General features: G+C 49.4%; 3 protein-coding genes across 3 annotated transcripts; 2 read left to right on the plus strand and 1 right to left on the minus strand.

The window, feature by feature from the left end:
* Positions 1 to 2,966: 2,966 nt before the first annotated feature.
* On the minus strand, positions 2,967 to 4,768 carry LOC120047355 (serine protease inhibitor Kazal-type 1-like). Its single transcript, XM_038992878.1, has 4 exons — positions 4,656 to 4,768; positions 4,339 to 4,379; positions 3,620 to 3,729; positions 2,967 to 3,354 (listed from the first exon to the last, which is right to left on the minus strand). Exons 1-4 carry the CDS (start codon positions 4,699 to 4,701, stop codon positions 3,309 to 3,311), a joined length of 243 nt encoding a protein of 80 aa, XP_038848806.1. The 5' UTR covers positions 4,702 to 4,768; the 3' UTR covers positions 2,967 to 3,308.
* Positions 4,769 to 38,297: 33,529 nt separating this feature from the next.
* Positions 38,298 to 41,306, plus strand: LOC120047356 (vacuolar ATPase assembly integral membrane protein vma21-like). Its single transcript, XM_038992879.1, has 3 exons — positions 38,298 to 38,454; positions 40,313 to 40,422; positions 40,913 to 41,306. The coding sequence occupies exons 1-3, from the start codon at positions 38,393 to 38,395 to the stop codon at positions 41,050 to 41,052; spliced, it is 312 nt and encodes a 103-aa protein (XP_038848807.1). The 5' UTR covers positions 38,298 to 38,392; the 3' UTR covers positions 41,053 to 41,306.
* Positions 41,307 to 51,854: 10,548 nt separating this feature from the next.
* On the plus strand, positions 51,855 to 53,411 carry LOC120047357 (gap junction beta-1 protein-like). Its single transcript, XM_038992880.1, has 2 exons — positions 51,855 to 51,873; positions 52,570 to 53,411. The coding sequence occupies exon 2, from the start codon at positions 52,584 to 52,586 to the stop codon at positions 53,409 to 53,411; it is 828 nt and encodes a 275-aa protein (XP_038848808.1). The 5' UTR covers positions 51,855 to 51,873; positions 52,570 to 52,583.
* Positions 53,412 to 72,089: the final 18,678 nt, after the last annotated feature.

A 72,089-nucleotide genomic window follows, 5' to 3' on the forward strand; every position in this document is an offset into this window, starting at 1 on the left:
TCTGAGTCGTCCTGGGTATGTCAGTATCAGCTCTGAGTCGTCCTGGGTATGTCTGTATCAGCTTTGCATATCTGGATTTGGAGTTTCCTCCAATTGTTCCATGCAGATTTTGTCAAGCTCTGTTAAATTAGATGGGGAGCGGCTGTGAACAGCAATCTTCAAGTATTTCCACAGGTTTTCAATGTGATTCAAGTCTGTGCTTTGGCTGGGCCACTCAAGGACTTTCACATTCTTGTTCTGAAGCCATTCCAGCATAGCTTTGGCTGTATGCTTGGAGTCATTGTCCTGTTGGAACGTAAATCTTTGCCCCAGTCTAAGGTCGTATGCACTCTGAAGCAGGTTCTCATCAAGGATTTGCCTGTATTTGGCTCCATTCATTGTTCCCTCTATCCTTACCAGTCTCCCAATCCCCTGCCACTGAAAAGCATCCCCATAGCATGATGCTGCCACCACCATGCTTCACGGTAGGGATGGTGTTAGGTGGGTGATGAGCTGTGCCTGGTATTCCAGACATAGCGCTTTGCATTCAGGCTAAAGAGTTAAAATCTTAGTCTCATCAGACCACAGAATATTTTGCCTTATGTCTTTCACATGCTGTCATGTACCTTTTTCTCAGAAGCGGTGTCCGTCTGGCCGCTCTTCCATAAAGCCCAGATTGGTGAAGTGCTATGGAGACTGTTGTCCTTCTGGCAGGTTCTCCCATCTCAGCCGTGGAACTCTGTAATTCTGTCAGAGTGGTCATTGGGTTCTTGGTCACCTCCTTGACCAAGGTCCTTCTTGCCCGGTAGCTCAGTTTGGTCGGACGGCCAGCTCTAGGCAAAGTCTGAGTAGTTCCATATTTTTTCCAATTTCTCAATGATGGAAACCACTATGTTCTCTGAAACTTCAACACTCTAGAACCCTTCCCCAGATATATGTTTCATCACAATTCTGTCTCAGAGATCTAAGGACAGTTCCATGGACTTCCTGGTATAGTTCCTGCTCTGGCAACTGTGGGACCTTATATCGACAGGTGTGTATTTCTTTCTAAATCGTGTCCAATAAATTGAATTGGCCACAGGTGGACTCACATCAAGTTGTTGTGACACCTCAAGGATGATCAAAGGAAATTGGATGCACCTGAACATAATTTGGTGTCATAGCAAATGGGTGTGAATACTTAGGTAAATTATATATTTCTGTATCTAATTTTTAATACAATCATTTAAAATATCTAAAAACATGGTTTTCACTTGGTCATTATGGGGTATTGTTTGTCAATGGGTTGAGAAAAAATATTTTATCCATTTTGAATTCAGGCTGGAAGAAAATATGAAATAAGTCAAGGGTTATGAACACTTTCTGAAGAAACTGTATATATATACTTTGAACCATTAAGGCAATCAATTACAAATGATTAATTCTGCACATAATAATTCTGCCATTAAAGAGGTGTCTATACGGAGTGAGAAATGTAGACAAGCCTCAACAAAACAGACATTTCAAGCAAAATTTCCAACAGGTCAAATCCTTGAGGTCACAGTAATGCTAATGGTGATGACGTTTACTTAGGGCTCTATTCAATCCACATCACAGAGGTTCAGCTTTTACAGCGTGATTGACATTTAGAGGCATAGCTCCTGCTGTAGCGGAGACGTTATGGTAAAACGCAGCGTATGTCGGATCAATTACCTTTATATTTCTAATCATGGAATCTGTAACACTGAAGGTAACCTGCCTAAACGACAACCGACCCGTGGCACTCACGTCTGTAGCCATGAAGAGCTTTGAAAAGCTGTTCATGACTCACATCAACACCATTTTCCCGGAAACCCTAGACCCACTCTAATTTGCATATCACCCCAACAGATGTTGCAATCACACTCCACACTGCCCTTTCCCACCTGGACAAAAGGAACACCTATGTGAGAATGCTGTTCATTGACTACAGCTGAGCGTTCAGCACCATAGTGCCCTCAAAGCTCATCACTAAGCTAAGGACTCTGGGACTAAACTCTTCCCTCTGCAACTGGATCCTGGACTTCCTGATGGGCCGCCCCCAGGAGCGGTAGAGATACTCTTAATGATCGGCTATGAAAAGCCAACTGACATTTACTCCTGAGGTGCTGACCTGCTGCACCCTCGATAACTACTATTATTCGACCATGCTGGTCATTGTTGGAGCAAACCATTAAGGAGAGCTCAGCATTAAATAAAGATAGGTCTAGTTGCTAGGCTGAAGTAGCAAGGACATGGACCATATAGAACCTCTAGTCATTTTACTGCTGCTCTTTAGTTATTGTCTTAGGTACTTTCAAGAAACTGCATTGTTGGTTAAGGGCTTGTAAGTAAGCATTTCACTGTAAGGTCTACTACACCTGTTGTATTCATCATTACACTGTAAGGTCTACTACACCTGTTGTATTCAGCATTTCACTGTAAGGTCTACTACACCTGTTGTATTCAGCATTTCACTGTAAGGTCTACTACACTGTTTGTATTCAGCATTTCACTGTGAGGTCTACTACACCTGTTGTATTCAGCATTTCACTGTGAGGTCTACTACACCTGTTGTATTCAGCATTTCACTGTGAGGTCTACTACACCTGTTGTATTCAGCACATGTAACAAATAACATTTGATTTCAGCTTTACAGATTAAATTGAGCTCTTATTCTATGGTGCACAGGAATCAATATTTAATTTCAAGGGCACTTTCAATAACAAAGTTAAACATTCAACTAAATGCAGGTGAATACACACAGTACCTTCAAAAAGTATTCAGACCCCTTGACTTGTTTTGCTACAACCTTACTATAAGACGTATTACATTTAATCCATCTGTATTTTAAAAGGGGACATTGTTTTCCAGTCCCACTGTACCTTTGTAGGAATCAGAATGACTAAACAAAAAACAACCAGACGTCATGGATCCTGCAGAACCAGTTCCTCCACGTGTCAGCCATACCATTCCAGTTGACAAGGAGCTTTGCTAAAAATGCTTTTAATTACAGATAAAAAGGTGGACAAGTAAACACACAAGATAATTCCCTTTAAAAATACAATTTTACCACCAAGAAGTACACTACACAAGTCTTAAAGACTAAGGTTAAGTGCTCTTCAGAAGACTGACAAACAGGAAGTCCATAAGGTTTGGAGAAGGAAACAGAATATATATTGAGGCACTTGAAACAGGTCGCTTACTGACTCCTCAGCATTTAGAAAGCAATAAAATAGATGTCAGTGTTTTGACAAGGCAACAGGAAATGGTTTAAAGTAATGTTGAGGGGCCGGGTGGGGTCGCTGAGACAATGGACGGTCATGTCTGGGTCAGCACTCTCCTTTACTCCGGATGAGAATGTTACTCTTCCGCTCCCTGGGAACACACACGGAGCAGAATAAAAACCGAGCGAAACAAGGCAGGCACAGAGCAAAACAAGGCAGGCACAGAGCAAAACAAGACAGGCACAGAGCAAAACAGGCACAGAGCAAAACAAGACAGGCACAGAGCAAAACAAGACAGGCACAGAGCAAAACAAGACAGGCACAGAGCAAAACAAGACAGGCACAGAGCAAAACAAGACAGGCACAGAGCAAGAGAGAAAGCAAAGTCAAGTTGAACGTTTAAGTTGGATACTTACATGTTCTGAAAGCACAGCATGCATTCGTTAGAGTAGCTGCTGCCGTCGCTTCCGCACACGGGCTCGAAGTTGCGGGGGCACATGGGCAAGTTGTACTGGGAACAGTCAGCCTGTTGGACAAAGACCAGGTTATGTAACAAATAAGAGGTGTTGGTAATATAGTGGGAACAGTCACCCTGTTTTCTGGTCCAACAGACTATGTAATAAAGGACTTTGGTCTCAATAAATAAAGTGAGGTTTTGGTAATAGTGTACTGGTATGACACCATGTGAAGAGAACATGGATAACAGGGAACAATCCATATGTTTCTTGCTCCTTCCACTGGCGCAGTGCACCTGGGGTGTATTCATTAGTCAGATTATGTTGCAAAATGTATTGCAAAGGAAGCCAATTACAGTTTACTCTTGGAATCAAACAGAAGAGGGCATTTATCCAATAGAAATGCTCGTTTATTGAAAAACGTTTTACATGGAGCAAATTGTTAGTTTCAAAACGTTTAGCAACAGAATGCAACTAATGAATACAGCCCTGACTAATGTCAACAACGGTAATGACTGTAAACATACGGGTGTACTTGGTGAACAATTGAATTTTGTCCTGAGGAAGACTCATACTGTTCACACTGTTCTGCATGAACTAATCCAGCACAGAGCACCGTGTTTTATAACTGCTCATAGCCTTTCACTACACGAAGTAAACAAAGCGTTTAGCCTGCTTACCTCTGTGGTGCCGTCTGGGAGACTCGCTCCTCGTGCCAAAACTAAGACAGAGAAAGATGTTAAACCGGAGGTTCATTCATTATTTAACGTCACATTTGATTTCCAGGAGTTCCAATCTAAACGACAAAAAGGATCATGTTTTCTCTAGTCAAAAATCTGCGCGTCGGTCATCAAGGCAGTTCGCTGGAAGTATCGACTGTGTGTTTGTCTAAACTGCTCTTAGAAGTTAATGTACCGTTTTTGTTGTTATTTAATAAAAAACTATTTATCTGCCACTTGGTACTAATTATGTAAAAGTCAAGATGAACAACACTCACCGGCAACACTGAGAAGGCAAAGCGTCAGCCGTGTAAAGGTCCACATTCTATCCGTTGTGAAGGTGCGTAGGCAGGTGACGCAACCAGCCACCGGAACCGTATTTATACCTTGTAGGTCTCCACCCCAAACGCTTAAGAATCGGCACCTTTTTTTTCAATGTTCGCCTAAAATGACATACCCAAATCTAACTGCCTGTAGCTCAGGGCCTTCATGAAGCAAGGATATGGATATTATTGGTACCATTTGAAGGAAACACTTTGAAGTTTGTGGAAAAGTGAAAAGAATGTAGGAGAATAAAACACATTAGATCTGGTAAAAGATAACACAAAGGGAAAAAACTACTTTTTTTTGTATTTTTTTTGTACCATCATCTTTGAAATGCAAGAGAAAGGCCATCATGTTTTAATCCAGTCCAGCTGCAATTTAGATTTTGTCCACTAGATGGCAGTAGTATATGTGCAATGTTTCACACGATCCAATGAACCATTGCATTTCTGTTAAAAATGTTGTATCAACACTGCCCAAATGTGCCTAATTTGTTTATTAATAACTTTTCATGTTCAAAATGGTGCACTCTCCTCAAACAATAGCATGGTATTATTTCACTGTAATAGCTACTGTAAATTGTACAGTACAGTTATATTAACAAGAATTTAAGCTTTTTGCCAATATCAGATATGTCTATGTCCTGGGAAATGTTCTTGTTACTTACAACCTCATGCTAATCACATTAGCCTACGTTAGCTCAACCGTCCCGCCGGGGATCCACCAATCCTGAAGAAGTTGGTTCGTCACTAGTTACCACAGTCACAAATCATTATCCCCGACTATTTGTACAATGTATCTTCTTAAAATGTGCCTAACCCTCTTAACCTTACATTTTAATGAAATTTGGCAATGGAAACTAGTGGGAACACCACTCAGAGAGACATGTCGCAATATGTCCTGTACCTTTGTGAGAGTATTGTGATTAAACATACCAAAGTGACTCAATTTATTCCCCCCAAAAACATCTGGACAACATAATATGTAAGATAGTATGGGAACATAGGCTACTCAAGCTGTTCCTTTCTAGATAACAATGATTCTATAACAACAACATCAGCCTATCAGTAGTCAGCTGTTATGGACATGTGGTATCTGCAGGGCGTCATGGTTACTACAGCGAAAACAACTTCTAGCCCAACCAGGGCCCCGGGTTTTCCCGATAGAACTAAAAGGCTTTCCATGGTCAATCAGACGCCTGCAGTGACCATAGAGCATCAAGCCTCATGTCCATCAGATGCGTCCCCAAAAATTATTGCTTTTTTTAAAAATGTAATTTGTATACAATCTTTATTTAACTAGGCGTTGCGGTGGAAGTCATTCATTGTCAATGAACCAGTCACTGCGTCGGGAATGCTGTGATCCACATGTGTTCAATATTTTCAACTCGTGTTTTGCTTTTCCATGCAGTGGTACAAACAGAAGTTCATAAACAGTCAGATATCTAATTACAAACCACATTGCTAGATACACTATATATACAAAAGTATGTGAACACCTCTTCAAATTATTTCAGCCACACCATTGCTGACAGGTGTATAAAATCGAGTACACAGCCATGCAATCTCCATAGACAAACATTGGCAGTAGAATGGCCTTACTGAAGAGCTCAGTGACTTTCAACGTGGCACCGTCATAGAATACCACCTTTCCAACAAGTCAGTTTGTCAGATTTCTGCTCTGCTAGAGCTGCCCTGGTTAACTGTAAGTGCTGTTATTGTGAAGTGGAAACATCTAGGAGCAACAACGGCTCAGCCGCAAAGTGGTAGGCCACACAAGCTCACAAAACGGGACCGCTGATTGCTCAAGCGTGTAAAAATCGTCTGTCCTCAGTTGCAACACTCACTACCGAGTTCCAAACTGCCTCTGGAAGCAACGTCATCACAGGAACTGTTCGTCAGGAGCTTCATGAAATGGGTTTCCGTGGCTAAGCAGCCGCACACAAGCCTAAGATCACCATGCGCAATGCCAAGCATCGCCTGGAGTGATGTGAAGCTCGCCGCCATTGGACTCTGGAGCAGTGGAAATGCGTTCTCTGGAGTGATGAATCACGCTTCACCATCTGGCAGTCCGACGGACGAATCTGTGTTTGGCGCATGCCAAGAGAACGTTACCTGCCCCAATGCATAGTGCCAACTGTAAAGTTTGGTGGAGGAGGAATAATGGTCTGTGGCTGTTTTTCATGGTTCAGGCCCCTTAGTTCCAGTGAAGGGAAATCTTAACTCTACAGAATACACTGCCTGCCCTCCAGGACATCTACAGCACCCGGTGTCACAGGAAGGCCAAAAAGATCATCAAGGACAACAACCACCCGAGCCACGGCCTGTTCACCCCGCTACCATCTAGAAGGTGGACCCAGTACAGGTGCATCAAAGCTGGGACCTAGAGCTGAAAAAACAGCTTCTTTCTCCAGGCCATCAGACTGTTAAAAGCCATCACTAACCGACCTTCGCCCAGTGCCTTGCCTTGAACCTTAGTCACTGTTACAGCTACCACCGGTACTCTACCTCTGCACCTTAGTCACTGTTACGGCTACCCCCGGTACGCTACCATGCCACCTTAGTCACTTACGGCTACCACCAGGTACTCTACCTGCACCTTAGTCACTGTTACGGCTACCACCCGGTACTCTACCCTGCACCTTAGTCACTGTTCCGGCTACCACCCGGTACCTCACCCTGCCCGTTAGTCACTGTTACGGCTACCACCCGTACTCTACCCTGCACCTTAGTCACTGTTACGGCTACCACCCGGTACTCTACTCTGCACCTTAGTCACTGTTACGGCTACCACCCGTACCTACCTAAACCTTTAGTCACTGTTACGGCTACCACCCGGTACTCTACCCTGCACCTTAGTGACTGTTACGGCTACCACCACCCGGTACCTACCCTGCACCTTAGTCACTGTTACGGCTACCACCCGGTACTCTACCCTGCACCTTAGCCACTGTTTACGGCTACCACCCGGTACACTACCCTGCACCTTGTCACTGTTACGGCTACCACCCGGTACCTACCCTGACCTTAGTCACTGTTAGGGCTACCACCCGGTACTCTAACCTGCCCCTAGTGACTGTTACGGCTACCCCCGGTACTCTACCCTACACCTATAGTCACTGTTACGGCTACCACCTACTCTACCTGCACCTTAGTCACTGTTAGGGCTACCACCCGGTACTCTACCCTGCCACCTTAGTCACTGTTACGGCTACCACCCGGTACTCTAACCCTGCACCTTAGTCCACTGTTACGGCTACCGCCACCCGGTAACTCTACCCTGCACCTTAGTGACTGTTACGGCTACCACCAGGTACTCTACACTAACCTTATCCTGTTAAGCTACCACCCGTACTCTACCCTGCACGTTAGTCACTGTTACGGCTACCACCCGGTACTCTAAACCCTGCACCTTAGTCACTGTTACGGCTACCACCCGGTACTCTACTCTACCCTGCACCTTAGTCACTGTTACGTTACCACCCGTACTCTACCCTGCTCCTTAGTCACTGTTACGGCTACCACCCGGTACTCTACCCTGCACCTTAGTCACTGTCACGGCTACCACCCGGTACTCTACCCTGCACCTTAGTCACTGTTACAGCTACCACCCGTAACTCTACACTGCACCTTAGTCATGTTTCGGCTACCACCCGGTACTCTACCCTGCACGTTAGAGACTGTTCGGCTACCACCCGGTACTCTACCCGCACCTTAGTCACTGTTACGGCTACCACCCGGTACTCTAACCTGCACCACCCTATCACTGTTACGCTACCACCCGCTCTACTCTAACCCTGCACCTATCACTGTTACTTTCTACCACCCGGTACTCTACCATGCACCTTAGTCACTGTTACGGTTACCACCCGGTACTCTACCCTGCACCTTAGTCACTGTTACGCTACCACCCGTACTCTACCCTGCACCTAGTCCTGTTACAGCTACCACCCCGTTACTCTACCCTGCACCTTAGTCACTGTTACGGCTACCACCCGGTACTCTACACTGCACCTTAGTCACTGTTACGGCTACCACCACGGGTACTCTACCCTGCACCTTAGTCATGTAACTGTTACGGTACCACCCGGTACTCTACCCCTGCACCTTAGTCACTGTTACGGCTACCGACCCGGTACTCTACCCTTGCACCTTAGTCACTGTTACGGCTACCACCCGGTACTCTACCCTGCACCTTAGTCACTGTTACGCGCTACCACCCGGTACTCTACCCTGCACCTTAGTCACTGTTAGGCTACCACCCGGTACTCTACCCCTGCACCTTATCACTGTTACGGCTACCACCCGTACTCTACTTGCACCTTAGTGACTGTTACGGCTACCACCCGGTACTCTACCCTGCACCTTAGTCACTGTTACGGCTACCACCCCGGTACTCTACCCTCCCTTAGTCCACTGTTACGGCTACGCACCCGGTACTCTACATGCACCTTAGTCACTGTTACAGCTACCACCCGGTACTCTACCCTGCACCTTAGTCACTGTTAGGTTACCACCCGGTACTCTACCCTGCACCTTAGTCACTGTTACGGCTTACCACCCCTGGTACTACTACCCTGCACCTTAGTCACTGTTACGGCTACCACCCGTACCTATACCTGCACCTTGGTCCTGTTACGGCTACCACCCGTACTCTACCTGCCCTTAGTCACTGTTACGGCTACCACCCGGTACTCTACCCTGCACCTTAGTCACTGTTACGGTTACCACCCGATTACTCTACCCTGCACCTTAGTCACTGTTACGGCTACCACCCGGGTACTCTAACCCTGCACCTTAGTCCACTGTTACTGCTACCACCCGGTACTCTAACCCTGCACCTAGTCACTGTTACGGCTACCACCCGTGACTCCTAAACCTGCACCTTAGTCACTGTTACGGCTACCACCCGGTACTCTACCTGCACCTTAGTCACTGTTACGCTACCACCCGGTACTCTACCTCCCTAGTGACTGTTACGGTTACCACCCGGTTACTCTAACCCTGCACCTTAGTCACTGTTACGGCTACCCCGGTACCTACCCTGCACTTAGTCACTGTACGGTTACCCCGGTACTCTACCCTGCACCTTAGTCACTGTTACGGTTACCACCCGGTACTCTACCCTGCACCTTAGTGACTGTTCGCGGCTAACCACCCGGTACTCTACCCTACACCTTAGTCACTGTAACGGCTACCACCCGGTACTCTCACCTGCCTAGTCACTGTTACGGCACCACCCGGTACTCTACCATGCACCTTAGTCACTGTTTACGGTTACCACCCGGTACTCTACTCCTGCACCTTAGTCACTGTTACGGCTACCACCCGGTACTCTACACCCTGCACCTTAGTCACTGTTACGGCTACCACCCGGTACTCTACCCTGCACCTTAGTCACTGTTACGGCTACCACCCGGTACTCTAACCTGCACCTTAGTCACTGTTACGTTAACCACCCGTACTCTACCTGCACCTTAGCACTGTTTACTGCTACCACCCGGTACTCTACCCTGCACCTTAGTCACTGTTACAGCTACCACCCGGTACTCTACCCTGCACCTTAGTCACTGTGTACGGCTACCACCCGGTACTCTACCACTGCACCTTAGTCACTGTTAGGGCTACCACCCGGTACTCTACCCTGACCTTATTCACTGTTACGGCTACCACCCCGTACTCTACCCTGCACCTTAGTCACTGTTACGGCTACCCCCGGTACTCTACCTGCACCTTAGTCACTGTTACGGCTACCACCCGGTACTCTACCCTGCACCTTAGTCCTGTTACGGTTACCACCCGGTACTCTACCCTGCACCTTAGTCACTGTTACGGTTACCACCCGACCTACCCTGCACCTGTCACTGTTACAGCTACCACCCGTACTCTACCTGCACCTTAGTCACTGTTACGCTACCACCCGGTACTCTACCTCTTGCACCTTATCACTGTTACGGCTACCACCCGGTACTCTAACCCTGCACCTTAGTCACGTTTCAGCTACCACCGGTACTCTACCCTGCACCTTAGTCACTGTTACAGCTACACCCGGTACTCTACCCTGCACCTTAGTCACTGTTACGGGCTACCACCCGTACTCTACCTGCACCTTAGTCATTGTTACGTTACCACCCGTACTCTACCTGCACCTTAGTGCTGTTAGCTACACCCGTCTCTACCTGCACCTTAGTGAGCTGTTACGGCTACCACCCGTACGTATCTACCCTTCACTTTAGTCACTGTTACGGCTACCACCCGTATCTACCTGCACCTTAGTGACTGTTTACAGCTACCACCGCGGTACTCTACCCTGCACCTTAGTCACTGTTCAGGCTACACCCCCGTACTCTACCCTGCACCTTAGCACTGTACGGCTACCACCCGGTACTCTATACCCTGCACCTTAGTCACTGTTACGTTACCACCCGTACTCATCACCTGCACCTTAGTCATTGTTACGGCTACCACCCGGTACTCTAACCCTGACCTTAGTCACTGTTACGGCTACCCACCCGGTACTCTACCTGCACCTTAGTCACTGTTACGGCTACCACCCGTACTCTACCCTGACCTTAGTCACTGTTACGGCTACCACCCGGTACTCTACCTTGCACCTTAGTCACTGTTACGGCTACCACCGGTACTTCCTACCCTGCACCTTAGTCACTGTTACGGCTACCACCCGGTACTCTACCCTGCACCTTAGTCACTGTTACGGCTACCACCCGGTACTCTACCCTGCACCTTAGTCACTGTTACGGCTACCACCCGGTACTCTACCTTGCACCTTAGTCACTGTTACGGCTACCACCCGGTACTCTACCCTGCACTTAGTCACTGTTACGGCTACCACCCGGTACTCTCCACTGCACCTTAGTCACTGTTACGGCTACCACCCGGTACTCTACCCTGCACTTAGTCACTGTTACGCTACCACCCTACTCTACCTGCACCTTAGTCACTGTTACGGCTACCACCCGGTACTCTACCTTGCACCTTAGTCACTGTTACGGCTACCACCCGTACTCTACCCTGCACCTTAGTCACTGTTACGGCTACCACCCGGTACTCTACCCTGCACCTTAGTCACTGTTACGGCTACCCACCCGGTACTCTACCCTGCACCTTAGTCACTGTTACGGCTACCACCCGTACTCTACCCTGCACCCTTAGTCACTGTTACGTTACCACCCGGTACTCTACCTGCACCTTAGTCACTGTTAGTTACGGCTACCACCCGGTACTCTACCCTGCACCTTAGTCGTTACGGCTACCACCGGTACTCTACCCTGCACTTAGTCACTGTTACGGCTCCACCCGGTACTCTACCCTGCACCTTAGTCACTGTTACGGCTACCACCCGGTACTCTACCTGCAACTTAGTCACTGTTACGTTACCACCCGGTACTCTACCTGCACCTTAGTCACTGTTACGGCTACCACCCGGTACTCTACCCTGCACCTTAGTCCACTGTTAGGCTACCACCCGGTACTCTACCCTGCACCTTAGTCACTGTTACGGTTACCACCCGGTACTCTACCCTGTCACCTTAGTCACTGTTACGGCTACCACCCGTACTCTACCCTGCACCTTAGTCACTGTTACGGCTACCACCCGGTACTCTACCCTGCCCCTTAGTCACTGTACGGCTACCACCCGGTACTCTACCCTGCACCTTAGTCACTGTTACGGCTACCACCCGGTACTCTACCCTGCAACTTAGTCACTGTTACGGCTACCACCCGGTACTCTACCCTGCACCTAGTCACTGTTCGTTCCACCCGGTACTCTACCCTGCACCTTAGTCACTGTTAACGGCTACCACCCGGTACTCTACCCTGCACCTTAGTCACTGTTGGCTACCACCCGGTACTCTACTCTGCACCCTATCACTGTTACGTTACCACCCGGTACTCTACCTTGCACTTGTCACTGTTACAGCTACCACCCGGTACTCTACCCTGCACCTTAGTCACTGTTACGGCACCACCCGGTACTCTACCTTGCACCTTAGTCACTGTTACGGCTACCACCCGGTACTCTAACCGCACCTTAGTCACTGTTTACAGCTACCCCCGTACTCTACCTTGGCACCTTAGTCACTGTTACGGCTACCACCCGGTACTCTACCCTGCACCTAGTCACTGTTACAGCTACCACCTGTACTCTACCTGCACCTTAGTCACTGTTACGCTACCACCCGGTACTCTACCTTGCACCTTATCCACTGTTACGGCTACCACCCGTACTCTACCCTGCACCTTAGTCACTGTTACAGCTACACCCGGTACTCTACCCTGCACCTTAGTCCTGTTACGGCTACCCCCCGGTACTCTACCTTGCACCTAGTCACTGTTACGGCTACCACCGTACTCTACCCTGCACTTAGTCACTGTTAAGGTACCAACCCGGTACTCTACCCTGCACCTTAGTCACTGTTACAGCTACACACCCGGTCTCTACACCTGCACCTTAGTCACTGTTACGGCTACACCCGTACTCTAACCCTGCACCTTAGTCCTGTTACGGCTACCACCCGGTACTCTACCCTGCACCTTAGTCACTGTTATCGGCTACCACCCGTACTCTACCCTGCACCTTAGTCACTGTTACGGCTACCACCCGGTACTCTACCCTGCACCTTAGTCACTGTTCGGCTACCACCCGTACTCTACCCCTGCACCTTAGTCACTGTTACGCTACCACCCGTACTCTACTCCCTGCACCTTAGTCACTGTTACGGCTACCACCCGGTACTCTACCTGCACCTAGTCTGTACGCTACCACCCGTACTACTACCCTGCACTTAGTCACTGTTAGGCTACCACCCGGTACTCTACCCTGCACCTTAGTCACTGTTACGGCTACCACCCGTACTCTACCTGCACCTTATTCACTGTTACGGCTACCACCCGGTACTCTACCCTGCACCTTAGTCACTGTTACAGCTACCACCCGGTACTCTACCCTGCACCTTAGTCACGTGTTAGGCACACCCGGTACTCTACCCTGCACCTTATCACTGTTACGGCTACACCCGGTACTCTACCCTGCACCTTAGTCACTGTTACGCTACACCCGTACTCTACCCTCACCTTAGTCACTGTTAAGGCTACCACCCGTACTCTACCCGCACTTAGTCACTGTTACGGCTACCACCCGGTACTCTACCCTCACCTTAGTCACTGTTACGTTACAACCCGGTACTCTACCCTGCCTTACCTTAGTCCTGTTACGTTACACCCGTTACTCTACCCGCACCTTAGTCACTGTTACGGCTACCACCCGGTACTCTACCCTGCACCTAGTCACTGTTACGCTACCACCCGGTACTCTACACCCTGCACCTTTCACTGTTCGCTACCACCCGGTACTCTACCCTGCACCTTAGTCACTGTTACGGCTACCACCCGGTACTCTACCCTGCACTTAGTCACTGTTTACGCTACCACCCGGTACTCTACCCTACCTCCCTTAGTCACTGTTACGGCTACCCCGGTACTCTACCTGCACCTTAGTCACTGTTAGGGCTACAACCCGGTACTCTACCCTGACCTTAGTCACTGTTAGGGCTATACCACCCGGTACTCTACCCTGCACCTTAGTCACTGTTACAGCTCCCACCCGTACTCTACCCTGCACCTTAGTCACTGTTTAGGGCTACCACCCGGTACTCTACTGACTTAGTCACTGTTACGGCTACCACCCGGTACTCTACCCTGCACCTTAGTCACTGTTACGGCTACCACCCGGTACTCTACCTGCCCTTAGTTCACTGTTAGGGCTACCACCCGTACTCTACCCTGCACCTAGTCACTGTTACGGCTACCACCCGGTACCACTACCTGCACCTTAGTCACTGTTACAGCTACCACCCGCATGTACTCTACCCGCACCTTAGTCACTGTTACGGTCTACCACCCGCGTACTCTACCCTGCACCTTAGTCCATGTTACGCTACCACCCGGTACTCCCTGCACCTTAGTCACTGCTAGGCTACCACCCGCTACTACCTACCTGCACTTAGTCACTGTTACGGCTACCACCCTACTCTACCTGCACCTTAGTCACTGTTACGGCTACCACCCGTACTTCTACCCTGCACCCTTAGTCACTGTTACGGCTACCACCCGGTACTCTACCCTGCACCTTAGTCACTGTTACGGCTACCAACCGTACTCTACCCTGCCTGACCTTGTCACTGTTACGGCTACCAACCCGGTACTCTACCCTGCACCTTAGTCACTGTTACGGTTACCACCCCGTATACTCTACCCTGCACGTTAGGACTGTTACGGCACCACCCGTACTCTACCTGCACCTATCACTGTCTGCTACCACCCGTACTCTACTCCTTCAACCTTAGTCACTGTTACGCTACACCCGGTACTCTACCTGCACCTTAGTCACTGTTACGCTACCACCCGGTACTCTACCTGCACCTAGTCACTGTTACGGCTACCACCCGTAACTCTACCTAGACCCTGCACCTTAGTCACTGTTACGCTACCACCCGGTACTCTACCCTGCACCCTTAGTCACTGTTACGGCTACCACCCGGTACTCTACCCTGCACCTTAGTCACTGTACGGCTACACCCGGTACTCTACCCTGCACCTTAGTCACTGTTAGGCTACCACCCGGTACTCTACCCTGCACCTAGTCACTGTTACGGCTACCCACCCGGTACTCTACCTGCACCTTAGTCACTGTTACAGCTACCACCCGTACTCTACCCTGCACCTTAGTCACTGTTACGGCTACCACCCGGTACTCCACCCTGCACCTTAGTCACTGTTACGGCTACCACCCGTACTCTACCCTGCACCTTAGTCACTGTTACGGCTACCACCCGGTACTGCTACCCTGACCTGAACCTTAGTCACTGTTACGGTTACCACCGGTACTCTACCCTATGCACCTTAGTCACTGTTACGGCTACCACCCGGTACTCTAACCCTGCCCTTAGTCACTGTTACAGCTACCACCCGTTACTCTACCCTGCAACCTTAGTCACTGTTACGGCTACCACCCGTACTGCTACCCTGCACCTTAGTCACTTGTTACGGCTACCACCCGTACTCTACCCTGACCTTAGTCACTGTTACGGCTACCACCCCGGTACTCTACCTGACCTTAGTCACTGTTACGGCTACCACACCGGTACTCTACCCTGCACCTTAGTCACTGTTGGGCTACACCCGGTACTCTACCCTGCACCTAGTCACTGTTAGGCTACCACCGCTGTACTCTACCCTGCACCTTAGTCACTGTTACGTACCACCCGGTACTCTACCCTGCACCTAGTCACTGTTACGGCTACCACCCGGTACTCTACCTGCACGTTGTCACTGTTACGGCTACCACCCGGTAACTCTACCCTGCACCTTAGTCACTGTTACGCTACCACCCGGTACTCTACCTGCACCTTAGTCACTGCTAGGGCTACCACCCGTACTCTACCCTGCACCTTAGTCACTGTTTACGGCTACCACCCGGTACGTCTAACCTGCACCTTAGTCACTGTTACGGCTACCACCCCTGTACTCTACCCTGCACCTTAGTCACTGTTACGGTTACCACCCGTTACTCTACCCTGCACCTTAGTCACTGTTACGGCTACCACCCGTACTCTACCCTGCCTTAGTCACTGTAGGGCTACCACCCGTACTCTCCCTGCACCTTAGAGTACTGTTACAGGTACCACCCGTACTCTACCCTGCACCTTAGTCACTGTTACGGCTACCACCCGGTACCTACCCTGCACCTTAGTCACTGTTACGGCTACCACCCGTTACTCTACCCTGCACCTTTAGTCACTGTTACGGCTACCACCCTACTCTACCCTCTTGACCTTATCATTGTACGGCTACCACCCGGTACTCTACCTGCACCTTAGTCACTGTTACGTCTACCACCCGGTACTCTACCCTGCACGTTAGACACTGTTACGGCTACCACCCGTACTTACTACCTGCACCTAGTCCTGTTACGGCTACCACCCGGGTACTCTACCCTGCACCTTAGTCACTGTTACGGCTACCACCCGGTACTCTACCCTGCACCTTAGTCACTGTTACGCTACCACCCGGGTACTCTACCTGCACCCTTAGTCACTGTTACGCTACCACCCTGTACTCTACCTGCACCTTAGTTCACTGTTACGGCTACCACCCGGTCCTCTACCCTGCACCTAGTCACTGTTACGGTACCACCCGTACTCTACCCTGCACCTTTCACTGTTACGGCTACCACCCGGTACTCTACCCTGCACTTAGTCACTGTTACGGCTACCACCCGGTACTCTAACCCTGCACCTTAGTCACTGTTAAGCGCTACCACCCGTACTCCTACCTGCACCTTAGTCACTGTTAGGCACCACCCGTACTCTAACCCTGTACCTTAGTCACTGTTACGGCTACCACCGGACTCTACCCTGCACCTTAGTCACTGGTTACGGCTACCACCCTGTATCTACACCCTGCACCTTAGTCACTGTTAGGCTACCACCCGGTACTCTACCTGTACCTTAGTCACTGTTACGGTCCACCCGGTACTCTAACCCTGCACCTTAGTCACGTTACGGCTACCACCCGTACCTACCCTGCACGTTAGTCACTGTTACGCTACCACCCGTTATCTACCTCTGCACCTTTCACTGTTACGGCTACCACCCGGTACTCTACCCTGCACCTATTCACTGTACTGCTACCACCCGGTACTCTACCCTGCACCTTAGTCACTGTTACGCTACCACCCGGTACTCTACCCTGCACCTTAGTCACTGTTTCCGGCTACCACCCGGTACTCTACCCTGCCCCTAGTCACTGTTATAGCTGACTACCCGGTACTCTAACCCTGCACCTTAGTCACGGTTACGGCTACCACCCGGTACTCTACCTGCACCTTAGTCACTGTAAGGCTACCACCCGGTACTCTACCCTGCACCTTAGTCACTGTTAGGGCTACCACCCGGTACTCTACCCTGTACCTTAGTCACTGTTACGGCTACCACCCGGTACTCTACCCTGCACTCTAGTCACTGTTACGGCTACCACCCGGTACTCCTACCCTGCACCTTAGTCACTGTTAGGCTACCACCTGGTACTCTACCCTGTACCTTAGTCACTGTTACGGTTTCCCACCCGTTACTCTACCCTGCACCTTATCACGTGGTTACGGCTACCACCCGGTACTCTACCCTGCCCTTAGTCCTGTTACGGCTCACCACAGCGTACTCTAACTACCCTGCACCTTAGTCACACTGTTACGGCTACCACCCGGTACTCTACCCTGCACCTTGTACTGTTACGGCTACCACCCGTACTCTACCCTGCACCTTAGTCACTGTTACGCTACCACCCGTGTACTCTACCCTGCACCTTAGTCACTGTTACGGCTACCACCGTACTCTACCCTGCACCCTAGTCACTTTTACAGCTACTACCCGGTACTCTACCCTGCACCTTAGTCACTGTTACGGCTACCACCCGGTACTCTACCTTGCACCTTAGTGACTGTTACGGCTACCACCCGGTACTCTACCCTGCACGTTAGAGACTGTTACGGCTACCACCCGGTACTCTACCATGCACCTTAGTGACTGTTACGGCTACCACCCGGTACTCTACCCTGCACCTTAGTGACTGTTACGGCTACCACCCGGTACTCTACCCTGCACCTTAGTCACTGTTACAGCTACCACCCGGTACTCTACCCTGCACCTTAGTCACTGTTACGCTACCACCCGGTAACTCTACCCTGCACCTTAGTCCTGTTACGGCTTACCACCCGTACTCTACCCTCACCTTAGTCACTGTTACTGCTACCACCGGTACTCTAACCCTGCACCTTAGTCACTGTTACGGCTACCCCGGTACTCTACCCTTCACCTTAGTCCTGTTACGGCTACCACCCGTACTCTAACCCTGCACCTTAGAGACTGTTACGCTACCACCCGGTACTCTAACCTGCACCTTAGTCCACTGTTACGGCTACCACCGGTACTCTACCCTGCACCTTAGTCCTGTTACGGCTACCACCGTACTCTACCCTGCACCTAGTCCCTGTTACGGCTACCACCCGTACTCTACCCTGCACCTTAGTCACTGTTAGGCTACCACCCGGTACTCTACCTTGCACCTTAGTCACTGTTACGGCTACCACCCGTACTCATACCTGCACCTTAGTCACTGTTACAGCTACCACCCGGTACTCTACCCTGCACCTTAGTCCTGTTACGGCTACCACCCGTTACTCTACCCTGCACCTTAGTCACTGTTACGGCTACCACCCGGTACTCTACCCTGACCTTAGTCACTGTTACGGCTACCACCGGTACTCTACCTGCACCTTAGTCACTGACGGCTACCACCCGGTACTCTACCCCACCTTAGTCTGTTGCTACCACCCGGTCTCTACCCTGACCTTAGTCACTGTTAGGTTACCACCCGTACTCTACCCTGCACCTTAGTCACTGTTACGGCTACCACCCGGTACTCTACCCTCGCACCTTATTCACTGTTACGCTACCACCCGGTACTCTACCCTGCACCTTAGTCACTGTTACGGCTACCACCGGTACTCTACCCTGCACCTTAGCCACTGTTACGGCTACCACCCGGTACTCTACCCTGCACCTTAGTCACTGTTACGGCTACCACCCGGTACTCTACCCTGCACCTTAGTCACTGTTACGGCTACCACCCGGTACTCTACCCTGCACCCTAGTCACTGTTACAGCTACTACCCGGTACTCTACCCTGCACCTTAGTCACTGTTACGGCTACCACCCGGTACTCTACTTGCACCTTAGTGACCTGTAACGGCTACCACCCTTACTCTACCCTGCACGTTAGAGACTGTTACGGCTACCACCCGTTACTCTACCATGCACCTTAGTGACGGTTACGGCTACCACCGGTACTCTAACCCTGCACCTTATGACCTGTTACGGCTACCACCCCGGTACTCTACCCTGCACCTTAGTCACTGTTACAGCTACCACCCGTAACTCTACCCTGCACCTTAGTCACTGTTACAGCTACCACCCGGTACTCTACCATGCACCTTAGTCACTGTTACGGCTACCACCCGTACTCACCCTGCACTTAGTCCTGTTACGGCTACCACCCGGTACTCTACCCTGCACCTTAGTCACTGTTACGGCTACCACCCGTACTCTACCCTTCACCTAGTCACTGTTACGGCTACCACCCGGTACTCTACCCTGCACCTAGTAGACTGTTACGGCTACCACCCGGTACTCTACCCTGCACCTTAGTCACTGTTACGGCTACCACCCGTACTCTACCCTGCACTTAGTCACTGTTACGGCTACCACCGCGTACTCTACCCTTGCACCCTAGTCACTGTTACGGCTACCACCCGTACTCTACCCGCACCTTAGTCACTGTTGGGCTACCACCGTACTCTACCTTGCACCTTAGTCACTGTTACGGTACCACCCGGTACTCTACCCTGCACCTTAGTCACTGTTACAGCTACCACCCGTTACTCTACCTGCACCTTAGTCACTGTTACGGCTACCACCCGTACTCTACCCTGCCATTAGTCACTGTTACGGCTACCACCCGGTACTCTACCCTGCACCTTAGTCACTGTTACGGCTACCACCCGGTACTCTACCTTGCAACCTTAGTCACTGTTACAGCTACTACCCGGTACTCTACTCTGCACCTTAGTTCACTGTTAACCTACCACCCGGTACTCTACCCTGACCTTAGTCACTGTTACAGCTACCACCCGGTACTCTACCCTGCACCTTAGTCACTGTTAGGGCTACCACCCGGTACTCTACCCTGCACCTTAGTCACTGTTAGGGCTACCACCGGTACTCTACCCGCACCTGTCACTGTTACGGCTACCACCCGGTACTCTACCCTGCACCTTAGTCACTGTTACGGCTACCACCCGGTACTCTACTCCCTGCACCTTAGTCACTGCTAGCTACCACCCGTACTCTACCCTGCACTTAGAACTGTTACGGCTACCACCCGGTACTCTACCCTGCACCTTAGTCACTGTACGGCTACCACACCGGTACTCTACCCTGCACCTTAGTCACTGTTACGGCTACCACCCGTACTCTACCTGCACCTTAGTCACTGTTACGGCTACCACCCTACTCTACCTGCTGAACTTAGTCATGTTACGGCTACCACCGGTACTCTCCACCTTAGTCACTGTTACGTTACCACCGGTACTCTACCTGCACTTAGAGACTGTTACGGCTACCACCGACTCTACCCTGCACCTTAGTCACTGTTACGGCTACCACCCGGTACTCTACCCTGCCTTAGTCACTGTTACGGCTACCACCCGGTACTCTAACCCTGCACCTTAGTCACTGTTACGGCTACACCCGGTACTCTACCTGCACCCTAGTCACTGTTACGGCTACCACCCGGTACTCTACCCTGCACCTTAGTCACTGTTACGGCTACCACCCGGTACTCTACCCTCACCTAGTCACTGTTACGTTACCACCGTACTCTACCCTGCACCTTATCACTGTTACGGCTACCACCCGGTACTCTACCCTGCACCTTAGTCACTGTTACAGCTACCACCCGGTACTCTACCCTGCACCTTAGTCACTGTAAGGCTACCACCCGGTACTCTACCCTGCACCTTAGTCACTGTTAGGGCTACCACCCGGTACTCTACCCTGTACTTAGTCACTGTTCGGCTACCACCCGGTACTCTACCCTGCACCTTAGTCACTGTTACGGCTACCACCCGGTACTCTACCTGCACCTTAGTCACTGTTAGGGCTACCACCGTACTCTACCTGACCTTAGTCACTGTTACGGTTACCCCGGTACTCTACCCTGCACCTTAGTCACTGTTACGGCTACCACCCGGTACTCTACCTGCACCTTAGTCACTGTTAGCTACCACCCGGTACTCTACCTGCACCTTAGTCACTGTTACGGCTACCACCCGGTACTCTACCCTGCACCTTAGTCACTGTTACGGCTACCACCCGGTACTCTACACTGCACCTTAGTCACTGTTACGGCTACCACCCGGTACTCTACCCTGCACTTAGTCACTGTTACGGCTACCACCGGTACTCTACCTGCACCAGTCACTGTTACAGCTACTACCCGGTACCTACCCTGCACCTTAGTCACTGTTACGGCTACCACCCGGTACTCTACCTTGCACCTTAGTGACTGTTACGGCTACCACCCGGTACTCTACCCTGCACTTAGGCTGTTACGGCTACCACCCGGTACTCTACCTGCACCTAGTGACTGTACGGCTACCACCCGGTACTCTACCCTGCACCTAGTACTGTTACGGCTACCACCCGTACTCCCTGCACCTTAGTCACTGTTACAGCTACCACCGTACTCTACCTGCACCTTAGTCACTGTTACAGCTACCACCCGTACTCTACCATGCACCTTAGTCACTGTACGGCTACCACCCGGTACTCTACCCTGCACCTTGGTCACTGTTACGGCTACCACCCGGTACTCTACCCTGCACCTTAGTCACTGTTACGGCTACCACCCGGTACTCTACCTCACCTTAGTCACTGTTACGGCTCACCCGTACTCTACCTGCACCTAGACTGTTACGGCTACCACCGGTACTCTACCCTGCACCTTAGTCACTGTTACGGCTACCACCCGGTACTCTACCCTGCACCTTAGTCACTGTACGGCTACCACCGTACTCTACCTGCACCTAGTCACTGTTACGGCTACCACCCGGTACTCTACCCTGCACCTTAGTCACTGTTAGGGCTACAACCCGGTACTCTACCCCTGCACCTTAGTCACTGTTACGGCTACCACCCGGTACTCTACCCTGCACCTTAGTCACTGTTACGGCTACCACCCGTACTCTACCTGCACCTTAGTCACTGTTACGGCTACCACCCGGTACTCTACCCTGCACCTTAGTCACTGTTACGGCTACCACCCGGTACTCTACCCTGAACCTTAGTCACTGTTACGGCTACCACCCGGTACTCTACCCTGCACCTTAGTCACTGTTACGCTACCACCCGGTACTCTACCCTGCACCTTAGTCACTGTTACGGCTACCACCCGGTACTCTACCCTGTACCTTAGTCACTGTTACGGTTACCACCCGGTACTCTACCCTGCACCTTAGTCACTGTTACGGCTACCACCCGGTACTCTACCCTGCACCTTAGTCACTGTTACACTACCACCCGGTACTCTACCCTGCACCTTAGTCACTGTTACGGCTACCACCCGTACTCTACCCTGCACCTTAGTCACTGTTACGGCTACCACCCGGTACTCTACCCTGCACCTTAGTCACTGTTACGGCTACCACCCGGTACTCTACCCTGCACCTAGTCACTGTTACGGCTACCACCCGGTACTCTACCCTGCCCCTAGTCACTTTTACAGCTATACCCGGTACTCTACCCTGCACCTTAGTCACTGTTACGGCTACCACCGGTACTCTACCTTGCACCTTAGTACTGTTACGGCTACCACCCGTACTCTACCCTGCACGTTAGAGACTGTTACGACTACCACCCGGTACTCTACCATGCACCTTAGTGACTGTTACGGCTACCACCCGGTACTCTACCCTGCACCTTAGTGACTGTTACGGCTACCACCCGGTACTCTACCCTGCACCTTAGTCACTGTTACAGCTACCACCCGGTACTCTACCCTGCACCTTAGTCACTGTTACAGCTACCACCCGGTACTCTACCTGCACCTTAGTCACTGTTACGCTACCACCCGGTACTCTACCCTGCACCTTAGTCACTGTTACGGCTACCACCCGTACTCTACCCTGCACCTTAGTCACTGTACGGCTACCACCCGGTACTCTACCTGCACCTTAGTCACTGTTACGCTACCACCCGGTACTCTACCTGCACCTTAGAGACTGTTACGGCTACCACCCGTACTCTACCCTGCACCTTAGTCACTGTTACGGCTACCACCCGGTACTCTACCCTGCACCTTAGTCCTGTTACGGCTACACCCTACTCTACCCTGCACCTAGTCACTGTTACGGCTACCACCCGGTACTCTACCCTGCACCTTAGTCACTGTTAGGGCTACCACCCGGTACTCTACCTGCACCTTAGTCACTGTTACGTTACCACCCGTACTCTACCCTGCACCTTAGTCACTGTTACGCTACCACCCGTACTCACCTGCACCTTAGTCACTGTTACGGCTACCACCCGGTACTCTACCCTGCACCTTAGTCACTGTTACGGCTACCACCCGGTACTTACCCTGCACCTGAGTCACTGTTACGGCTACCACCCGTACTCTACCTTGCACCTTAGTCACTGTTACAGCTACACCCGGTACTCTACCCTGCACCTTAGTCACTGTTACGGCTACCACCCGGTACTCTACCTGCACCTTAGTCACTGTTACAGCTACCACCCGGTACTCTACCCTGCACCTTAGTCACTGTTAGGGCTACCACCCGGTATTCTACCCTGCCTGACCTTAGTCATTGTTACGGCTACCACCCGTACTCTACCCTGCACCTTAGTCACTGTTACGGTACCACCCGGTACTCTACCCTGCACTTAGAACTGTTACGGCTACCACCGCTACTCTACCTGCACTTGTCACTGTTACGCTACCACCCGGTACTCTACCCTGCACCTTAGTCACTGTTACGGCTACCACCCGGTACTCTACCCTGCACCTTAGTCACTGTTACTACCACCCGGTACTCTACCCTGCACCTAGTCACTGTTACGGCTACCACCCGGTACTCTACCCTGCACCTTAGTCACTGTTACGGCTACCACCCGGTACTCTACCCTGCACCTAGTCACTGTTACGGTTACCACCGGTACTCTACCCTGCACCTTAGTCACTGTTACGGCTACCACCCGGTACTCTAACCCTGCACCTTAGTCACTGTTACGGCTACCACCCGTACTCTACCCTGCACCTTACACTGTTAGGCTACCACCCGGTACTCTACCCTGTACCTTAGTCACTGTTACGGCTACCACCCGGTACTCTACCCTGCACCTTAGTCACTGTTACGGCTACCCCGTACTCTACCCTGCACCTTAGTCACTGTTACAGCTCACCCGGTACTCTACCACTGCACCTTAGTCACTGTTACGGCTACCACCCGGTACTCTACCCTGCACCTTAGTCACTGTTACGGCTACCACCGCGTACTCTCCCCTGCACCTTAGTCACTGTTACGGCTACCACCCGGTACTCTACCCTGCACCTTAGTCACTGTTACGGCTACCACCCGGTACTCTACCCTGCACCCTAGTCACTGTTACAGCTACTACCCGGTACTCTACCCTGCACCTTAGTCACTGTTACGGCTACCACCCGGTACTCTACCTTGCACCTTAGTGACTGTTACGGCTACCACCCGGTACTCTACCCTGCACTTAGAACTGTTACGCTACCACCCGTACTCTACCTGCACCTTAGTGACTGTTACGGCTACCACCCGTACTCTACCCTCACCTTAGTACTGTTACGGCTACCACCCGGTACTCTACCTGCACCTAGTCACGTTACGCTCCACCCGGTACTCTACCCTGCACCTTAGTCACTGTTACAGCTACCACCCGGTACTCTACCATGCACCTTAGTCACTGTTACGGCTACCACCCGGTACTCTACCCTGCACCTTAGTCACTGTTACGGCTACCACCCGGTACTCTACCCTGCACCTTAGTCACTGTTACGGCTACCACCCGGTACTCTACCCTTCACCTTAGTCACTGTTACGGCTACCACCCGGTACTCTACCCTGCACCTTAGAGACTGTTACGGCTACCACCCGGTACTCTACCCTGCACCTTAGTCACTGTTCAGGCTACCACCCGGTACTCTACCCTGCACCTTAGTCACTGTTACGGCTACCACCCGGTACTCTACCCTGCACCCTAGTCACTGTTACGGCTACCACCCGGTACTCTACCCTGCACCTTAGTCACTGTTAGGCTACCACCCGGTACTCTACCTGCACCTTAGTCACTGTTACGGCTACCACCCGTACTCTACCCTGCACCTTAGTCACTACGTAGCTACCACCCGGTACTTACCCTGCACTTAGTCACTGTTACGGCTACCACCCGGTACTCTACCTGCACCTAGTCACTGTTACGGCTACCACCCGGTACTCTACCTTACCTTAGTCACTGTTACGGCTACCACCCGGTACTCTACCCTGCACCTTAGTCACTGTTACGGCTACCACCCGGTACTCTACCCTGCACCTTAGTCACTGTTAGGGCTACCACCCGGTACTCTACCCTGTACCTTAGTCACTGTTACGGTTACCACCCGGTACTCTACCCTGCACCTTAGTCACTGTTACGGCTACCACCCGGTACTCTACCCTGCACCTTAGTCACTGTTACAGCTACCACCCGGTACTCTACCCTGCACCTTAGTCACTGTTACGGCTACCACCCGGTACTCTACCCTGCACCTTAGTCACTGTTACGGCTACCACCCGGTACTCTACCCTGCACCTTAGTCACTGTTACGGCTACCACCCGGTACTCTACCCTGCCTTGAACCTTAGTCACTGTTACGGCTACCACCCGTACTACCCTGCACCTAGTCACTTTTACAGCTACTCCCGGTACTCTACCCTGCACCTTAGTCACTGTTACGGCTACCCCGGTACTCTACCTGCACCTTAGTGACTGTTACGGCTACCACCCGGTACTCTACCCTGCACTTAGACTGTTACGGCTACCACCGGTACTCTACCTGCACCTTAGTGACTGTTACGGCTACCACCCGTCTCTCTACCTGCACCTTAGTACTGTTACGGCTACCACCCGGTACTCTACCCTGCACCTTAGTCACTGTTACACTACCCCCGTACTCACCTACCCTGCTTACCTAGCTCTGTCGTCCCCACCCTGCACCTTAGTCCACTGTTACGCTACACCCGTACTCTACCTACGTTGTCAGCACGCCACCCACTGCACGCACCTTAGTCACTGTTACAGCTACCACCCGGTACTCTACCCTGCACCTTAGTCACTGTTACGGCTACCACCCGGTACTCTACTACCTGCACCTTAGTCACTGTTACGGCTACCACCCGGTACTCTACCCTCACCTTAGTCACTGTTACGGCTACCACCGGTACTCTACCCTGCACCTTAGAACTGTTACGGCTACCACCACGGTACTCTACCCTGCACCTTAGTCACTGTTACGGCTACACCCGGTACTCTACCCTGCACCTTAGTCACTGTTACGGCTACCACCGTACTCTACCTGCACCTAGTCACTGTTACGGCTACCACCCGTACTCTACCCTGCACCTACTAGTCACTGTTACGGGCTACCACCCGGTACTCTACCCTTGCACCTAGTCACTGTACGGTACCACCCGGTACTCTACCCTGCACCTTAGTCACTGTTAGCGCTACCACCGGTACTCTAGTCTACCCTGCACCTTAGTCACTGTTACGGCTACCACCCGTACTCTACCCGCACCTTAGTCACTGTTACAGCTACTACCCGGTACTCTACCCTGCACCTTAGTCACTGTTACGGCTACCACCCGGTACTCTACCTTGCACCTTAGTGACTGTTACGGCTACCACCCGGTACTCTACCCTGCACGTTAGAGACTGTTACGGCTACCACCCGGTACTCTACCATGCACCTTAGTGACTGTTACGGCTACCACCCGGTACTCTACCTGCACCTTAGTGACTGTTACGGCTACCACCCGGTACTCTACCCTGCACCTTGTCACTGTTACGCTACCACCCGTACTCTACCCTGCACCTTAGTCACTGTTACAGCTACCACCCGGTACTCTACCATGCACCTTAGTCACTGTTACGGCTACCACCCGGTACTCTACCCTGCACCTTAGTCACTGTTACGGCTACCACCCGGTACTCTACCTGCACTTAGTACTGTTACGGCTACCACCCGGTACTCTACCCTTCACCTTAGTCACTGTTACGGCTACCACCCGGTACTCTACCCTGCACCTAGAACTGTTACGGTACCACCACCCTGTACTCTACCCTGCCCTTAGTCACTGTTCAGGCTACCACCCGGTACTCTACCCTGCACCTTAGTCACTGTTACGGCTACCACCCGGTACTCTACCTGCACCAGTCACTGTTACGGCTACCACCCGGTACTCTACCCTGCACCTTAGTCACTGTTAGGGCTACCACCCGGTACTCTACCTGCACCTTAGTCACTGTTACGGCTACCACCAGGTACTCTACCCTGCACCTTAGTCACTGTTACAGCTACCACCCGTACTCTACCCTGCACCTTAGTCACTGTTACGGCTACCACCGGTACTCTACCCTGCACCTTAGTCACTGTTACGGCTACCACCCGGTACTCTACCCTGCACCTTAGTCACTGTTAGGGCTACCACCGTACTCTACCTGTACCTTAGTCACTGTTACGGTACCACCCGGTACTCTACCCTGCACCTTAGTCACTGTTACGGCTACCACCGGATCTACCTGCACCTTAGTCACTGTTACGCTACCACCCGTACTCTACCTGCACCTTAGTCACTGTTACGGCTACCACCCGGTACTCTACCCTGCACCTTAGTCACTGTTACGGCTACCACCCGGTACTCTACCCTGCACCTTTGTCACTGTTACGGCTACCACCCGGTACTCTACCCTGCACCTTAGTCACTGTTACGGCTACCACCCGGTACTCTACCCTGCACCCTAGTCACTTTTACAGCTACTACCCGGTACTCTACCTGCACCTTAGTCACTGTTACGGCTACCACCCGTACTCTACCTTGCACCTTAGTACTGTTACGGCTACCACCCGGTACTCTACCCTGCACGTTAGAGACTGTTACGGCTACCACCCGGTACCTCTACCATGCACCTTGGACTGTTACGGCTACCACCCGGTACTCTACCCTGCACCTTAGTGACTGTTACGGCTACCACCGGTACTCTACCTGCACCTTAGTCACTGTTACAGCTACCGCCCGGTACTCTACCCTGCACCTTAGTCACTGTTACAGCTACCACCCGGTACTCTACCATGCACCTTAGTCACTGTTACGGTACACCCGTACTCTACCCTGCACCTTAGTCACTGTTACGCTACCACCCGGTACTCTACCCTGCACCTTAGTCACGTTCGGCTACCACCGGTACTCTACCCTCACCTTAGTCACTGTTACGGCTACCACCCGGTACTCTACCCTGCACCTTAGACTGTTACGGCTACCACCGCGGTACTCTACCCTGCACCTTAGTCACTGTACGGCTACCACCCGGTACTCTACCCTGCACCTAGTCACTGTTACGGCTACCACCCGGTACTCTACCCTGCACCTAGTCACTGTTACGGCTACCACCCGGTACTCTACCCTGCACCTTAGTCACTGTTAGGCTACCACCCGGTACTCTACCTTGCACTTAGTCACTGTTACGGTACCACCCGGTACTCTACCCTGCACCTTAGTCACTGTTACGCTACCACCCGGTACTCTACCCTGCACTTAGTCACTGTTACGGCTACCACCACGTACTCTACCCTGCACCTTAGTCACTGTTACGGCTACCACCCGGTACTCTACCCTGCACCTTAGTCACTGTTACGGCTACCACCCCGGTACTCTACCCTTGCCTTAGTCACTGTTACAGGCTACTACCCGTACTCTACCTGCACCTTAGTCACTGTTACGGCTACCACCCGGTACTCTACCCTGAACCTTAGTCACTGTTACAGCTACCACCCGGTACTCTACCTGCACCTTAGTCACTGTTAGGGCTACCACCCGGTACTCTACCTGCACCTTAGTCACTGTTAGGCTACCACCCGGTACTCACCCTGCACCTTAGTCACTGTTAGGACGGTACCACCGGTACTCTACCCTGCACCTAGTCACTGTTACGGCTACCACCCGGTACTCTACCCTGCACCTTAGTCACTGTTACGGCTACCACCCGGTACTCTACCCTGTACCTTAGTCATCGTTACAGCTACCACCCGTACTCTACCTTGCACCTTGTCACTGTTACGGCTACCACCGGTACTCTCCCCTGCACCTTAGTCACTGTTACGGCTACCACCCGGTACTCTACCCTGCACTTAGTCACTGTTACGGCTACCACCCGGTACTCTACCCTGCACCTTAGTCACTGTTACGGCTACCACCCCTACTCTACCTGCACCTTAGTCACTGTTACAGCTACCACCCGGTACTCTACCATGCACCTTAGTCACTGTTACGGCTACCACCCGGTACTCTACCCTGCACCTTAGTCACTGTTACGGCTACCACCCGATACTCTACCCTGCACCTTAGTCACTGTTACGGCTACCACCCGGTACTCTACCATGCACCTTGGTCACTGTTAGGGCTACCACCCGGTACTCTACCCTGCACCTTAGTCACTGTTACGGCTACCACCCTACTCTACCCTGCACCTAGTCACTGTTACAGCTACCACCCGGTACTCTACCTGCACCTAGCCTGTCAGCTACCACCGTACTCTAACCTGCACTTAGTCTGTACGCGCTACCACCCGGTACTCTACCCTGCACCTTAGTCACTGTAGGCTACCACCCGGTACTCTACCCTGCACCTTAGTCACTGTTACAGCTACACCGTACTCTACCTGCACCTTAGTCACTGTTAGGGCTACCACCCGGTACTCTACCATGCACGTTAGTCACTGTTACGCTACCACCGGTACTCTACCCTGCACCTTAGTCACTGTTACGGCTACCACCGTACTCTACCCTGCACCTTAGTCACTGCTAGGCTACCACCCGGTACTCTACCTGCACCTTAGTCACTGTTACGGCTACCACCCGTTACTCTACCCTGCACCTTAGTCACTGTTACAGCTACCCCGGTACTCTACCCTGCACCTTAGTCACTGTTACGGCTACCACCCGGTACTCTACCCTGCACCTTAGTCACTGTTACGGCTACCACCCGGTACTCTACCCTGCACCTTAGTCACTGCTAGGGCTACCACCCGCTACTCTACCCTGCACGTTAGAGACTGTTACGGCTACCACCCGCTACTCTACCCTGCACCTTAGTCACTGTTACGGCTACCACGGACTCTATACCCTACCCTGCACCTTAGTCATGTTACGGCTACCACCCGGTACTCTACCCTGCACCTTAGTCACTGTTACGGCTACCACCCGGTACTCTACCCTGCCTTGAACCTTAGTCATTGTTACGGCTACCACCCGGTACTCTACCCTGCACCTTAGTCACTGTTACGGTTACCACCCGGTACTCTACCCTGCACGTTAGAGACTGTTACGGCTACCACCCGCTACTCTACCCTGCACCTTAGTCACTGTTACGGCTACCACCCGGTACTCTACCCTGCACCTTAGTCACTGTTACGGCTACCACCCGGTACTCTACCCTGCACCTTAGTCACTGTTACGGCTACCACCCCGTACTCTACCCTGCACCTAGTCACTGTTACGGCTACCACCCGGTACTCTACCTGCACCTTAGTCACTGTTACGGCTACCACCGGTACTCTACCTGCACCTCTAGTCATCTGTTACGGCTACCACCCGGTACTCTACCCTGCACCTTAGTCACTGTTACTGCTACCACCCGGTACTCTACCCTGCACCTTAGTCACTGTTACGGCTACCACCCGGTACTCTACCTGCACCTTAGTCACTGTTAGGCTACCACCCGGTACTCTACCCGCACCTTAGTCACTGTTAGGGCTACCACCGGTACTCTACCCTGTACCTTAGTCACTGTTACGGCTACCACCCGGTACTCTACCCTGCACCTTAGTCACTGTTACGGCTACCACCCGGTACTCTACCCTGCACCTTAGTCACTGTTAGGGCTACCACCCGGTACTCTACCCTGTACCTTAGTCACTGTTACGGTTACCACCCGGTACTATACCTGCACCTTAGTCACTGTTACGGCTACCACCCGGTACTCTACCCTGCACCTTAGTCACTGTTACAGCTACCACCCGTACTCTACCCTGCACCTTAGTCACTGTTACGGCTACACCCGGTACTCTACCCTGCACCTTAGTCACTGTTACGGCTACCACCCGGTACTCTACCCTGCACCTTAGTCACTGTTACGGCTACCACCCGGTACTCTACCTGCACCTTAGTCACTGTTACGGCTACCACCCGTACTCTACCCTGCACCTATCACTGTTACAGCTACCACCCGTACTCTACCTGCACCTTAGTCACTGTTACGGCTACCACCCGGTACTCTACCTTGCACCTTAGTGACTGTACGCTACACCCTACTCTACCCTGCACGTTAGAGACTGTTACGGCTACCACCGGTACTCTACCATGCACCTTAGTGACGTTACGGCTACCACCCGGTACTCTACCCTGCACCTTAGTGACTGTTACGGCTACCACCCGTAACTCTACCCTCACCTTAGTCACTGTTACGGCTACCACCCGGTACCTATCACCCTGCACCTTAGAGACTGTTACGGCTACCACCGGTACTCTACCCTGCACCTTAGTCACTGTTACGGCTACCACCCGGTACTCTACCCTGCACCTTAGTCACTGTTACGGCTACCACCCGTACTTCTACCCTTCACCTTAGTCACTGTTACGGCTACCACCCGGTACTCTACCTTGCACCTTAGTCACTGTTACGGCTACCCACCGTACTCTACACCTGCACCCTAGTCACTGTTACGGCTACCACCCGTACTCTACCCTGCACCTTAGTCACTGTTACGGCTACCACCCGGTACTCTACCTTGCACCTTAGTCACTGTTACGGCTACCACCCGGTACTCTACCCTGCACCTTAGTCACTGTTACAGCTACCACCCGGTACTCTACCCTGCACCTTAGTCACTGTTACGGCTACCACCCGGTACTCTACCCTGCACCTTAGTCACTGTTACGGCTACCACCCGGTACTCTACCCTGCACCTTAGTCACTGTTACGGCTACCACCCGGTACTCTACCTTGCACCTTAGTCACTGTTACAGCTACTACCCGGTACTCTACCCTGCACCTTAGTCACTGTTACGGCTACCACCCGGTACTCTACCCTGAACCTTAGTCACTGTTACAGCTACCACCCGGTACTCTACCCTGCACCTTAGTCACTGTTAGGGCTACCACCCGGTACTCTACCCTGCACCTTAGTCACTGTTAGGGCTACCACCCGGTACTCTACCCTGCACCTTAGTCACTGTTACGGCTACCACCCGGTACTCTACCCTGCACTTGTCACTGTTACGGCTACCACCCGGTACTCTACTCTGCACCTTAGTCACTGTTACGGCTACCACCCGGTACTCTACCCTGTACCTTAGTCATCGTTACAGCTACCACCCGGTACTCTACCTTGCACCTTGGTCACTGTTACGGCTACCACCCGGTACTCTACCCTGCACCTTAGTCACTGTTACGGCTACCACCCGGTACTCTACCCTGCACCTTAGTCACTGTTACGGCTACCACCGGTACTCTACCCTGCACCTTAGTCACTGTTACGGCTACCACCCGCTACTCTACCCTGCACCTTAGTCACTGTTACAGCTACCACCCGGTACTCTACCATGCACCTTAGTCACTGTTACGGCTACCACCCGTACTCTACCTGCACCTTAGTCACTGTTACGGCTACCACCCGGTACTCTACCCTGCACCTTAGTCACTGTTACGGCTACCACCCGGTACTCTACCATGCACCTTGGTCACTGTTAGGGCTACCACCCGGTACTCTACCCTGCACCTTAGTCACTGTTACGGCTACCACCCGGTACTCTACCCTGCACCCTAGTCACTGTTACAGCTACCACCCGGTACTCTACCCTGCACCTTAGTCACTGTTACAGCTACCACTCGGTACTCTACCCTGCACCTTAGTCACTGTTACAGCTACCACCCGGTACTCTACCCTGCACCTTAGTCACTGTTACGGCTACCACCGGTACTCTACCCTGCACCTTAGTCACTGTTACGGCTACCACCCGGTACTCTACCTGCACCTTAGTCACTGTTACGGTTACCACCCGGTACTCTACCCTGCACCTTAGTGACTGTTACGGCTACCACCCGGTACTCTACCCTGTACCTTAGTCACTGTTACGGCTACCACCCGGTACTCTACCCTGTACCTTAGTCACTGTTACGGCTACCACCCGGTACTCTACCCTGCACCTTAGTCACTGTTACGGCTACCACCCAGTACTCTACCCTGCACCTTAGTCACTGTTACGGCTACCACCCGGTACTCTACCCTGCACCTTAGTCACTGTTACGGCTACCACCCGGTACTCTACCATGCACCTTAGTCACTGTTACGGCTACCCCCGGTACTCTACCCTGCACCTTAGTCACTGTTACGGCTACCACCCGGTACTCTACCCTGCACCTTAGTCACTGTTACGGCTACCACCGTACTCTACCTGCACCTTAGTCACTGTTACGGCTACCACCCGGTACTCTACTTGCACTTGTCACTGTTACGGCTACCACCCGGTACTTCTCCGCGACCTTAGTCACTGTTACGGCTACCACCCGGTACTCTACTCTGCACCTTAGTCACTGTTACGGCTACCACCCGGTACTCTACCCTGTACCTTAGTCACTGTTACGGCTACCACCCGGTACTCTACCCTGCACCTTAGTCACTGTTACGGCTACCACCCGGGACTCTACCCTGCACGTTAGAGACTGCTGATCTAGTTATTGAACACTGGCCACATTAATCATTTGTACATAATGTTTTACCCACTTTATATGTATGTACTGTATTCCAGTCAAGGCTCATCCTACTGTATATAACTACTGCTATTCACACCATTAAATATACAATGTACAGTACCAGTCAACAGTTACTGTAAATCTTCTGTTGGTCCCAGACTGCAGGAGCTACTGTATACAGTACCAGTCAACAGTTACTGTATATCGTCTGTTGATCCAGACTGCAGGAGCTACTGTATACAGTACCAGTCAAAAGTTACTGTATATCGTCTGTTGATCCAGACTGCAGGAGCTACTGTATACAGTACCAGTCAAAAGTTACTGTATATCGTCTGTTGATCCAGACTGCAGGAGCTACTGTATACAGTACCAGTCAACAGTTACTGTATATCGTCTGTTGATCCAGACTGCAGGAGCTACTGTATACAGTACCAGTCAACAGTTACTGTAAATCTTCTGTTGATCCAGACTGCAGGAGCTACTGTATACAGTACCAGTCAACAGTTACTGTAAATCATCTGTTGATCCAGACTGCAGGAGCTACTGTATACAGTACCAGTCAACAGTTACTGTAAATCTTCTGTTGATCCAGACTGCATGAGCTACTGTATACAGTACCAGTCAACAGTTACTGTATATCGTCTGTTGATCCAGACTCCAGGAGCTACTGTATACAGTACCAGTCAAAAGTTACTGTATATCGTCTGTTGATCCAGACTGCAGGAGCTACTGTATACAGTACCAGTCAACAGTTACTGTATATCGTCTGTTGATCCAGACTGCAGGAGCTACTGTATACAGTACCAGTCAAAAGTTACTGTATATCATCTGTTGATCCAGACTGCAGGAGCTACTGTATACAGTACCAGTCAACAGTTACTGTATATCGTCTGTTGATCCAGACTGCAGGAGCTACTGTATACGGTACCAGTCAACAGTTACTGTAAATCTTCTGTTGATCCAGACTGCAGGAGCTACTGTATACAGTACCAGTCAACAGTTACTGTATATTCCAGGGTTGTTCTTTATTTTTTACTATTTTCTACATTGTACAATAATACCGAAGACTTCAAAACTATTAAATAACACATATGAAATTATGTAGTAACCATAAAAAGTGTTAAACAAATCAAAATATATTTTGTATTTGAGATTCTTTAAAGTAGCCACCCTTTGCCTTGATGACAGCTTTGTAAACTCTTGGCATTAGGCTATGGCAAAAAAAAAGCACATTCTCAATTCACACGTGTATAATACACACTGGTACATGTGTGAAATAGGACAAATATAATCACTTACCACATCATTATCATTATTACACAACTCCCAGTCAACAACCAGCTGAAACACACACAGACAACCATCTCATGAATTAATATTAATGTCACGTCATTGGCTGCTGAATAACTCTAGTTACAGCAACAATTATTAAAGGAAACAAAAATGGTCAATGTCAGACACGTGATTCCCCTCACTACCTCATTATTCATTGGTGTAGACTAGCTAGGCCCCCCATATACCGGTGCAGAGGGCATGGTGTAGACTAGCTAGGCCCCCCATATACCGGTGCAGCGGGCATGGTGTAGACTAGCTAGGCCCCCCATATACCGGTGCAGAGGGCATGGTGTAGACTAGCTAGGCCCCCCATATACCGGTGCAGAGGGCATGGTGTAGACTAGCTAGGCCCCCCATATACCGGTGCAGAGGGCATGGTGTAGACTAGCTAGGCCCCCCATATACCGGTGCAGAGGGCATGGTGTAGACTAGCTAGGCCCCCCATATACCGGTGCAGAGGGCATGGTGTAGACTAGCTAGGCCCCCCATATACCGGTGCAGAGGGCATGGTGGAGGGATGGTGGTAGGAAGGCTACCCTGCATCCCAAATGGCACCCTATTCCCTATTATAGTGCACTACTTTAGACTAGAGACCTATGGTAATCCCTATGGGCCGTAGCACCCTATTCCCTATATAGTGCTCTATATAGGAAGTTGACTGCTATGTGGGAGCCTGTGTAAATAACATTTAAACCAGTTGATGATGTTTCTAAAAGTCACATTTCTTTATTTATGTTTGATTTGTTATTAATAGGCCTGCTTCCTCTTACAGGGTTTAAACATTATGTGCATCCCAGATGGTTCCCTATTCCCTACATAGGGAATAGGGTGCTACGGCCCATAGGGATTACCATAGGGCCCTGGTCTAAAGTAGTGCACTATAATAGGGAATAGGGTGCTACGGCCCATAGGGATTACCATAGGTCTCTAGTCTAAAGTAGTGCACTATATAGGGACTAGGGTGCCATTTGAGAGGTAGGCTAATATTGGTCTGGGTTTTGAAAGACCTCATGCAAACATGTTTAATGCATTGGAAGTCGACAGAGATTCTTTGCATAGTCACTTCACCCCTACCTGTACCCCTACCTGTACCCCCGCACATTGACTCAGTACCCCCTGTATATAGCCTCATTACTACCCTGTACCCCCGCACATTGACTCAGTACCCCCTGTATATAGCCTCATTACTAACCTGTACCCCCGCACATTGACTCAGTACCCCCTGTATATAGCCTCATTACTACCCTGTACCCCCGCACACTGACTCGCTACCCCCTGTATATAGCCTCATTACTAACCTGTACCCCCGCACACTGACTCGCTACCCCCTGTATATAGCCTCATTACTAACCTGTACCCCCGCACACTGACTCTGTATCCCCTGTATATAGCCTCATTACTAACCTGTACCCCCGCACACTGACTCTGTATCCCCTGTATATAGCCTCATTACTAACCTGTACCCCCGCACACTGACTCTGTATCCCCTGTATATAGCCTCATTACTAACCTGTACCCCCGCACACTGACTCTGTACCCCCTGTATATAGCCTCATTACTAACCTGTACCCCCGCACACTGACTCTGTATCCCCTGTATATAGCCTCATTACTAACCTGTACCCCCGCACACTGACTCTGTATCCCCTGTATATAGCCTCATTACTAACCTGTACCCCCGCACACTGACTCTGTATCCCCTGTATATAGCCTCATTACTAACCTGTACCCCCGCACACTGACTCGCTACCCCCTGTATATAGCCTCATTACTAACCTGTACCCCCACACATTGACTCAGTACCCCCTGTATATAGCCTCATTACTAACCTGTACCCCCGCACACTGACTCGCTACCCCCTGTATATAGCCTCATTACTACCCTGTACCCCTGCACACTGACTCGCTACCCCCTGTATATAGCCTCATTATTGTTATTTTATTGAGTTACTTTTTATTATTTTTTACTTCTGTTTATTTTGTAAATATTTTCTTAACTCTTCTTGAACTGGACTGTTAGTTAAGGGATTGTAAGTAAGCATTTCACGATAAGGTCCACACTTGTATTCGACGCATGTGACAAATAAAGTTTGATTTGATTTGGATTTGAGATTACATCAAATAAAATTGTATTTGTCACATGCGTCGAATACAACAGGTTGTAGACCTTGTAATGAAATTCTTACTTACAAGCTCTTTCAGAGATTACATCACACACACACAACACACAACACACACACACACACACACACACACACACACACACACACACACACACACACACACACACACACACACACAACACACACACACAACACACACACACACAACACAACACACACACACACAACACACACACACAACACACAACACACACACACACACACAACACAACACAACACACAACACACAACACACACACACACACAGGTGAATCAAGTGCCATTTCCTTCCAACCCAGTAGATGACGCACTGAGCCAGTTCTCGTGTCAAAGACGGGAAAGAAGTCATGTGCTTGTCCCGTGATCAAATGCGGAAGTGTTGAAAAATATCCATAGCGACCACAGCTCACCCTCTGTCTATTTCATATCGATTTTGCGGTTTTTATTTGCTGTATTTCTCAGAGAAATGGAAGGATATGCCAAAACATCACTTAGCACCACGTATGCAGGTGCCCCGGATTTCAGAGGGTAAGAGATTGTTAATTATTCAGTCGTCGTATTAGCTAACGTTACTAACAGTAGCTAGTTAGTTAACGTTAGCCCATTCATTAGATAGCCAGCATCTTTGATGTCTAAGGCAGTAATTCTCAACTGGGAGGTCGCGTGACGATTTTAAGGGGTCGCGGAACTTGTGTAAGAAAATATATATCGCTACAATATATATATAAGACACATTTAAAAAATACATTATTTTGAAAGGTAACCGCTGCATCGAAACTTTTATTTTGAAAGGATGCCGCCGCACCGCTTATTGCTGCTGTCTTTACACGTGTAGCGGGTCGGTAGTGGTGTTCGGTCTCGGAGGGGTTTCGGGCTGCACACACTCACTGACCAATACAATAATGTTCTCGCACCACACGCAAAAACTGATCCAATGAAATGACAGATTTCTAGACACATCCAATAAAAATGTCATTCTGACACATTGTTTTGTTTTAAATGCGACACGTCCAATCAGATAATACAGATTTTCAGTTAGCTTGATTGACAGCTAACTATCCAGACGCGTTCTGCAGGCATTGCACACGTGGATAGTTAGCTGTCATTTAACTCATGTAGGCTAGCTGTCAGAGTAAAGTCATGGACACGTTTTTAAAATGTGCAGCTCCCTCTTTATCCACTGCTGCTTCCAATGTCAACGACAAGGCACACAAACCCGGTCCCCTGTCAAGAAGAGAAAATATGACTCCGACTTCATCGAATATGGTTTTCCATATATAGAAGACAGACAGGGGGAGGATAGACCGCTGTGCGTCCTATGCAACGAGCTAATGAAAGCATTAGCACCAGCGGGTGTTTTATCATGCAGAGGTCCGCTGGCTTTCCAGGGGTAAAGTTTTCACTCGCTTTTATGAGCTTCGAGCGGAGATTGCTGCGTTTCTTTCGGGAAAAAACAAGTAACTTCTGGCCGAACATTTCGATTGTGAGGAATGTTCGCGAAGGTTGCCTACCTGGGGGATATTTTTGATGATCTGAATTTGCTCAATGTGTCAATGCAAGGGAGGGGGCACACGGCGACACACTGGAAGACATTTTTTTTTTTAACAGCATCTTGTCAAGCTGTATGGAAAGTTTTGCCACTACTTCCCAGAGGAGAACAGGAGACAAGATGACGGGATACCGGACCCTTTTCGAGTGGAGTTTCTCCACTAGAGGGCAGCACCACTGGTCTACAGTGTTGGTGGATCATTCTGAGTTTCCCCACTAGAGGGCAGCACCACTGGTCTACAGTGTTGGTGGATCATTCTGAGCTTCTCCACTAGAGGGCAGCACCACTGGTCTACAGTGTTGGTGGATCATTCTGAGTTTCTCCACTAGAGGGCAGCACCACTGGTCGACAGTGTTGGGGGATCATTCTGAGTTTCTCCACTAGAGGGCAGCACCACTGGTCTACAGTGTTGGTGGATCATTCTGAGTTTCCCCACTAGAGGGCAGCACCACTGGTCTACAGTGTTGGTGGATCATTCTGAGTTTCTCCACTAGAGGGCAGCACCACTGGTCTACAGTGTTGGTGGATCATTCTGAGTTTCTCCACTAGAGGGCAGCACCACTGGTCTACAGTGTTGGTGGATCATTCTGAGTTTCCCCACTAGAGGGCAGCACCACTGGTCTACAGTGTTGGTGGATCATTCTGAGTTTCCCCACTAGAGGGCAGCACCACTGGTCTAGGGTATTTTAGCTCGCTCTATCTGTATTAGCGTCCCATAGCTAAACAGTAAGTCTATGCATTCAATAATATCAAACACATGCAGTTCACATAATGTACTCACCCAGAGCCTCCACCAAGACATGAGATGATGGAGGATGTATATTGTGTCTCCTGCAGGAATGACAGTTCCCTGGTGTCTGCTCTGAAAACTCTTCTCTTCTTCACCATCCTGATGGTCACCCTGCCCATAGGACTGTACTTCGCATCAAAGGCATACATCTTTGAAGGTAAATCATTATTTCTTGTCTGAGAGGCCTAAATATCCCAATCAATATTCAAAACAATTTATTTGAATTGACTTTTCTTCTTCCCTCGTCACCTGTCTTCCTCTCTTCCTCCCCACCTCTCTCTCTCCTCCTCACCTCTCTTCCCTCGTCACCTGTCTTCCTCTCTTCCTCCCCACCTCTCTCTCTCCTCCTCACCTCTCTTCCCTCGTCACCTGTCTTCCTCTCTTCCTCCCCACCTCTCTCTCTCCTCCTCACCTCTCTCCCCTCTCCTTCCTCTCTCTCCTGCTCTCCCTCCCTACCTCTCTCTCTCCTCCTCCCCTCTCCTTCCTCCCCACCTCTCTCTCTCCTCCTCACCTCTCTCCCCTCTCCTTCCTCTCTCTCCTGCTCTCCCTCCCTACCTCTCTCTCTCCTCCTCCCCTCTCCTTCCTCCCCACCTCTCTCTCTCCTCCTCACCTCTCTCCCCTCTCCTTCCTCTCTCTCCTCTCTCCAGGTTCCCTACAGATGTCTAACTCAGACAGTTATTTCTATGCTGCCATCGTAGCTGTGCTGGCCGTACATGTGGTTCTGGCTCTGTTCGTCTACGTGGCCTGGAACGAGGGCTCCACCAAGGACAAGGGAAAACACGACTAACCCTAACCTGGCCCTGCTGCTGGCCCAGAGAAAGCATGGACCAAGGGATGGAGGCCCAGCCACTTCCAGCTGCCACCCCAGCCTGGCTTCTCTCCAGCCCCCACCCCCCCCCCACCCCAACCTGGCTTCTCTCCAGGCCCACCTCAGCCTGGCTTCTCTCCAGCCCCCACCTCAGCCTGGCTTCTCTCCAGCCCCCACCCCCCCCCCCACCCCAACCTGGCTTCTCTCCAGGCCCCACCCCCCCCACCCCAACCTGGCTTCTCTCCAGGCCCCACCCCCCCCACCCCAACCTGGCTTCTCTCCAGCCCCCACCCCCCCCCATCCCAACCTGGCTTCTCTCCAGGCCCCACCCCCCCACCCCAACCTGGCTTCTCTCCAGCCCCCACCCCAACCTGGCTTCTCTCCAGGCCCCACCCCCCCCCACCCCAACCTGGCTTCTCTCCAGGCCCCACCCCCCCCCACCCCAACCTGGCTTCTCTCCAGGCCCCCCCACCCCAACCTGGCTTCTCTCCAGGCCCCACCCCCCCCCACCCCAACCTGGCTTCTCTCCAGGCCCCACCCCCCCCCACCCCAACCTGGCTTCTCTCCAGGCCCCACCCCCCCCACCCCAACCTGGCTTCTCTCCAGGCCCCACCCCAACCTGGCTTCTCTCCAGGCCCCCCCCCCCCCCCCCCCCCCCCCCCCCCAACCTGGCTTCTCTCCAGGCCCCACCCCCCCCCACCTCAGCCTGGCTTTTCTCCAGGCCCCACCCCCCCCCAACCCCAACCTGGCTTCTCTCCAGGCCCCACCCCCCCCACCTCAGCCTGGCTTCTCTCCAGCCCCCACCCCAGCCCAACATCTCACAGCCTGCCAGCCATGGAGGGGTTCATACCGAGTCCATCTGCTGGTGTTGGGAGAGAATAATGTATTGGGTGTTTATGTGAGCTTCTGCTAGCTCCGTGTATTTTGTAACAGACTGAACACGGTCCCTGTCATGTGTTACAGCCCGTTAAGAGGGTGTGTCATAAAATGGGCCCTGACCAGAGACGGCTGTGAAATGCCAGTTCACTACTGGAGCGTGCATGTAGAAATGTACAGCTGTTTGACCAGGGCCCCGTAAGGCTGTTTGACCAGGGCCCCGTAAGGCTGTTTGACCAGGGCCCCGTAAGGCTGTTTGACCAGGGCCCCGTAAGGCTGTTTGACCAGGGCCCCGTAAGGCTGTTTGACCAGGGCCCCGTAAGGCTGTTTGACCAGGGCCCCGTAAGGCTGTTTGACCAGGGCCCCGTAAGGCTGTTTGACCAGGGCCCCGTAAGGCTGTTTGACCAGGGCCCCGTAAGGCTGTTTGACCAGGGCCCCGTAAGGCTGTTTGACCAGGGCCCCGTAAGGCTGTTTGACCAGGGCCCCGTAAGGCTGTTTGACCAGGGCCCCGTAAGGCTGTTTGACCAGGGCCCCGTAATGCTGTTTGACCAGGGCCCCGTAAGGCTGTGTGACCAGGGCCCCGTAAGGCTGTTTGACCAGGGCCCCGTAATGCTGTTTGACCAGGGCCCCGTAAGGCTGTTTGACCAGGGCCCCGTAATGCTGTTTGACCAGGGCCCCGTAAGGCTGTTTGACCAGGGCCCCGTAAGGCTGTTTGACCAGGGCCCCGTAATGCTGTTTGACCAGGGCCCCGTAAGGCTGTTTGACCAGGGCCCCGTAAGGCTGTTTGACCAGGGCCCCGTAAGGCTGTTTGACCAGGGCCCCGTGAGGCTGTTTGACCAGGGCCCCGTAAGGCTGTTTGACCAGGGCCCCGTAAGGCTGTTTGACCAGGGCCCCGTAAGGCTGTTTGACCAGGGCCCCGTAAGGCTGTTTGACCAGGGCCCCGTAATGCTGTTTGACCAGGGCCCCGTAAGGCTGTGTGACCAGGGCCCCGTAAGGCTGTTTGACCAGGGCCCCGTAAGGCTGTTTGACCAGGGCCCCGTAAGGCTGTTTGACCAGGGCCCCGTAAGGCTGTTTGACCAGGGCCCCGTAAGGCTGTTTGACCAGGGCCCCGTAAGGCTGTTTGACCAGGGCCCCGTAAGGCTGTTTGACCAGGGCCCCGTAAGGCTGTTTGACCAGGGCCCCGTAAGGCTGTTTGACCAGGGCCCCGTAAGGCTGTTTGACCAGGGCCCCGTAAGGCTGTTTGACCAGGGCCCCGTAAGGCTGTTTGACCAGGGCCCCGTAAGGCTGTTTGACCAGGGCCCCGTAATGCTGTTTGACCAGGGCCCCGTAAGGCTGTTTGACCAGGGCCCCGTAAGGCTGTTTGACCAGGGCCCCGTAATGCTGTTTGACCAGGGCCCCGTAATGCTGTTTGACCAAAAGTAGTGGATTATACAGAGAATAAGGTGCCATTTTGTTTTCTGTGTGACCAACATCATGTCACTGCTGTTGTGGTTCGATCCGTCCTTGTTGAGTGGACTGGATTCATTTAACAACGCTGTGTGTTTCTGTGTGTCTGTAAGACGTTTATTTTTGGTTGTGATTTGATGTCTCCAGAACTGTAGTATAATCGTCAGGGTCCTCGAGAGCAGCATTTCAAGTCCACAGTGGTTGTTGTGATGAAACATTAAATAAAATCAAATGATCCCTGACCCCATACTTTGATCAACTGTAGAAACATTTTAGTGACTACTGACTGACACAGCAAGCACCACGCTCTACTGACAGAGACACAGCAAGCACCACGCTCTACTGACAGAGACACAGCAAGCACCACGCTCTACTGACAGAGACACAGCAAGCACCACGCTCTACTGACAGAGACACAGCAAGCACCACGCTCTACTGACAGAGACAGCAAGCACCACGCTCTACTGACAGACACAGCAAGCACCACGCTCTACTGACAGAGACACAGCAAGCACCACGCTCTACTGACAGAGACACAGCAAGCACCACGCTCTACTGACAGAGACACAGCAAGCACCACGCTCTACTGACAGAGACACAGCAAGCACCACGCTCTACTGACAGAGACACAGCAAGCACCACGCTCTACTGACAGAGACACAGCAAGCACCACGCTCTACTGACAGAGACACAGCAAGCACCACGCTCTACTGACAGAGACACAGCAAGCACCACGCTCTACTGACAGAGACACAGCAAGCACCACGCTCTACTGACAGAGACACAGCAAGCACCACGCTCTACTGACAGAGACACAGCAAGCACCACGCTCTACTGACAGAGACACAGCAAGCACCACGCTCTACTGACAGAGACACAGCAAGCACCACGCTCTACTGACAGAGACACAGCAAGCACCACGCTCTACTGACAGAGACACAGCAAGCACCACGCTCTACTGACAGAGACACAGCAAGCACCACGCTCTACTGACAGAGACACAGCAAGCACCACGCTCTACTGACAGAGACACAGCAAGCACCACGCTCTACTGACAGAGACAGTCATACAGAACAACTCTCATCCTCAAAGAGTTTAAGTGTTTTCACTGTAGTGTCTTACGCCACCTGCTGGACTTCTCATCCATAACATGCATCACAAATTATACTAATTTATAAATAGTTCCAATTAAGGGTGTGAACATTTTAAATATTTAAACGATTGTTAATGTTTATTTTTTTTAAATCCCAATTTTTTTACAAAATTAAAATCACAGTGCAGTTTTCACAATTACCACTAAGAGGTCCCGATCATAAAGGAAAAGATGTACATTACACAAACAACTAAGGCAACAATGCTGTGACGTTCGTCATCCATGATTCACCTAACGGATATTTTGAAAGAGGAAGCCAAGTACTTTAAGCATATGAAGGAGCATCCGATGTCACAGGAAGGCCAAGAAGATCATCAAGGACAACAACCACCCAAGCCACGGCCTGTTCACCCCGCTACCATCTAGAAGGCGAGGTCAGTACAGGTGCATCAAAGCTGAGACCGAGAAACTGAAAAACAATACATTTATATGGTGCGGCAGGTAGCATAGTGGTTAGAGCGTTGGGCCAGTAGCAGAAAGTTTGCTGGATCGAATCCCTGAGCTGACAAGTTAAAAATCTGTCGTTCTGCCCCTGAACAAGGCCGGCATTGTAAATAAGAATTTGTTCTTAACTGACTTGCCTAGTTAAATAAAAAATGATATATATATAAAGTAAAGGAAAATACACCCTGATTAATTCTATAATTTTCCTATTTACGTATGGCCCTGCCTACACCGAACAACTTTAGTTTATTATATGTGAAAAATATATTCCACTTTATTTGGAATGGCAAGCCAGACAAAATTAAATGTGTCTATTTATATAATGGGTTGGTTCAATGTTCATTCAGAGGGCTGAAATAAATTAAATATTAAATAATTAAACCTCTCAGTCATACAAAAGTTGTACTTAAATCCAAACTGTTTTTCCAGAAGATTAGTAAAAATGGTTCAAGAATGGCCTTTTCCCCTTTTATACAGATTACAATTTCTCACTTTCGGTTATTTGAAAATGAAAACATCTCCAGAATATTGCTTTTTTTTTTTAAACAAGCAACAGAAAGCTGGTTGACATTTCAGATTAATCCACCTGAAAAGGCAGAACAATGTTTTAAAAAATATATTATGGTTAAACTCAAATATACAAATTGATTAAAAAAAAACATCATTTTGTGAAAAAATGATATAGTAATGGTATAATCAATGTTAATAATATCATAAATAGGACTGGTGGAGTTACGTCACACATGCGGCTAACAAAAATATAAGGAAATATCTGCTCTACCCCAAATCACAACTAACTGATTGCAGCATTACCGCAAAAATAGAGGAGGCAAGTGGAAGAGGGAGAAGGTAGGGAACTTGTCTGATGGCCCTGAATTAAAGAATAAAAGGAGTTAAAGAAAATGGTGATAAATAAAAAAGTATACCAGCTTAATTTAAGGACCAAAAAAATGACAGCTGTGCCAAACAGGTTGCAAAATAGTTGGGAGGAGATTTTCGATGTGCCGATTCCATGGCACATTGTTTAAGAATTGACACGCAAAACAACGCCGGATTCACAACATCGTTTTTCTATTCAAATTATTATACAAAATTCTTGCTACCAATAGAATGTTATATACAGTATATATGGGGGATACAACATTTCCAGCTCTGCAGATTTTGCTGCAAAGAGACAGAATCATTAGATCACTTGTTTTGGTACTGTCCATATGTAGCTTGTTTTTGGTCGCAGGTTCAGGAATGGCTGAAGAATTGCAATATTTACCTGCAGCTAAACCTGCATGTGACTTGGGGTGACTTGAAAAGCCATAGTCAATCGATTTAATAAAATAATATTTAGTAAAAATATGCATCTTTAATTTACAATCTGTAGAAACTATGAGAATATAAAGGTTCAGAACTTGTGAAACATTACAGCACAGTTGAAAAATATGTCAATTAGAGATGGATGGGAGGGGTTAAGGGCAGCTGAAGGGTGGGACTAAAAATGAATAAAAAAAGAATTATTGTAAAATAGATTGTGTCTGTAAAATGTATAAAGTATGTTTAAGTAGAAGCCTAAGTATTGTTGTCTGTTATTTTACTCCAATTAGGGGAAGGGTGGTAGAATTAGAGGATTTATATATATATATATATATATATATATATATATATATATATATATATATATATATATATATACACTACCATTCAAAAGTTTGGGGTCACATTTTCTGTCCATTTAAGTAACATCAAATTGATCAGAAATACAGTGTAGACATTGTTAATTTTGTAAATGACAATTGTAGCTGGAAACAGCTGATTTTTTAAAAATGGAATATCTACATAGGTGTACAGAGGCCCATTATCAGCAACCATCACTCCTGTCTTCCAATGGCACGTTGTGTTAGCTATACTTGTTGAGTATCTGGAGCATCAGCATTTGTGGCTTCGATTACAGGCTCAAAATGGCCAGAAACAAATAACTTTCTTCTGAAACTCGGCAGTCTATTCTTGTTCTGAGAAATGAAGGCTATTCCATACGAGAAATTGACAAGAAACTGAAGATCTCGTACAACGCTGTGTACTACTCCCTTCATAGAACAGCGCAAATTGGCTCTAACCAGAATAGAAAGAGGAGTGGGAGGCCCTGGTGCACAACTGAGCAAGAGGACAAGTACATTAGAGTGTCTAGTTTGAGAAACAGGCGCCTCACAAGTCCTCAACTGGCAGCTTCATTAAATAGTACCCGCAAAACACCAGTCTCAACGTCAACAGTGAAGAGGCGACTCCGAGATGCTAGCCTTCTAGGCAGAGTTGCAAAGAACAAGCCATATCTCAGACTGGCCAATAAAAAGAAAATACAGTTTCTCACAGTCAGAGTCCTTTAGGTGTCTTTTGCTGAACTCTAAGCCGACTGTCATCTGCCTTTTACTGCGAGTGGCTTCCGTCTGGCCACTCTACCATAAAGGCCTGATTGGTGGAGTTCTGCAGAGATGGTTGTCCTTCTGGAAGGTTCTCCCTTCTCCACAGAGGAACTCCAGAGCTCTGTCAGAGTGACCATCGGGTTATTGGTCACCTCCCTGACCAAGGCCCTTCTCCCCCGATTGCTCAGTTTGGCCGGGCAGCCAGCTCTAGGAAGAGTCTTGGTGGTTCCAAACTTCATCCATTTAAGAATGATGGAGGCCACTGTGTCCTTGGGGACCTTCAATGCTGCAGAAATGTGTTGGTGCCCTTCCCCTGATCTGTGCCTCGACACAATCCTGTCTCAAAGCTCTACGGACAATTCCTTTGACCTCATGGCTTGGTTTTTGCTCTGACATGTACTGTCAATTGTGGGACCTTATATAGACAGGTGTGTGCCTTTTAAAATCCTGTCCAATCAGTTGAATTTACCACAGGTGGACTCCAATCAAGTTGTAGAAACATCTCAAGGATGATCAATGGATACAGGATGCACCTGAACTCAATTTCGAGTCTCATAGCAAAGGGTCTGAATAATTAAATAAGATATTTCCTTTTTTTAATGTTAATACATTTGCAAAAATGTTTTTAAAAATCTGTTTACGCTTTGTCATTATGGGGTATTGTGATGTCATTATGGGGTATTGTGATGTCATTATGGGGTATTGTGTGAAGATTGATGAGGGAAAAAATGTATTTAATCAATTTTAGAATAAGGTTGTGACGTAACAAAATGTGGAAAAAGGGAAGGGGTCTGAATACTTTCCCAATGCACTGTTTCTCAGAGATGGAAAGACACTCCTGTAAAACGACTAACCCCAAAAAATGAAAACAAACTCTTAATTAGTGCTCGACTTGGGCAGGAGATCAGCGGAGCTGAGTACCGGCACCTCAAATGTTCAACTGCTTGAGCTCCTAATCCTCTTATACAATATTAGCTCAACAGTATTGTGGAGCTCCTGTACCTAAAATACTGTATAAACAGTACCGGCACACAAAATGAGTACCGGAACCTATTTCAGTCCAAGTCTAGCACTGCCCTTATCACTAACCTTAATAATCAAACCCTTAACCCTAACCTAAGTTTAACCAATTCTGAAAGTACATTTTGGTTTGCAGGTCAGGAGTGTCCGTATAGCCTTATCTGTCTGTCTCTGCATCTGTCATGTTGAAGATTTATCTCTGGGTCTAAAATGGTACACTATTCTAAAAATTCACCCCCTCCTCTCCCCTGTAACTAGTCCCCAGGTCGTTGCTGTAGATGAGAATGTGCTCTCAATCAACTGACCTGGTAAAATAAGGAAACTGACCTGGTAAAATAAGGAAACTGACCTGGTCAAATAAGGAAACTGACCTGGTAAAATAAGGAAACTGACCTGGTCAAATAAGGAAACTGACCTGGTCAAATAAGGAAACTGACCTGGTCAAATAAGGAAACTGACCTGGTCAAATAAGGAAACTGACCTGGTCAAATAAGGAAACTGACCTGGTCAAATAAGGAAACTGACCTGGTCAAATAAGGATACTGACCTGGTCAAATAAGGAAACTGACCTGGTCAAATAAGGAAACTGACCTGGTCAAATAAGGATACTGACCTGGTCAAATAAGGAAACTGACCTGGTCAAATAAGGATACTGACCTGGTAAAATAAGGAAACTGACCTGGTCAAATAAGGATACTGACCTGGTCAAATAAGGAAACTGACCTGGTCAAATAAGGAAACTGACCTGGTCAAATAAGGAAACTGACGTGGTCAAATAAGGAAACTGACCTGGTCAAATAAGGAAACTGACCTGGTCAAATAAGGATACTGACCTGGTCAAATAAGGAAACTGACCTGGTCAAATAAGGATACTGACCTGGTCAAATAAGGAAACTGACCTGGTCAAATAAGGATACTGACCTGGTCAAATAAGGAAACTGACCTGGTCAAATAAGGAAACTGACCTGGTCAAATAAGGAAACTGACCTGGTCAAATAAGGAAACTGACCTGGTCAAATAAGGAAACTGACCTGGTCAAATAAGGAAACTGACCTGGTCAAATAAGGATACGCAAATACAGCCTTTCTGTGGTTGTTCCCCCAGGTGATGACATGTGTCCTCAGGGCTTGTGTCCTCAGGGCTTGTGTCCTCAGGGCTTGTGTCCTCAGGGCTTAGGGCTTGTGTCCTCAGGGCTTGTGTCCTCAGGGCTTGTGTCCTCAGGGCTTGTGTCCTCAGGGCTTGTGTCCTCAGGGCTTAGGGCTTGTGTCCTCAGGGCTTGTGTCCTCAGGGCTTGTGTCCTCAGGGCTTGTGTCCTCAGGGCTTAGGGCTTGTGTCCTCAGGGCTTGTGTCCTCAGGGCTTGTGTCCTCAGGGCTTGGGGCTTGTGTCCTCAGGGCTTGTGTCCTCAGGGCTTGTGTCCTCAGGGCTTGTGTCCTCAGGGCTTGGGGCTCAGCAGAGTTGGTTTCAACCTCTGTCTGACATGAGACCACAGCAGTCACTTGGTCATTCCATTCTAACACCTGATTGGGTAAGAGGTGTGAATGTTGTTCTTAGCGAAAAATAGACAGACAGACGAACAGAAATAACATTTAGAGATTTGAGCTATGAATGGAGGGATCTAGCCAATCAGAACCATCTAATGGATAGATCAGGGGAACAAGCCAATCAGAACCATCTAATGGATAGATCAGGGGAACAAGCCAATCAGAACCATCTAATGGATAGATCAGGGGAACCAGCCAATCAGACCCATCTAATGGATAGATCAGGGGAACAAGCCAATCAGACCCATCTAATGGATAGATCAGGGGAACCAGCCAATCAGAACCATCTAATGGATAGATCAGGGGAACAAGCCAATCAGAACCATCTAATGGATAGATCAGGGGAACAAGCCAATCAGAACCATCTAATGGATAGATCAGGGGAACAAGCCAATCAGACCCATCTAATGGATAGATCAGGAGAACAAGCCAATCAGAACCATCCAATGGATAGATCAGGGGAACAAGCCAATCAGACCCATCTAATGGATAGATCAGGAGAACAAGCCAATCAGAACCATCCAATGGATAGATCAGGGGAACAAGCCAATCAGACCCATCTAATGGATAGATCAGGAGAACAAGCCAATCAGACCCATCTAATGGATAGATCAGGAGAACAAGCCAATCAGAACCATCCAATGGATAGATCAGGGGAACAAGCCAATCAGAACCATCTATTCCCTAAATAAACACCCAGTATATAACACAAAGACATTGACTGTCCACTTTTGGAAACGTTTCAGATTTATAGTTTCTTGAATGATTCTGCAAACATCTCATTTTGCCCACTGCTCGCCCTTCTTTTTCCGCTGCTCTCTCGGTCAGTGTTTCCTCTGCCCCTCCTCTGCAAGCACAATAAATAATGTGGCATGGGACTCAGGCCTTTTGTGTCCACTCAGATTCTTTCTACTGTATGTTCTGCTGGGGGTAGGCAGAAACCAGGACGTTTTATCAGAATGACACAAAGTCTTGTTGGGGCTCTGATAAAGGGCAGCATTGTATGGTAATAGTTTATATAAGACCATATGACTGCTGGGCTGCGCTGGGCTCTGCTACGGTGCAGGGTAGTGGCTAGTGTCGCGGGAATGATTAGCATTTTACCAACGCATCGTGTTCACAAGCCAAGAGCCTTCTGGTTCGATGATAAAATAAACATTCATTTAATTTAACCCTTCTTTGTACACATTTTGTGTACCACCACAGCTGAAGGTAAAATGCATCACAATATCTTTGATTTTCTTTATTAACCATTTGGATGATGATGATGATGTGTTGAGATTCATGAGGAAAAGAAAATATTCTGTCTGAGGTGTTCTGGAGTTCTCTGAGAATTCTAGAATTCCAGACTAGATTCTAGAATGGTTCTGCAGAAAGAGAGTAGTTACTGACATGAAACATCTGTTCACTGGAATACAATAACTTCTCTTGGTTTGATCTGGGTGTATTTTATGATTGACATAGTTTAAAGACTGTTTCAAGATTGGCTATAGTTCTTCAGTTACAGTAGAGGACTTAGACAGTGTCTGTCTGAAGTTAGTTGTAAGATTCTTCTAGTGAGATGGATGTTTTGAGTCGTTGCTTGGAGAATATATCTTGGCTTGTCTGTCTAGTGTAGTCGTGTCTGTTTTTCTGTCTGTCTGAAGGTCAGGTTACGGTCAGTCAGTATTAATACTTGTTGAATGGATCACATGTCTCCGTTATCGTTTCTCTATTGGCTATCGAAGCGTTACGTGGCGTGATGCTGCACCGTGTTAGGCCATCGCCCGAGGTTCTTAAAGCGCAGGCCAGAGATTGGCTGAGTCTTGTTTTGTCGTTGCTGTGACCCGACCGCTCCAGCTCCATGGCCAGGCTACACCTAACGGTGGTGGTTTACGGACCCGGTGCTGCCGACGCCGCCGGTGGAGACTGGTAGGACCAACAGCTCAGGGAATACTGAGGCTCCTTTCTAAATCACACCCTATGTAGTGGGCCCTGGTTGAAAGTAGTGCACTTTTATAGGGAAAGGGGACATAGACAAGGGTGTGTTAGGTTGGGTGTTGTTGATTATGTAGGAGGAAAGTTCTGTTTTTTTTGTCTACATTAGTACGTTTGAGAATTGTTTTTCTGTCCGATGTGTCTGGTGTTTTTAGGATTTGAGCTCAAGTTTTTTCTGATGATGGTTGGTTGGATACATACAGTACACCTGTGGGGTACAGTACACCTGTGGGGTTCTTTAAGAACTCTTTCTTCCTCACTACAGGTTTGATTGCCTGCCTTTATTATGGATTGACTCAGAGATTGTACAGTTTCAATGATTGTATCAATACGTTACCAACATGTTATGTACTTTGATGTCCCCTGAATCCTTCATTACATGTTTCCTTGAAATGGTTTATAAGAATGACCACCCTTCCGAGTGTGATCGAACGTCAGCTTGTATCAATACATTGTCGACATAAAGTTGTTCCCTAAATCCTATATTCTTTTAAAGAACAGTTATTCTCCTGAGTGTGATCATCCGCTTGACATTTCTCCTTTCCAGACTGGGCTTGAGAAAAGCTTTTAGAGCTGAAACGTCAACATTAAACAGTCTGAACTATGTCCCTTCTTGTTTCTCCTCTCCAGACCTGGAATCGAAAATGAACTGGGGGTCCTTTTACGCCGTGATCAGCGGCGTAAACAGGCATTCCACCGGCATCGGCCGCATCTGGTTGTCTGTCATCTTCATCTTCAGAATCCTGGTCCTCGTGGTGGCGGCCGAGTCGGTCTGGGGTGACGAGAAGTCTGGATTCACCTGCAACACCGAGCAGCCCGGCTGCAACTCTGTCTGCTATGACCAGTTCTTTCCCATCTCACACATCCGCCTGTGGGCCTTGCAGCTCATCCTGGTGTCCACGCCTGCTCTCCTAGTGGCCATGCATGTAGCCCATCGCAGACACATCAACAAGAAGATCGTGAAGAAGTCCGGGCGCGTTTCCCCTAAGGAGCTGGAACAAATCAAGAATCAGAAGTTTGCGATCGCAGGCGCCCTCTGGTGGACCTACATGATCAGTGTGCTGTTTAGGATCGTTCTGGAAGTCGGCTTCCTTTATATATTCTACCTGATCTACCCTGACTTCAAGATGTTCCGTCTGGTCAAGTGTGACTCGTACCCCTGTCCCAACACTGTGGACTGCTTCGTGTCGCGACCCACAGAGAAAACCATCTTCACCGTGTTCATGCTCTCCGTGTCGGGGGTGTGTGTTCTCCTCAACCTGGCCGAGGTGGCCTACCTGATTGGCAGAGCCTGTCTGAGGTGTATCCATGGTAACCGGGAAGAGACTAAGGTAGCAGGGATCGGTCAGAAACTGTCCTCCTACAAACAGAATGAAATCAACCAGATGATCGCTGACCAGTCGAAGTTCAAGTTCACCGTGGGAGCTAGGAAAACCTCTATGGAGAAGGGAGAGAGGTGCTCTGCTTTCTGATAGGCTGCCCTGGAGGGAGAGAGGTGTCCTGATTTGCTGCCTATGGAGAAGGAAAACGGTGCTCAAGCTTTCTGATAGGCTGCCTAGTCCTAGTTCCCACTAATTTTCACTGCTTCAAACTAATGAACGCCACCAGCTTGGAACCATACTGTATAGAAATCCTCAATGGCTCCATCTAGTAATAACATCAATCATTCACTCGTTCATTTCTTCATCTATTTATTCTAGTGGCTGGTGCTATGTTCTCAACATTCCTAACGGTGGTAGGATATAAAGAAGAACAAACTAACCCGGACAAACTCAATGCTGGATTGGAGGGAGAACTTTGTTTCATCGTGATCGACACAGTCACTGTTTTGTCTCTCAACCTCGGCGCAGGAACTGGTGGATAAAGGAACATTTGTTTCAGCACATGACTTGACAAACCCATTGTATTGGAACTCACTGAGTCTCCTACAGCGGGGAGACTACTCCTACAGCGGGGAGACTACTCCTACAGCGGGGAGACTGATCCTACAGCAGGGAGACTACTCCTACAGCGGGGAGACTACTCCTACAGCGGGGAGACTACTCCTACAGCGGGGAGACTGCTCCTACAGCGGGGAGACTACTCCTACAGCGGGGAGACTACTCCTACAGCGGGGAGACTACTCCTACAGCGGGGAGACTACTCCTACAGCGGGGAGACTACTCCTACAGCGGGGAGACTACTCCTACAGCGGGGAGACTGCTCCTACAGCGGGGAGACTACTCCTACAGCGGGGAGACTGCTCCTACAGCGGGGAGACTGCTCCTACAGCGGGGAGACTGCTCCTACAGCGGGGAGACTACTCCTACAGCGGGGAGACTACTCCTAAAGCGGGGAGACTACTCCTACAGCGGGGAGACTACTCCTACAGCGGGGAGACTGCTCCTACAGCGGGGAGACTACTCCTACAGCGGGGAGACTGCTCCTACAGCGGGGAGACTACTACTAAAGCGGGGAGACTACTCCTACAGCAGGGAGACTACTACTACAGCGGGGAGACTACTCCTACAGCGGGGAGACTACTCCTACAGCGGGGAGACTACTCCTACAGCGGGGAGACTGCTCCTACAGCGGGGAGACTGCTCCTACAGCGGGGAGACTACTCCTACAGCGGGGAGACTACTCCTACAGCGGGGAGACTACTCCTACAGCGGGGAGACTACTCCTACAGCGGGGAGACTACTCCTACAGCGGGGAGACTACTCCTACAGCAGGGAGACTGCTCCTACAGCAGGGAGACTACTACTACAGCAAAGAGACTACTCCTACAGCAGGGAGACTACTCCTACAGCAAGGAGACTACTCCTACAGCAAGGAGACTACTCCTACAGCAGGGAGACTACTCCTATAGACTACTCCTACAGCAGGGAGACTACTCCTACAGCACGGAGACTACTCCTATAGACTACTCCTACAGCAGGGAGACTACTCCTACAGCAGGGAGACTACTCCTACAGCCAGGAGACTACTCCTGCAGCATGGAGACTACTCCTGCAGCAGGGAGACTACTTCTACGGCATGGAGACTACTGTTACGGCATGGAGACTACTCCTATAGACTACTGCTACAGCACAGAGACTACTCCTACAGAATGGAGACTACTCCTATAGACTACTCCTACAGCGGAGAGACTACTCCTAAAGCAGGGAGACTACTCCTACAGCAGGGAGACTACTTCTACGGCATGGAAACTACTCCTACAGACTACTGCTACAGCACAGAGACTACTCCTACGGCACGGAGACTACTCCTACAGAATGGAGACTACTCCTACAGACTATTCCTACAGCAGGGAGACAACTCCTACAGCAGGGAGACTACTCCTACGGCACGGAGACTACTCCTACAGCAAGGAGACTACTCCTACAGCAGGGAGATTACTCCTACAGCCAGGAGACTACTCCTATATCACGTAGACTACTCCTATAGACTACTCCTACAGCAGGGAGACTACTCCTACAAAACGGAGACTACTCCTACAGCAGGGAGACTACTCCTACAAAACGGAGACTACTCCTATAGACTACTCCTACAATAGGGAGACTACTCCTACGGCACGGAGACTACTCCTACAGCAAGGAGACTACTCCTACAGCAGGGAGATTACTCCTACAGCCAGGAGACTACTCCTATATCACGTAGACTACTCCTATAGACTACTCCTACAGCAGGGAGACTACTCCTACAAAACGGAGACTACTCCTACAGCAGGGAGACTACTCCTACAAAACGGAGACTACTCCTATAGACTACTCCTACAGCAGGGAGACTACTCCTATAGACTACTCCTACAGCAGGGAGACTACTCCTACAGCACGGAGACTACTCCTATAGACTACTCCTACAGCAGGGAGACTACTCCTACAGCAGGGAGACTACTCCTACAGCCAGGAGACTACTCCTGCAGCATGGAGACTACTCCTGCAGCAGGGAGACTACTTCTACGGCATGGAGACTACTGTTACGGCATGGAGACTACTCCTATAGACTACTGCTACAGCACAGAGACTACTCCTACAGAATGGAGACTACTCCTATAGACTACTCCTACAGCGGAGAGACTAATCCTAAAGCAGGGAGACTACTCCTACAGCAGGGAGACTACTTCTACGGCATGGAGACTACTCCTACAGACTACTGCTACAGCACAGAGACTACTCCTACGGCACGGAGACTACTCCTACAGAATGGAGACTACTCCTACAGACTATTCCTACAGCAGGGAGACAACTCCTACAGCAGGGAGACAACTCCTACAGCAGGGAGACTACTCCTACGGCACGGAGACTACTCCTACGGCACGGAGACTACTCCTACAGAATGGAGACTACTCCTACAGACTACTCCTACAGACTACTCCTACAGCAGGGAGACTACTCCTACAGCAGGGAGACTACTCCTACGGCAGGGAGACTACTCCTACGGCAGGGAGCCTACTCCTACAGCACGGAGACTACTCCTACAGCACGGAGACTACTCCTACAGCACGGAGACTACTCCTACAGCACGGAGACTACTCCTACAGAATGGAGACTACTCCTACAGCAGGGAGACTACTCCTATGGCACAGAGACTACTCCTACAGAATGGAGACTACTCCTACAGCAGGAACGGATCACTCATTATTAAGACATTAAAAGTATTTTTAATGGTGCACAGAAAACGTTGTTTTAGTACTATCAGTACTAGGGTCAGTACTAGGGTCAGTACTAGGGTCAGTACTAGGGTCAGTACTATCAGTACTAGGGTCAGTACTAGGGTCAGTACTATCAGTACTAGGGTCAGTACTAGGGTCAGTACTATCAGTACTAGGGTCAGTACTAGGGTCAGTACTATCAGTACTAGGGTTAGCAGCAGCGAAGTGGAAAACTGGATGTCCGAAGATGGACTACTGACAACCCCCATTAACCTTTCTAGGACACACGTTCCGCTAGCGGAACCCCTGACAACATTCCGCTGAAAAGGCAGCGCGGGAAATTCTAAAATATTTTTGGGAAATATGTAACTTTCACACATTAACAAGTCCAATACAGCAAATGAAAGATAAACATATTGTTAATCTACTCATCGTATATACAGCGGGTACCGGTACCGAGTCAATGTGGAGGCTATATACAGGGGGTACCGGTACCGAGTCAATGTGGAGGCTATATACAGGGGGTACCGGTACAGAGTCAATGTGGAGGCTATATACAGGGGGTACCGGTACAGAGTCAATGTGGAGGCTATATACAGGGTGTTACGGTACAGAGTCAATGTGGAGGCTATATACAGGGTGTTACGGTACAGAGTCAATGTGGAGGCTATATACAGGGTGTTACGGTACAGAGTCAATGTGGAGGCTATATACAGGGGGTACCGGTACAGAGTCAATGTGGAGACTATATACAGGGTGTTATGGTACAGAGTCAATGTGGAGGCTATATACAGGCAGTACCGGTACAGAGTCAATGTGGAGGCTATATACAGGGTGTTACGGTACAGAGTCAATGTGGAGGCTATATACAGGGTGTTACGGTACAGAGTCAATGTGGAGGCTATATACAGGGTGTTACGGTACAGAGTCAATGTGGAGGCTATATACAGGGTGTTACGGTACAGAGTCAATGTGGAGGCTATATACAGGGTGTTACGGTACAGAGTCAATGTGGAGACTATATACAGGGGGTACCGGTACAGAGTCAATGTGGAGACTATATACAGGGGGTACCGGTACAGAGTCAATGTGGAGGCTATATACAGGGGGTACCGGTACAGAGTCAATGTGGAGGCTATATACAGGGGGTACCGGTACAGAGTCAATGTGGAGGCTATATACAGGGGGTACCAGTACAGAGTCAATGTGGAGGCTATATACAGGGGGTACCGGTACAATGTGGAGGCTATATACAGGGGGTACCGGTACAGAGTCAATGTGGAGGCTATATACAGGCGGTACCGGTACAGAGTCAATGTGGAGGCTATATACAGGGGGTACCGGTACAATGTGGAGGCTATATACAGGGGGTACCGGTACAGAGTCAATGTGGAGGCTATATACAGGGGGTACCGGTACAGAGTCAATGTAGAGGCTATATACAGGGGGTACTGGTACAGAGTCAATGTGGAGGCTATATACAGGGGGTACCAGTACAGAGTCAATGTGGGGGCTATATACAGGCGGTACCAGTACAGAGTCAATGTGGAGGCTATATACAGGGGGTACCGGTACAATGTGGAGGCTATATACAGGGGGTACCGGTACAGAGTCAATGTGGAGGCTATATACAGGGGGTACCGGTACAGAGTCAATGTGGAGGCTATATACAGGGGGTTACGGTACAATGTGGAGGCTATATACAGGGGGTACCGGTACAGAGTCAATGTAGAGGCTATATACAGGGGGTACCGGTACAGAGTCAATGTGGAGGCTATATACAGGGGGTACCGGTAGAGAGTCAATGTGGAGACTATATACAGGGGGTACCGGTACAGAGTCAATGTGGAGGCTATATACAGGGGGTACCGGTACAGAGTCAATGTGGAGACTATATACAGGGGGTACCGGTACAGAGTCAATGTGGAGGCTATATACAGGGGGTACCGGTACAGAGTCAATGTGGAGGCTATATACAGGGGGTACCGGTACAGAGTCAATGTGGAGGCTATATACAGGGGGTACCGGTACAGAGTCAATGTGGAGGCTATATACAGGGGGTACTGGTACAGAGTCAATGTGGAGGCTATATACAGGGGGTACCGGTACAATGTGGAGGCTATATACAGGGGGTACCGGCACAGAGTCAATGTGGAGGCTATATACAGGGGGTACCGGTACAGAGTCAATGTGGAGGCTATAAACAGGAGGTACCGGTACAATGTGGAGGCTAAATACAGTGGGTACCGGTACAGAGTCAATTTGCGGGGGCACCGGTGTCAAGGTAATATGTACATGTAGGTAGAGTTATTAAAGTGACTATGCCTAGATAATAACAGAGAGTAGCAGCAGCGTAGAAGGGGGTGGGGGGGGCAATGCAAATAGTCTGGGTAGCCATTTAATTAGCTGTTCAGGAGTCTTATGACTTGGGGGTAGAAGCTGTTTAGAAGCCTCTTGGACCTAGACTTGGCGCTCCGGTACCGCTTGCCGTGTGGTAGCAGAGAGAACGGTCTATGACTGGGGTGGCTGGAGTCTTTGACAATTTTTGGGCCTTCCTATGACACCGCCTGGTATAGAGGTCCTGGATGGCAGGACGCTTTGCCCCATGTACTGGGCCATACGCACTACCCTCTGTAGTGCCTTGCGGTCGGAGGCCAAGCAGTTGCCATACCAGGCAGTGATGCAACCCGTCAGGATGCTCTCGGTGGTGCAGCTGTAGAACCTTTTAAGGATCTGGGGACCCATGCCAAATCTTTTTACTTTCCTGAGGGGGAATAGGCTTTGTCGTGCCCTCTTCACGACTGTCTTAGTGTGTTTGGACCATTCTAGTTTGTTGTTGATGTGGACACCTAGGAATTTGAAGCTCTCAACCTGCTCCACTACAGCCCCGTCGATGAGAATGGGGGCGTGCTCGGTCCTCCTTTTCCTGTAGTCCACAATCATCGCCTTTGTCTTGATCACATTGAAGGAGAGGTTGTTGTCCTGGCACCACACGGTCAGGTCTCTGACCTCTTCCCTATCGGCGTTAGTCATTGTGTTTCTATCTTCTCAGACCGGTACTATACTGAACAAATATATAAACGCAACATGCAACAATTTCAACAATTTCACTTTTTAAAAATGTATTTGCCCCGAATCTATGGATTTCACATGACTGGGCATAGGCCCACCCACTGGGGAGCCAGGCCCAGCCAATCAGAATGAGTTTTTCCCCACAAAAGGGCTTTATTGCAGACATAAATACTCCTCAGCACCGCCTCCACCCCCCTCAGACGATCCTGCAGGTGAAGAACCCGGATGTGGAGGTCCTGGACTGGCGTGGTCACATGTGGTCTGCGATTGTGAGGCCGGTTGAACGTCCTGCCAAATTCTCTAAAACGATGTTGGAGGTGGTTTATGGTAGAGAAATGAACATAAAATGATCTGTAAACAGCTCTTGCTGACATTCCTGTAGTCAGCATGCCAATTACACGCTCCCTCAAAACTTGAGACATCTGTGGCATTGTGTTGTGTGACAAAACTACACATTTCAGAGTGGCCTTTTATTGTCCCCAGCACAAGGTGCACCTGTGTAATGATCATGCTGTTTAATCAGCTTCTTGATATGCCAAATCTGTCAGGTGGATGGATTATCTTGTCAAGGGAAAAATGCTCACTAACAGGGATGTAAACAAATTGGTGCACAACATTTCAGAGAAATAAGCTTTTTGTGCTTATGGAAAGTTTCAGTGATTTCTTTTTTTAAAAGAAACATCAGTCATCTCAACATGTTACTGATGGTGTTTCTAGATTCTCAGACGTGTTAAACATCAGTCATCTCAACATGTTACTGATGGTGTTTCTAGATACTCAGACGTGTTAAACATCAGTCATCTCAACATGTTACTGGTGGTGTTTCTAGATTCTCAGACGTGTTAAACATCAGTCATCTCAACATGTTACTGGTGGTGTTTCTAGATACTCAGACGTGTTAAACATCAGTCATCTCAACATGTTACTGATGGTGTTTCTAGATACTCAGACGTGTTAAACATCAGTCATCTCAACATGTTACTGGTGGTGTTTCTAGATTCTCAGACGTGTTAAACATCAGTCATCTCAACATGTTACTGATGGTGTTTCTAGATTCTCAGACGTGTTAAACATCAGTCATCTCAACACAATGAACTGAGTTTGAACGGGTCATTATTCTGGATCTGCCCAGAAATGGTGTCATTGTTGAGAAGTCACGTGATGTGCAGTGGAACCTATGAAGAGGCAGAGATTAGAGAGAGAATTCATTTTTCTTTCTTCAGGTTTGGGCGTTACTAGGCAAAGTAGATTAGCCAATAACATCCTGGTTTTTGATTGGTTGAAAACAGGCTGCTGCCATTTGACATTTACCTACAGTGTTTTTTTTATGCCATTAAATCATTTTATTTGTATAATATTATTTATTTTTCATATTTAATGAAAGTTATTGTACTGTAATATAATTATTCTCCTCTCTATTTCTGTCTAGTTTCCAGTTTGTCAGTTTATAATTTAATCATGCACATTGTTCTCATAGAAGGCTAAATACATTTTGTTGTACAGTAAAATTACAAGAATTATAAAGATATTGAATTGAACCTGCGCTTGTCATTCAACAACAACTCTTTATTTCTGCTTTAGTTACACTATATAGGGATTCATCTACATTCCTGTTACTTCCCATAAATCCTGGTTGTGGTGTCACGTGTGCTCCCTCTCCGGCCTCTAGGTCACCAGGCTGCTCGTTATGGCGCACACCTGTCACCAGCGTTACGCACACCTGTCACCAGCGTTACGCACACCTGTCACCAGCGTTACGCACACCTGTCACCAGCGTTACGCACACCTGTCACCAGCGTTACGCACACCTGTCACCAGCGTTACGCACACCTGTCACCATCGTTACGCTCACCTGTCACCATCGTTACGCGCACCTGTCACCATCGTTACGCACACCTGTCACCATCGTTACGCACACCTGTCACCATCGTTACGCGCACCTGTCACCATCGTTACGCGCATTATGACACTCACCTGGACTCACATCATCTCCCTGATTACCTGCCCTATATCTGTCACTCCCTTTGGTTCCTTCCTCAGGCGTCATTGTTTCTGTGTCCGTTCTGTGCGTTGTTCGTGTTTCTTGTTTGTGTATTACGTTGTGTTTATTTATTAAAACACTCACTCTCTGAACTTGCTTCCCGACTCTCAGCGCACATCGTTACAGTTGGAGGATACCAGAGTTCCTGCTTATTCCGTCTTGATTCCCGGGAATTCTAAAAACGGGATTTCTGGGGAAAGTAAACGGAATTTTGCAACCCTAATCCAGTCCATGGTGTATATTTGACAGATGAAACAGGTTGGAACAGTATATATATATATATTACTGTACATTTAAGGAATAAAATCCACAATGATTTGAACAACTCATGTGTTGACATGGTTTATAACAATGACTGACGTGGCAAAGTGTCAGTAGCAGTATGTTGTAATAGATCCCAACCTCTGGCTTCACGTCTTAGTGTACAGTGTATCCATGCAGTGTTTACCAGAGCTCCCTATAGCAGCCTTCCTGGAGCTGTCTACGTTGGAGTCTTGTCATTCCCTCCGTTACACTCCCGTCATTGGTGGCTTTAAACATTCTTCGCCTGCCTGTCATTGGTGGCTTCAGGACCTGAACGGCTGCTCTTCTCCAAAGCTGTGTCCCAAATGGCACCCTGTTCCAAATGTAGTGCTCATCGGGCTCTGGTCACCCATATGGCTCTGATATAAAGTAGTGCACTATGTAGGGAATAGGGCTCTGGTATAAAGTAGTGCACTATATAGGGAATAGGGTGCCGTAGGGCTCTGGTCTAAAGTAGTGCACTATATAGGGAATAGGGTGCCGTAGGGCTCTGGTCTAAAGTAGTGCACTATATAGGGAATAGGGTGCCGTAGGGCTCTGGTCTAAAGTAGTGTACTATATAGAGAATAGGGCTCTGGTCTAAAGTAGTACACTATATAGAGAATAGGGCTCTGGTCTAAAGTAGTGCACTATATGGTGAATAGGGTGCCATTAGGGACACCCACATGAAGTCATGCCCCCTGCCCTCCTACACCACATTGACAGAGACACCCTTCCCCTATATTTAGCAATGAGCTGCACTTGATGCCAGACAGACCAGAAAGTCAAGCTTATTGGCCAGCTGCCCTGTCAATCACCTCAACCAGGCTGGGGAGATGGGCCAGGGGCTCTCATATTAGACGTTAGAGAGTGCCCTCAGCCCTGGGCCAAATGTAACCCCGGGGGATAGAGGGAGGGGATTGAGGGAGGGAGAGTTGGTCTTGGCTAGCAGCAGTATCAGTAGCAGTGGTGTTCAGCTGGTTGGAAGGGAGAGAGGGTCGGAGAGGAACTCTAGGAGTGAAGACAGGGAGAGAGGGTCGGAGAGGAACTCTAGGAGTGAAGACAGGGAGAGAGGGTCGGAGAGGAACTCTAGGAGTGAAGACAGGGATAGAGGATCGGAGAGGAACTCTAGGAGGGAAGACAGGGAGAGAGGGTCGGAGAGGAACTCTAGGAGCGAAGACAGGGATAGAGGATCGGAGAGGAACTCTAGGAGGGAAGACAGGGAGAGAGGGTCGGAGAGGAACTCTAGGAGCGAAGACAGGGAGAGAGGGTCGGAGAGGAACTCTAGGAGCGAAGACAGGGATAGAGGATCGGAGAGGAACTCTAGGAGGGAAGACAGGGAGAGAGGGTCGGAGAGGAACTCTAGGAGCGAAGACAGGGATAGAGGATCGGAGAGGAACTCTAGGAGGGAAGACAGGGAGAGAGGGTCGAAGAGGAACTCTAGGAGTGAAGACAGGGATAGAGGATCGGAGAGGAACTCTAGGAGGGAAGACAGGAAGAGAGGATCGGAGAGGAACTCTAGGAGCGAAGACAGGGAGAGAGGATCGGAGAGGAACTCTAGGAGCGAAGACAGGGAGAGAGGGTCGGAGAGGAACTCTAGGAGTGAAGACAGGGAGAGAGGATCGGAGAGGAACTCTAGGAGCGAAGACAGGGAGAGAGGGTCGGAGAGGAACTCTAGGAGTGAAGACAGGGAGAGAGGATCGGAGAGGAACTCTAGGAGTGAAGACAGGGAGAGAGGGTCGGAGAGGAACTCTAGGAGGGAAGACAGGGAGAGAGGGTCGGAGAGGAACTCTAGGAGTGAAGACAGGGAGAGAGGATCGGAGAGGAACTCTAGGAGGGAAGACAGGGAGAGAGGGTCGGAGAGGAACTCTAGGAGGGAAGACAGGGAGAGAGGGTCGGAGAGGAACTCTAGGAGTGAAGACAGGGAGAGAGGATCGGAGAGGAACTCTAGGAGCGAAGACAGGAGTGTGGAACGGCCTTGTTGTGGCCAGAGCTGGTCTGGTGTTTCCTGTCCATTCAAGGGCATTCCATCTGCTGAGTCCTGGACAGGAGAGAGAGCGGAGAGGAGCAACCAGCCACATAGGCCTCACTGGGTTGGAGAGAGAGAGAGAGGGACGGGGGAGGAGGGAGAGACACAGAAGGAAGGAGGGTACGAGGGGAGCCACATGGTCTCAGTCCCACAGAGAGCTACTCTTCTGGGGACAGTAGACTGACAAGGTAGGTACCTCTATATTCTACTTCCTGTTTCAGTCTAACACTCTGGATTACTGTGTGTGGTACTGTTAGGACTTGGCCCCGTAACACAGAAAGGTGGGGACTTGGCCCCGTAACACAGAAAGGTGGGGACTTGGCCCCGTAACACAGAAAGGTGGGGACTTGGCCCCGTAACACAGAAAGGTGGGGACTTGGCCCCGTAACACAGAAAGGTGGGGACTTGGCCCCGTAACACAGAAAGGTGGGGACTTGGCCCAGTAACACAGAAAGGTGGGGACTTGGCCCCGTAACACAGAATGGTGGGGACTTGGCCCCGTAACACAGAAAGGTGGGGACTTGGCCCCGTAACACAGAAAGGTGGGGATTTGGCCCCGTAACACAGAAAGGTGGGGACTTGGCCCCGTAACACAGAAAGGTGGGGACTTGGCCCCGTAACACAGAAAGGTGGGGACTTGGCCCCGTAACACATAAAGGTGGGGACTTGGCCCCGTAACACAGAAAGGTGGGGACTTGGCCCCGTAACACAGAAAGGTGGGGACTTGGCCCCGTAACACATAAAGGTGGGGACTTGGCCCCGTAACACAGAAAGGTGGGGACTTGGCCCCGTAACACAGAATGGTGGGGACTTGGCCCAGTAACACAGAAAGGTGAGGACTTGGCCCAGTAACACAGAAAGGTGGGGACTTGGCCCCGTAACACATAAAGGTGGGGACTTGGCCCCGTAACACAGAAAGGTGGGGACTTGGTCCAGTAACACAGAAAGGTGGGGACTTGGTCCAGTAACACAGAAAGGTGGGGACTTGGCCCCGTAACACAGAAAGGTGGGGATTTGGCCCCGTAACACAGAAAGGTGGGGACTTGGCCCCGTAACACAGAAAGGTGGGGACTTGGCCCCGTAACACAGAAAGGTGGGGACTTGGCCCAGTAACACAGAAAGGTGGGGACTTGGCCCAGTAACACAGAAAGGTGGGGACTTGGCCCCGTAACACAGAATGGTGGGGACTTGGCCCCGTAACACAGAAAGGTGGGGACTTGGCCCCGTAACACAGAAAGGTGGGGACTTGGCCCAGTAACACAGAAAGGTGGGGACTTGGCCCCGTAACACAGAAAGGTGGGGACTTGGCCCCGTAACACAGAAAGGTGGGGACTTGGCCCCGTAACACAGAAAGGTGGGGACTTGGCCCAGTAACACAGAAAGGTGGGGACTTGGCCCCGTAACACAGAAAGGTGGGGACTTGGCCCCGTAACACAGAAAGGTGGGGACTTGGTCCAGTAACACAGAAAGGTGGGGACTTGGCCCCGTAACACAGAATGGTGGGGACTTGGCCCCGTAACACAGAAAGGTGGGGACTTGGCCCCGTAACACAGAAAGGTGGGGACTTGGCCCAGTAACACAGAAAGGTGGGGACTTGGCCCAGTAACACAGAAAGGTGGGGACTTGGCCCCGTAACACAGAAAGGTGGGGACTTGGCCCAGTAACACAGAAAGGTGGGGACTTGGCCCCGTAACACAGAAAGGTGGGGACTTGGCCCAGTAACACAGAAAGGTGGGGACTTGGCCCCGTAACACAGAAAGGTGGGGACTTGGCCCAGTAACACAGAAAGGTGGGGACTTGGCCCAGTAACACAGAAAGGTGGGGACTTGGCCCCGTAACACAGAAAGGTGGGGACTTGGCCCAGTAACACAGAAAGGTGGGGACTTGGCCCAGTAACACAGAAAGGTGGGGACTTGGCCCCGTAACACAGAAAGGTGGGGACTTGGCCCAGTAACACAGAAAGGTGGGGACTTGGCCCAGTAACACAGAAAGGTGGGGACTTGGCCCAGTAACACAGAAAGGTGGGGACTTGGCCCCGTAACACAGAAAGGTGGGGACTTGGCCCAGTAACACAGAAAGGTGGGGACTTGGCCCAGTAACACAGAAAGGTGGGGACTTGGCCCAGTAACACAGAAAGGTGGGGACTTGGCCCAGTAACACAGAAAGGTGGGGACTTGGCCCCGTAACACAGAAAGGTGGGGACTTGGCCCCGTAACACAGAAAGGTGGGGACTTGGCCCCGTAACACAGAAAGGTGGGGACTTGGCCCAGTAACACAGAAAGGTGGGGACTTGGTCCAGTAACACAGAAAGGTGGGGACTTGGCCCCGTAACACAGAAAGGTGGGGACTTGGCCCCGTAACACAGAAAGGTGGGGACTTGGTCCAGTAACACAGAAAGGTGGGGACTTGGCTCATTAACCCAGAAACACAACACACATCATGGTAAGAGTCCTCCCGAATACCAATACTAATTCTCATTATTTGAGAGGTTGAATAGGTACTCTAAATGAGTAACGTATCAGATGTAAATGAATACAGTGTTGAGGACTCTGAATGAACCCCAGTGTTGAAAAGTTATATGCAGGTATGGTTTGGTTGTATTACAGAAGTGGATACGGTCCTTAATCGTTTACTCTTTCCCACAACGTACAGTAGCAGCCCAATCTCACCAACTGATTCCACTGTTAAACCTGTTGATTACAGTCCAAACTCAGTAATGGATAATATCTACTATCTGTCTGTAATGACTGTTAGACTGGCTCTAGTCTCTAGTTATAACTAAATACTGTCTAATTCCTACAGTCTGTAATGACTGTTAGACTGGCTCTAGTCTCTAGTTATAACTAAATACTGTCTAATTCCTACAGTCTGTAATGACTGTTAGACTGGCTCTAGTCTCTAGTTATAACTAAATACTGTCTAATTCCTACAGTCTGTAATGTCTGTTAGACAGGCTCTAGTCTCTAGTTATAACTAAATACTGTCTAATTCCTACAGTCTGTAATGTCTGTTAGACTGGCTCTAGTCTCTAGTTATAACTAAATACTGTCTAATTCCTACAGTCTGTAATGACTGTTAGACTGGCTATAGTCTCTAGTTATAACTAAATACTGTCTAATTCCTACAGTCTGTAATGACTGTTAGACTGGCTCTAGTCTCTAGTTATAACTAAATACTGTCTAATTCCTACAGTCTGTAATGTCTGTTAGACTGGCTATAGTCTCTAGTTATAACTAAATACTGTCTAATTCCTACAGTCTGTAATGTCTGTTAGACTGGCTCTAGTCTCTAGTTATAACTAAATAATGTCTAATTCCTACAGTCTGTAATGTCTGTTAGACTGGCTCTAGTCTCTAGTTATAACTAAATACTGTCTAATTCCTACAGTCTGTAATGTCTGTTAGACTGGCTATAGTCTCTAGTTATAACTAAATACTGTCTAATTCCTACAGTCTGTAATGTCTGTTAGACTGGCTCTAGTCTCTAGTTATAACTAAATACTGTCTAATTCCTACAGTCTGTAATGTCTGTTAGACTGGCTATAGTCTCTAGTTATAACTAAATACTGTCTAATTCCTACAGTCTGTAATGTCTGTTAGACTGGCTCTAGTCTCTAGTTATAACTAAATACTGTCTAATTCCTACAGTCTGTAATGTCTGTTAGACTGGCTATAGTCTCTAGTTATAACTAAATACTGTCTAATTCCTACAGTCTGTAATGACTGTTTGACGGGCTCTAGTCTCTAGTTATAACTAAATACTGTCTAATTCCTACAGTCTGTAATGTCTGTTAGACTGGCTCTAGTCTCTAGTTATAACTAAATACTGTCTAATTCCTACAGTCTGTAATGTCTGTTAGACTGGCTCTAGTCTCTAGTTATAACTAAATACTGTCTAATTCCTACAGTCTGTAATGTCTGTTAGACTGGCTCTAGTCTCTAGTTATAACTAAATACTGTCTAATTCCTACAGTCTGTAATGTCTGTTTGACGGGCTCTAGTCTCTAGTTATAACTAAATACTGTCTAATTCCTACAGTCTGTAATGTCTGTTAGACTGGCTCTAGTCTCTAGTTATAACTAAATACTGTCTAATTCCTACAGTCTGTAATGTCTGTTAGACTGGCTCTAGTCTCTAGTTATAACTAAATACTGTCTAATTCCTACAGTCTGTAATGACTGTTAGACTGGCTCTAGTCTCTAGACACACACAGACCTCTCTCTATACTATCCCTGGCTACAACCTGCTGTCCTCCTGTCCACACTCCAAATATACCCGATCCTAAATGTAACATAAACCTGTCTGTGTCACTACCTGCCCTGTAGTCAGAGGTGTGAAGACACACACACACACACACACACACACACACACACACACACACACACACACACACACACACACACACACACACACACACACACACACACACACACACACACACACACACAGCTTGGGATACTCCTCTGATCTTGGCCCTCCTGTTGTGAGTCAGTCTAGTGAAAGACAGGGACACTCAGCATGTTGAGGATAGTTGTCTCCTGTTGTGAGTCAGTCTAGTGAAAGACAGGGACACTCAGCACGTTGAGGATAGTTGTCTCCTGTTGTGAGTCAGTCACTAGTTTATCAGGGTATAATAACAAACACTGCAGTTCACTAGTTTATATAGTGTCAAAGGACACACAGGTGTCTGTATTCATGGCCGGGTGTGGGCTGATATCATTGGTTAATTCGCAGATATAAAAATAACATACCATAAACATGAATGGATAGCATACGATCATAGATATAGTTTGATACATTAACTAGTCTCTCTCTCCTCCAGACACATTAACTAGTCTCTCTCTCCTCCAGACACATTAACTAGTCTAGTCTCTCTCTCTCCTCCAGACACATTAACTAGTCTAGTCTCTCTCTCTCCTCCAGACACATTAACTAGTCTCTCTCTCCTCCAGACACATTAACTAGTCTCTCTCTCCTCCAGACACATTAACTAGTCTAGTCTCTCTCTCTCCTCCAGACACATTAACTAGTCTAGTCTCTCTCCTCCAGACACATTAACTAGTCTAGTCTCTCTCTCTCCTCCAGACACATTAACTAGTCTAGCCTCTCTCTCCTCCAGACACATTAACTAGTCTAGTCTCTCTCTCTCCTCCAGACATATTAACTAGTCTAGTCTCTCTCTCTCCTCCAGACACATTAACTAGTCTAGTCTCTCTCTCTCCTCCAGACACATTAACTAGTCTAGTCTCTCTCTCCTCCAGACACATTAACTAGTCTAGTCTCTCTCTCTCCTCCAGACACATTAACTAGTCTAGTCTCTCTCCTCCAGACATATTAACTAGTCTAGTCTCTCTCTCCTCCAGACATATTAACTAGTCTTGTCTCTCCTCCAGACACATTAACTAGTCTAGTCTCTCTCTCTCCTCCAGACATATTAACTAGTCTAGTCTCTCTCCTCCAGACACATTAACTAGTCTAGTCTCTCTCTCCCCTCCAGACACATTAACTAGTCTAGCCTCTCTCTTCTCCAGACATATTAACTAGTCTCTCTCTCTCCTCCAGACACATTAACTAGTCTAGTCTCTCTCTCATCCAGACATATTAACTAGTCTAGTCTCTCCCTCCTCCAGACATATTAACTAGTCTAGTCTCTCCCTCCTCCAGACATATTAACTAGTCTTGTCTCTCCTCCAGACACATTAACTAGTCTAGTCTCTCTCTCCTCCAGACACATTAACTAGTCTAGTCTCTCTCTCCTCCAGACACATTAACTAGTCTAGTCTCTCTCTCTCCTCCAGACACATTAACTAGTCTAGTCTCTCTCTCTCCTCCAGACATATTAACTAGTCTAGTCTCTCTCTCTCCTCCAGACACATTAACTAGTCTAGTCTCTCTCTCTCCTCCAGACACATTAACTAGTCTAGTCTCTCTCTCCTCCAGACACATTAACTAGTCTAGTCTCTCTCTCTCCTCCAGACACATTAACTAGTCTAGTCTCTCTCTCCTCCAGACATATTAACTAGTCTAGTCTCTCTCTCTCCTCCAGACACATTAACTAGTCTTGTCTAGTCTCTCCTCCAGACACATTAACTAGTCTAGTCTCTCTCTCTCCTCCAGACACATTAACTAGTCTAGTCTCTCTCTCCTCCAGACACATTAACTAGTCTCTCTCTCCTCCAGACCCATTAACTAGTCTAGTCTCTCTCTTTCCTCCAGACACATTAACTAGTCTAGTCTCTCTCTCTCCTCCAGACACATTAACTAGTCTAGTCTCTCTCTCTCCTCCAGACACATTAACTAGTCTCTCTCTCTCCTCCAGACACATTAACTAGTCTAGTCTCTCTCTCTCCTCCAGACACATTAACTAGTCTAGTCTCTCTCTCTCCTCCAGACACATTAACTAGTCTAGTCTCTCTCTCTCCTCCAGACACATTAACTAGTCTAGTCTCTCTCTCTCTCCTCCAGACACATTAACTAGTCTTGTCTAGTCTCTCCTCCAGACACATTAACTAGTCTAGTCTCTCTCTCTCCTCCAGACACATTAACTAGTCTAGTCTCTCTCTCCTCCAGACACATTAACTAGTCTAGTCTCTCTCTCCTCCAGACACATTAACTAGTCTAGTCTCTCTCTCCTCCAGACACATTAACTAGTCTAGTCTCTCTCTCTCCTCCAGACACATTAACTAGTCTAGTCTCTCTCTCTCCTCCAGACACATTAACTAGTCTAGTCTCTCTCTCCTCCAGACACATTAACTAGTCTAGTCTCTCTCTCCTCCAGACACATTAACTAGTCTAGTCTCTCTCTCTCCTCCAGACACATTAACTAGTCTAGTCTCTCTCTCTCCTCCAGACACATTAACTAGTCTCTCTCTCCTCCAGACACATTAACTAGTCTCTCTCTCCTCCAGACACATTAACTAGTCTCTCCTCCAGACATATTAACTAGTCTAGTCTCTCTCTCCTCCAGACACATTAACTAGTCTAGTCTCTCTCTCTCCTCCAGACACATTAACTAGTCTAGTCTCTCCCCTCCAGACACATTAACTAGTCTCTCTCTCCTCCAGACACATTAACTAGTCTCTCTCTCCTCCAGACACATTAACTAGTCTAGTCTCTCTCTCTCCTCCAGACACATTAACTAGTCTAGTCTCTCTCTCCTCCAGACACATTAACTAGTCTAGTCTCTCTCTCTCCTCCAGACACATTAACTAGTCTCTCTCTCTCCTCCAGACACATTAACTAGTCTCTCTCTCCTCCAGACACATTAACTAGTCTCTCTCTCCTCCAGACACATTAACTAGTCTCTCCTCCAGACATATTAACTAGTCTAGTCTCTCTCTCCTCCAGACATATTAACTAGTCTAGTCTCTCTCTCCTCCAGACACATTAACTAGTCTAGTCTCTCTCTCTCCTCCAGACACATTAACTAGTCTAGTCTCTCCCCTCCAGACACATTAACTAGTCTCTCTCTCCTCCAGACACATTAACTAGTCTCTCTCTCCTCCAGACACATTAACTAGTCTAGTCTCTCTCTCTCCTCCAGACACATTAACTAGTCTAGTCTCTCCTCCAGACACATTAACTAGTCTAGTCTCTCTCTCTCCTCCAGACACATTAACTAGTCTAGTCTCTCTCTCATCCAGACATATTAACTAGTCTAGTCTCTCTCTCCTCCAGACATATTAACTAGTCTAGTCTCTCCTCCAGACACATTAACCAGTCTAGTCTCTCTCTCCTCCAGACACATTAACTAGTCTAGTCTCTCTCTGCTCCAGACACATTAACTAGTATGTCTGTCCCTTGATCTTGCTACCATGTGGGACATGAACCCTCTCTCCCCGTTCCCTTCGGTCTCTCTCTCCAGCCACATTTGTGATCTGTGGTTAGCTAGTATTTTTCTCTCCCTACAGCCAGGGCTCTGATCTGTCACTTCCATGGGGGGACTGGAACCTGCTGTCTATGTTTAAACTAGTCCCTCTCTCCTCTCGCTGTCCCTCCCTACAGCCACAGTAATCTGCTACTACCATGGGGGACTGGAACCTGCTGTCTCTGTTTAAACTAGTCCCTCTCTCCTCTCGCTGTCCCTCCCTA

This window comes from Salvelinus namaycush, chromosome 5, assembly GCF_016432855.1.
Source record: "Salvelinus namaycush isolate Seneca chromosome 5, SaNama_1.0, whole genome shotgun sequence".
NCBI classification, from domain to species: domain Eukaryota; kingdom Metazoa; phylum Chordata; class Actinopteri; order Salmoniformes; family Salmonidae; genus Salvelinus; species Salvelinus namaycush.

Excerpts from the sequence above, each read along its gene's own strand:
- LOC120047355 (XM_038992878.1), bottom strand. The coding sequence starts at position 4,701 with ATGTGGACCTTTACACGGCTGACGCTTTGCCTTCTCAGTGTTGCCG. Across the intron at positions 4,380-4,655 it reads TTGCCTTCTCAGTGTTGCCG|TTTTGGCACGAGGAGCGAGT; the intron begins GTGAGTGTTGTT and ends TCTCTGTCTTAG. Across the intron at positions 3,355-3,619 it reads ATGCTGTGCTTTCAGAACAT|GGAGCGGAAGAGTAACATTC; the intron begins GTAAGTATCCAA and ends GTGTGTTCCCAG.
- LOC120047356 (XM_038992879.1), top strand. The coding sequence starts at position 38,393 with ATGGAAGGATATGCCAAAACATCACTTAGCACCACGTATGCAGGTGCC. Across the intron at positions 38,455-40,312 it reads GGTGCCCCGGATTTCAGAGG|GAATGACAGTTCCCTGGTGT; the intron begins GTAAGAGATTGT and ends TGTCTCCTGCAG. Across the intron at positions 40,423-40,912 it reads AAAGGCATACATCTTTGAAG|GTTCCCTACAGATGTCTAAC; the intron begins GTAAATCATTAT and ends TCCTCTCTCCAG.
- LOC120047357 (XM_038992880.1), top strand. The coding sequence starts at position 52,584 with ATGAACTGGGGGTCCTTTTACGCCGTGATCAGCGGCGTAAACAGGCAT.